Source organism: Berghia stephanieae, chromosome 8 (assembly GCF_034508935.2).
Source record: "Berghia stephanieae isolate SIO BIC M18660-M18661 chromosome 8, UCSD_Bste_1.3, whole genome shotgun sequence".
Taxonomy (NCBI): domain Eukaryota; kingdom Metazoa; phylum Mollusca; class Gastropoda; order Nudibranchia; family Aeolidiidae; genus Berghia; species Berghia stephanieae.
Window position 1 is genome coordinate 14,189,335 of NC_088367.1, and position 72,089 is coordinate 14,261,423.

The window sequence follows — 72,089 nt, forward strand, 5'->3', positions numbered from 1 at the left end:
TAAGATTGAAACGCACTTGAGTACTTCAATTATTCCATGTCAAGGATTGTTTTCTGTTTTTTAAGAAATTTACGGCGTTTGCGACACATTTAGGTCATTTCAGGGCATTGAAAAGACAGAAAAGGTATTAGGCAGTTTAAAAGTATATTTTTGTCAAAGGCACATGCGAATAAATAAGACAAAAGCGAAATGGTATAACCAGCGAACGGATATTCCAAAGCACCCCTCTTTGTACTTAATTTGAGATCGCTTAGAAGTAAATGACAATAATCAAAGGATCCTAACAAGCGGAATACAATCAATTTGTTTTTACAAATCCTGATATTCAAAACAGCAACAACCAAAAGAAAAAAAAACAACAACTATTACAGTGCATTTCCGAGAGATAATTTTACAAGGGAAGACACAAAACATGAATAATAAGAATACACTGCTAAAACTAACACTATACAACTGACTGTTTCCCCCGTAATCAAGGACTCCGACCAGTTTCGACAAAGCAATTGATCTCATCCCGAGATAGAGATTGAAGGCCAAACGGATCATATATAAGGGGACTAACAAAACACAGCAAGTGGCCTCCTGTCCATCACTATTCTAGCATGATTGGTGTTGGCCACCGGATTGATATTATATTTTAACTCACTTCATGGGAGGCTTACCACCCAGTGGAATTCATGCACTCTTGCAACTTTTCTTGGTGCCAGGCACTCATTCACATCTTAGTCGGATGGGATGTAATAATATGTGAATTTTTGTGGGTAAGGACGCAACATACCTGTCAGAGTTTGCTATCGTTGTCACCCATCCGCTCACCGATATGCTCAACATCGCTTCATTTTTTTTATCAGAAAAGTCACGGTACCACTTAGGCTTTGGCATTGATGTCACAGCTACATTTTAAAAGAAGTGAATCAAAGTTTTAATATTTAGTTTAATGACCTTTAAAATAAAACACAAATGAGGACATCCATAAGAAGATGTATCCATTTTAAAGTCAGCTACGATAGAGCTGCTACATGGATCAAATCCTTTAAACCCCAAGAGTCGTAACATTTTAAATAATAATTCAATGTTTTCATTCGGATTCGTACGTTCAAAATTCGATCTAAAGGTGTAGTCTATGAATCTTGATTCTTACAACTGCTTTCCGTAAAATCATGCCGTCACAATGCACGACAGATTTGTAAGCAAAGAGAGAAAGGTTAGGGTCATCATCATCATCATTGCCTTTTTCACCCTGGGTCAGGGTATAGGCCACAGACAAACAGTTTCCATCCTTCTCTATCCTGAGCTAACTTTTTTTTTTTTTATCTCATTCCAGGTCTTACCACTTCTCTGTATATCAGCTTCTTTAATTCTTCTCCATGCTCCTCGTGGCCTTCCCCTTGATCTTCTGCCCTGAGGGTTCCAGTCCAATACTTTCTTTGTTATCCCTCTACCTGAATATAAAATGTATGAAGCAGGAAAAAGCTCTCAAGTTGTGACTGAGATGAGAAGATACAGGCAGCATATACTTGGAGTAAGCGAAACCCACTGGATACAATCCGGACAGAAACACCTCAAGTCTGGGGAGAAGATTTTATATTCAGGGAGAGGGATAACAAAGGAGAAGGTTAGAGTAGGTCGCCCCAAATCCGTACGATTTTTCTTTACCTTGAATTTTAACAGCTCTAACTGAACGTTCCCCTGTTTAAGTAACTCAGTTATTTGATGTCTTCTGATTGTTTGATGTAGATACGCGTGAGGTATTATCGGTTAACCTTACTTTAAAAAACACGAAAATAAATGGCACCTACCCTTCTGCCCAAAATAAGCACGCTCATGCCCCAAACCCGTACAGCATTAAATTCATATTGTCATACAGCCTAATGTATTTTCCAAAAAAAAAAAATGGCAATGTTATGGTAGAATTTCAGCTCCAGTTTAACTTTAAAGTCGACTGGTGTGGACGTTTCCGGTTTCCCTTTCATCAGACGACAGGAAGGTTAGAAAGACACACAAGACACGATAGTAATGGTTATTTTGACGTATTGAAACATATCGCTCAGTCGCTCAACCTTTAAATTTGTTCGTATTTTCGAACTCGTCCTTGTCCACATCTTATAGGTCGAAGTTTCAAGCCCCGCCGTGGGTGGCAGAAAATTGGAGTCACTTGAAGAGGATCTGTACTAAATTAATTTTTCTCAATTCTCAGGTGTAAAAATTAAGACCCGTTGTTTATTGAATAGAAATTATTAATAAAAGCAAAATAGGCTGAATTTTTCATCCAGTCATGTCCATTGTTACAAATTGGTTTTGAAAGCCTCGTTGTCTTTAAAAATCACGTTCTAGCGGATACTGCCCTGTTTAAATGCTCACATTTTGAAATCAGTATGATGCTTTGGATACTTGGATTAACAGTTCGGAATTGGGGCGAGGCATGTACCTAATGATAATAATAATATAATAATAATAATAATAATAATAAATAATAATAATAATAATAATAATAATAATAATAATAATAATAATAACAACAATATCAATAATAATGATAATAATAATAGTAATAAAAATATAATAATAATAATAATAATAATAATAATAATAATAATATAAAATAATAATAATAATAATAATAATAATAATATAATAATAATAATATAATAATAATAATAATAATAATAACAACAATATTGATAATAATACACACGGAATTGTGCCCACCCAAGGTTTTCATAATCACAAAACTGTACTCTTAAAATTCCTGAAATCGTGGAATGGAAATCTCTCAATTGGAGGCTCTGAGAGAAATCTATGTATACCAAAGAATAGAGGAATATTATTTGTCTAAAAACCAATAAATTATTTTTCATCGAATCTCGACGTTTGACCCTGAGGGCAATTGTTCTAGTTTATTTGATTTTATGTCTTTACGAGAGTAAATTATATTCTTTCAAACAAGTGACATTTTTTGCCTTTTCAATTAAAGTGTGGAAGTCACCCGGGGCTAAAAAGGGAAAGTGTACAAATGTTATTTTAAAACCAGACTGTTTTCCCCCTTCTCTTCTCAATCTGATTATCGCATTTTCTATTTATGATATATAATACGGTTATATTGATGCTATGTATTTAGGTAAAATACTCACAACATCTGCCATCAGCAAAACTGCGAGCAACCTTGAACATTTATAGTCAGCTTGATCGAATTTAGTGAGAAGTAATCGCAAAATGGCTGTCTTAAAAAAATAACAAAGAGCTGAGTGACGTCAATTCCGTTCTCTCTATAAAGTTATATATTTTCACGCACTGACATAACAAATCTGTAGTTTGACCAGTACACTTTTATTTCAGATATCGATCAATTAACTCACTCAACCCCAACACCGACTTTATCCGTAGTTTACCCGGGTTACTTTTACCCCATGCTTATTTATTACATTTTTCTGAGATTATAGCCGTAGTATCAAAGCTAATGTTTTTAGTTTTTACATGTTAATGGTTGTTGAATAAAACTATCTATGTACATGCTCATTTTAAAAACATTTTTTTCCAATTTTGAAAAGTAGCAAAAATCTCTAGGATTGAGTGAGTTAATCGGTCTTCAGAGTGTGGAGATTTGACTCTGCCACACCTCTGCTTCGAAGATTACACTGATACTTCCGCCTAATCGTCATGTGACCTCTTGTTGTTGTAACTGGTATGCTATTTATAGGATGCCTTTCTAAGTATTATCTTATAGTATGAGTCTCGAGTTATTCAATCAACATACAAAGTAATAAACAAAAACGAATATCATGAGAGCTTCAAAAGGGAACAAAATACCAAACACGGAACGTTTCCGGCTCATAACCTGTTTTTTCCCCAGGGTTTGAGACCGAATCGTTCCGCGTTTGACATTTTGTTCTCTTTTGAAGCTGATCTATTCATTTTTGTCTTTTACGTTTTACACTCCACAGTTTCTAGCAGCTTGGTATCACCAAAATTATAGAAGGGTTTCTACCATCGGTGGTGGACAATAGAGAATAAACAATTTTCGCGGCGGTGATGGGGTTTGAACCCGCGACCTAATTGGTACGACAACTCCGCCTGGCAAGTGAGAGCGTGACTCTACCGTATGAGCTATCCACGATCCCAAAAACAAAAATCGTATCAAACTCAGGTCATTCCTAGAGCTCTCTCTCACCGACTACTGGAGATCGCGGGTCTAACACACACAACCCCCGTTAGTTTGGCCAGCGATTACCCGGTATGTTATAATATTGAATATTACATCTATTATATCCTGTCTGAGGGCGCTGCAGTCCGAAGACAGGCCCAAGAAGATTAACACGGAGAAATATATTTATATCAAACCAGATTTCTATCCCTTCCTGGTTTGGTCATAGGAAGAGCGGCCAACCTCACACCTTTTCATCAAATGACACCCCTACAGCCTGAAGCAGAGAGACGAGCAGTTTGGATAAAGACCTCAGCACTGCTAACAAGATAAGAATCACAATAAAAATGTTGTGGTTTTGTTTGTTTTATCCTGTGTTAGTGCCCAAATGATGAATCATAAACATTAAAAATAGAAAACAATATAAAATGTAAATACGTACCATACCATTTAAACAGAATAAACTGACTTACTTTTATTGCCAATTAGAAGTGGGACTGGAACTTGTTTATTCATTACTTATTGTATTGTGAAGGTTATATCCTTAGACAGCTATACGAGCCAATAATCATTGCTGCTAAATAATTCAATGTAAAATGTAACGGGAAAATCATAGGATTTGCAGACCTCCATAATTTAAGTCTAATTAATAGGGCGATTCTGTGAGTGCAGGAGCTGCCAACCTATATAAAACGCTCGAGTGGTGTGGAGAATAATTACATAATTTTTATTTCTACAATTGTAAAATTTAATCTCATCCTTAAATACCACATTACAGTATGTACTAAAGGTAGCTATGGAATTAAGGAATGTTTGCCAGGCTTGTTTATGACTGGAAATATATAACCAATAGCACGGAACGGGTTAAATGGCAGGAGATGTTCTGATTGACTTAACTTATATTTTGTAACGCTTTAATCATCAGTTGAAAACATGCGTCTATATAGTTGTCTTGATCATGCTACCTCTCCAAACCTTAAAGACAGTTTAAATGCACATTTTAATTAAAAATGATCGTGCTTCACTTCTTCGGAATAAACACGCTGTTTTGTTTGAACACAGTTCTGTTTTAACCTTGTCTATAAAATAGAAAAAGACAATTTATTTCAATGTCGCAACCCTTAGAAATCAAGGAGTGGAATATTTTCAATTTTTAATGTGCATTAAAAACAACAGGTTGACCATCTTATTTTAGTATACTGCTTTTGAAATAAAAAGGGGAAATCAATGCACATTAAAAATAATTGTTAAAAATGAACAATATTTCACATCTTTTCTTATTGGTTATTCATTTACGTGGATTTCACAAATGGGACACACTAATTATACTGCGTAATACTTTGGAACATATGTGTAGTAACAATGTGACTTATAAAAAATCTTGAATAAGGGATTGTCAGGAAATGATCTCTCTAGATTGACGGTGTTAATGCTGGTAATTAAGCATCTTTATTTTATGGTTCATAGAATGCATCTAGTTATTGTCAGTTTCTTTTTGTTTGTTTTTTTTTTTTTTGTTTTTATGGGTTTTACGGCACTTGCAACACATTAAGGTCATATCAGCGCCTGTAAAAAGGAAGAAAATGGGAAAAAGTAAAAAGCTATAGAATTACAATTAAAGCACCCAAGAAAAGGTCAGACAAAGGGGAATTGGCTCAAATAGGGAACAGATGTCGATTCCAAGAGCACACTATCAGTGCACTTAGTTTGAGATCACCTTAAAGTCTCATCCAGACACAAGCACATGTTCCCACTAACAGGAACACACTCAAATGTTTTACAAATCATATGTAATATAAAGAAAGATAATACAGTGCATAACAGAGAGATGATTTACAAGGAAAGAAATATCATCTCCCAAAACTAACTATACATTTGACTGTATGCCTCTCAGCCAGGGGGCATCTCTGGCCAGGACCAGGACAAAACCAAGTAATCTCATTTCAAGACAAAGACAGAAAGCAAGTTGGAAAGCAGATATTTCTTTTGATAAGTAATTTATTCTAGTAACAGTAACACAACGACATAGCGATCTATCGTTTCCAGTGGACTCAATGATATCAATTGGGAATCTAAGATTGATATGACAAGTCATATTAATAATATTTTACTTTATGGCAATTGAAGTAATAATAAACATTTTCCTCAATCAACCATAAAAAAATTGACAAAGTCTCATGTTTTGGGGTTTTTTAAACTATAAATTCAAATAGTGCCATCTATACAACCACGATGTAGGACTGTTTGGAGGCGATGGGCCACAGTAGTGATGTCTCTTTAAATTATGAAAATGTAAGCAACATAAATTGTTTTTAAAATCATAAATCTAGTGATACGTGATCACAGTAGATACCAAAACGCGTACATTTTGGATGAAAGAAGGAATGAATGAAAGAATAAACGAATGAATGAATGAATGAATGAACGAATGAATTGATGAATGACACTGAGGTAGTGTCAACAATGATTCAGAAAGATGAAATCGACCGTAAAAGGCAAATGAAATTGATAATTTCTTCCGCTGCCGATGGCAAATTGATTATGGCTTTCGAATGTTGTAGAATTTATAAAACAATTCTAATGTGGGGACGAGTCCTCAACTGTTGCAGCCAAGCCAATCGCACATTTTTATATAAATAGATCGGAGGGCATGCGGAAAGAAAATCTGAAAGGATGGCACGCTGACATGCAAGAATATTTTCTTTTTCTTAAAAAAAAAAATACATTAACCATGATAATGATGATAGCGTAATAATGATGATAAATAGCAATGATGATGATGATGATTTTGATGATGATGGTGATGATGATGATGATGATGATGATGATGATAATATGATAATGATAATGATGATGCTAATGCTGCTGCTGCTGTTGATGACGATGATGATGATGATGATGATGATGATGATGATGATGATGATGACACTATGGCGGTAAAGATGATAATGATCATTAATTTATGAGGCGATTGTTGAATTTGAGACGACGTTGTCATTACATTATAAAGTACTCGTCGTATTAAATGGTTCCATCTTTAGTTGTCCTTTCTTCCATCAGTTGTTTTCATATTTTTTTCTTCTTAAATTAGAATAAATATAACTCGTTTAGAAAAGAGATCGTAGGAACCACCAAGACACTCTTCATACGAATTGTGGGCACAGCAGAGTCGGTGCCGAGCTTTTTGGGCGTCTATAAATTAATGATCATCATCATTATTATTATTCTTCTTCTTCTTCTTCTTCTTCTTCTTCTTGTTATTATTATCATTATTATCAATATCATCAATGTTATTATTACTATTACTTTCATCAACTTCTTTGCAACCGCTCTTTTGTCTTGTGGTATAACAATCGATTTTGGATTGGAAGGTCCTGGATTCATGCCTCGTTCGGCGCATAGTTGAGTCCTTGGAAAAGGCTATTTCCTCTCCCACCGTGTAAAATGAGTACCTGGCCGTTAGCAGCGTTGTCTCGGTCCGGAAAAAAAATTGTAATATCGCCTAACAGGCGACATGCCTCGTTCTACATGTTACGTGTTGCTTTTGGTCAGAGACCCTATGTAAAGCGCTTTGGGCACGTTTCGTGGATATTGCGATATAAAAAGCTCAATTTTTTTTTGACGACTAAATGCTATTATCCACTAACTTTATAACTTGAGCATATATATTATATAGCACAATATCCACTCAACGTGCTCAAAGCGTTTTACATGTAGGTCAAGACATGACGTCCGAAGGCGATATTACAACTTTTTCCCGACAGAGACAACACTGTTAACGACCAGGTACTTATTTAACATCAGAGTACGGTGAGAGAATGTGAAGAAAGAGTCTTTCCCAAGGACGCAACTATGCGCTGCCCAGAGCGGGTCTCGAATGATGGACCTTTCAGTCGAAAGGCAAATGTCATATCACAAGACCACATAGCCGCACAAATTCCCCTTGCTTTGAATACAGAATTTGGTTTATTTATTTGTGATCCACAGCTTGAACCAGATTCCGTAAAAAGAATGTTAAATGGAAATTAAGAGAAATATGGCATTTCACCTTATCACACTTAATGAAACTAAATTTATTCCTCCCAATAAAGTAAATTAAGTGAATGAAATGATATAGAGCTACAGTGTTTGGGGCTTAGTTCGAATATTATTAGCAGGTATTCCCTTTCTACGAACGGAGACGTGAGGTCTAAGCTACCTGATTTGCGAAACACATAGTATAGTAACACGCATTGACTACAAAAAAGTGAACTGAGACCGAAACGTTTTCAACTCATTATAGATCCATGAGTTTGGAATATAGATTTCGTAAAAATAATGTATTTGGTCTCCTTTATAATTTCTTTTACGCTTTCTGAGTTCTGTAGCTACTTATGCGTTCAATTGTGGTGCAGCTGATTGCATGGATTTAAAATGGCCGAAAGTGGAGTAAGTCATATGTTTGATGGCGATTTCGTCATTTTTATTTTATAATTTAGTGTTTTTATTCAAATTGTGAACAAAAAACCAAACATTATCTTTTAATCATATACCAACCGCTCCCAGCGTTTTTGTCCAAATTTGACTGATCTTGGTTTCTTAGTGTTTACATCTACATAGCTACAGTGTTTGGGGCTTAGCTCCATTATTATTAATAGCAGGTATTCCCGTTCTATGAAAGGAGACGGAGGGCTAAGTTACCTGTTTTGTGAAACACATAACATGCATTGACTATCAAAAAATGAACTGGGACCAAAACGTTTTCAAAATGAAGATCCATATATCTAAATTAGAAAGTCTATCTTCTATCTGATTCATTAGGTCATTCGTGCTAGGATTATTATTATTATTATTATTATTATTATTATTATTATTATTATTATTATTATTATTATTATTATTATTATTATTATTATTATTATTATATTATTATTATTATTATTATTATTATGATTATTATTATTACTATTATTATTATTACTTTCATTATTATTATTATTATTATTATTATTATTATTATTTATTATTATTATTATTATTATTATTATTATTATTATTATTTTATTTTTATTTTTATTATTTTATTTGTTATTATTATTATTTTATTATTATTATTTTATTATTATTATTATTATTATTATTATTATTATTATTATTATTATTATTATTATTATTATTATTATCATCAATGTTATTGTTATTACATTCATCAACATCTTCTGTCTTATTATTAAGCCGGCACATTATTTCCTTGGTCAAGGGACATAATTTCATATTATTTTCATTTCAAATCATTTCAAGTATTACCTCCCTCACAATATTGCGGGTTTTATTTATTGGTCTCAACTCTAGGCCGGTGTGGGAGGATAAGCAGGATTATTTTGCGTTGAATTGAAAGCACTACCAATTCAACAATAAGCCCCTAACAATTTGAGTTATCAGACCTTCAAAAGAGTATATGCCTCGCTCCAACGATCACACCATAGAACAAAGAGTTATTTGTTTTTGTTTTTAGGGGTTTTACGGCGCTTGCAACACATTAAGGTCATATCAGCGCCAGTGAAAAGGAAGAAAATGGGATAGTAAAAAGTTCAAGACTTACAATTAAAGCACCCAAGAAAATGTAAGACAAAGGGGAATTGGTTGAAATAGGGAACAGATGTAGATTCCAAGAGCAAAATATCAAAGTACTTAGTTTGAGATCACCTAAAAGTCTCATTCAGACAACAGGGCAAGATCCCACTGAGAGGAATACATTGAAATGTTTACAAATCATATGTTAAAAATACAAAATAACAATACATAACAGAGAGATGATTTAAAGGAAAACAATATCATCTCCCAAAACTAACCATACATTTGACTTCATTCTCAGCCAGGATATCCGGCCAGGGCCTGGACAAAACCAAATAATCTCATTCCAAGACAAACTTGTCCCTTATTTGAGAATCTGCGAGTTCAGAGGTCCCTGGTTGGAGAGTTTTTTGGCAATATGAGTGTCATTTAAATCAATCGATATCTGTTTCCTGGCTATATTATTTGTATGTATTTATCGTGAGCTTTTATATAGCGCAATAGCCACTAAACGTGCCAACAGCAACATTAAACATGTAGAACTATAACGAGATATGACGAATGTTACGCGATATTACAATTTCTTTTACGACAAAAACAACGCTGTTAACTGCCAAGTTCTCATTTTCCACCGGAGTACGGTGCAATAATATCAGTAAAGAGTCTTTTCCAAGGACTTAACTATGCACTGAGCAAAGCGGGACTCGAACCCAGGACCTTCCAATCTGAAGGCGAGTGTCATACTATTAGATCACATAGCAGCACAAAGAGGGGCCACATGGGAAGTGCAATTGAGGGATTAGAGTTAGAAGAGCGCCAAGCACCATGGGGAATCAAGGGCACCACGATCATTGCTCCAAAGCGACGTGTACTTATTTTCCGGTCTGACTGTTAATGATGATAACCCAAATTGTTATGGGCTTATTGTTGTAATGGAAATAGTCTCAAACCAAAGCAAAATATTGTCCATTACAACAATATTAAAACAAGTCCAAAAAATACACTCGGTGATCAGACCTGCAAATATGTACACGGCGTTCTACAGAAAAGACATTTCTAGAATTAAAGAGGTGCATCCTAACACGTCTTTAAACTATTGAACGATGCTCTTTGATGTCATATGTATTTGAACTCCCCTTCAAGTTCAATTTCAACGTCTATATCTGCAAAAGGAGGATTGCCCATCACCACAGATTTTATACATTTATGTGGTGACTTTCTCCATTATTGTGTTATTGAGTTGAAAGATAAATGTTTAATAGTTGACTAAATTTGTTGTTGTTGGTAATATCTAGGATTTCTTGTGGGATAGTGTTCCATTCCTTGATGGTTCTTGGGAAGAAACTGTTTTTATATTTGTTGGTTCTGTGTGTTGGGGTCGTGAACTTCCTGCTATGATAATTTCTTGTGGATGTACAGTGTTGTTTTGTGAAATACTGTGGTAGAGTTACTGCTGTTTTGTTGGAATGTACTGTTCTGTGTAGAAGTTGGAGGCGTTTTTCTTTCCGCCTACTTTCCAGTGTTTTCCGTCGTAACAGTTTCAGTCGGCCTCAGTAACGCATCCTGGTTCTCACAAGTAATTGTTGGTGACAAACCTGCCCTTTGAACTTGTTCGATTTTCTTGATGTGACCTTGCTGATAAGGATCCCACACTGTGCACGCGTATTCCAATACGGGTCTGACTAAATCGTTGTATGCCTGTTCTTTCACCTTTGGGGGGGGGGGGGGGGGCTGGTATAGGTTCCGCCTCGGGAAGACAAGGGTACGTTTTGCTTTTGCAACGATATTACCAATATGCATTGGTCAAAGTTGGCAACGGTCACTTCGCCTGAAAGTGTTGAATGCCATACACAAAAAACCGGAAACAATCCAGTGTCCCACCAAGCTGGCAATCAAACAAAATAATGTAAACCTACAAAATCACTAAATACAAAAGTGACTGCAATAGTTGATGTACGTAGTTGTGCAGTATATGATTCAAACTCACCAATATTATAAAATGTACTGGAAATAAATCTGTATGCAAATATCAAAGATAGTTTGAAAATATGTATAACCTTGCTATAAATCACAAAAACGTACACTTACACAAAAAGAAGAGATGCTTCACATGGACTTTCAGTAGCAGTAAAAGTAATAGTAGCAGTAATCAGTGATGATAATACAGTAATTTGTCAAAAAGGAGGAAGGGGAGGGGGAGACTTATCTACTGGAATAATTTATGAATTGATCTTATGACTTCAAAAACCAAAAGAAAAGAAGAAAGAGAGAGAGAGAGAGAGAGAGAGAGAGAGAGAGAGAGAGAGAGAGAGAGAGAGAGAGAGAGAGAGAGAAAGAGGAGAGAGAGAGAGGAGAGAGAGAAGAGAGAGAGAGAGAGGGAGAGAGGGAGAGAGAGAAAGAGAGAGAGAGAGGGAGAGAGAGAGAGAGAGAGAGAGAGAGAGAGAGTCAATAGACCAGGCGGAGAAAAAAATCTAGACCCATTTGTCCCTCCCCTTCCCCTCCTAGTGGAGCATAGGCCGTCGACAACAGTCCTCCATCTTCCTCTGTCCTGGGCCATCTTCTCCAACTCTCCCCAGGTGTGTCCCATCCTCTTCATGTCCGCCTCCAGGTCTCGCCGCCACGTATTTCTTGGCCGCCCTCTCTTCCGTTTTCCCTGGGGGTTCCATCTCAGCGCCTGCCTAGCGGTGTTATTGGTTGGCTTCCTCAGGGTGTGCCCAATCCATCTCCATCGGCGGCGTCTGATTTCGTCTTCTGCTGGCATTTGAGATGTACTCTGCACAGGTCTGCGTTGTTGATCCTGTCTGGCCAGTGAATCTTGAGCATCCTTCTGAGGCAGCTATTGATGAAGGTCTGTACTTTTCCAGTGGTGGTCTTCTAATGACCTCATCCATGCCATTTCTTATTTTAACACTCTCCTTACCAACGTCACATTTGTTACGATTCATTTAACTATTTTTTATTCAGATTTGTTTCGTCCATCTTTGTTGTAGCCATATGAACTTTAATACTGTTTGGTAAAGCTTGTTTTGCTGCCCAAAACTATACTCGGTATGTCCCTATTGTTTCTGAGTTTGAATGTGAAAATTCAATTTTTCAGCTGGGTAGGTATGACATTAGGTAAGGAGAGAGTTAAATATTTCTCTCTGTGATTGGTTCACCAATTCAACGATTTGACTTCAAGATTTATTATTGTTTTCAAAATCTTATTACGAGTCAAAATCTATTTTTAGTTAAACTGAATACGTGTAGTAAGCTTATATATACTTTCTTTTTTTTTTTAACTTGGCTTTTTATATTGAGCAATATCCACACTAAACGTGGTCACAGCGCTTTAGTCAACAGCAACATTTAACATATAAGACGAGACATGACGCCTGTTAGGCGATATTCCATACGCTGTTAATGGCCAGGTACTCAATTTACACCTGAGTACGCGGAGAGAATGTGAGTCAAGAGCCTTCTCCAAGGACTCCAATGCGCCGCTTAGAGCGGGACTCATACCCGGGACCTTCCGATCCGAAGGCGAGTGTCATACCACAAGACCACATAGCCGCACTGCCGTTGTAAGGAAAGACACGGAATTGATTGCGCTGATACCACCAATAATTTGACGTGAAGAGGACTTGTTTATGATATTATAATTTGTACGGGATAAAAGGCATCCATTGAAGATCTATGTTTGATGTAAATATTATAAATTTGTATTATAAATCTGTATTATCAATCTGTATTATCAATCTGTATTATAAATCTGTATTATCAATCTGTATTATAAATCTGTATTATAAATCTGTATTATCAATCTGTATTATAAATATGTATTATCAATCTGTATTATAAATCTGTATTATCAATATGTAATATCAATCTGTATTATAAATTTGTATTATAAATCTGTATTATAAATCTGTATTATAAATCTGTATTATAAATCTGTATTATCAATCTGTAATATAAATCTGTATTATAAATCTGTATTATCAATCTGTAATATCAATCTGTATTATAAATTTGTATTATCAATCTGTATTATAAATCTGTATTATAAATCTGTATTATCAATCTGTATTATCAATCTGTATTATCAATCTGTAATATCAATCTGTATTATCAATCTGTAATATCAATCTGTATTATCAATCTGTATTATAAATTTGTATTATCAATCTGTATTATAAATCTGTATTATCAATCTGTATTATACATCTGTATTATAAATCTGTAATATCAATCTGTATTATAAATCTGTATTATAAATTTGTATTATCAATCTGTATTATAAATCTGTATTATAAATTTGTATTATCAATCTGTATTATAAATCTGTATTATAAATCTGTATTATCAATCTGTATTATAAATCTGTATTATCAATCTGTAATATCAATCTGTATAATAAATCTGTATTATCAATCTGTATTATCAATCTGCAATATCAATCTGTATTATAAATCTGTATTATAAATCTGTATTATACATCTGTATTATAAATCTTAACTCTCACATAAAAGACAAAATCCAACTCGTTTTGTTTTTTTCAAATAAAAGGTTTATATGGCACTTGATAAATACATAGAATGGTGGTTGGACAACGGGGTATTGGTTAAACACTTGAAATAAAAACAATGAATTCGATATAATAAATCAATGATAAATAATACTATCAGTGTAAAACGAAGACAATTATGACAACGACGATGACGATGATGATGGTGATGATGATGATGCCCATTGGTAGGTCTAACCCTTTATTCTCCAATTACATAGGTGACAATAATATGACTGTTATGCCAAGTATATGCTCAGAAAGGGACTTGGGGTTCATCTTTGATAATGAATTGGGTTTTGATGAACATATACTATGTGATTGTATAAAAAGAGCGAACAAGATTGTAGGAATTAGATACAGAAGCTTTAGCTACCTTGATTTATAATTCAGAAAAGTGAGTGGAGCAGGCACTTATGTTAGTAACAACAAGAGATGAAGTGAGTAGGAAAGTGCCAGAAGACAATAGAGAATAAAAACTTTTTCGTGGCGGTGATGGGGGTTTGAACCCGCGACCTTACTGGTACAACAACTCCGCCTGGCCGGTGAAAGCGTGACTCTACCGTATAAGCTATCCACGATCCCAAAAGATCGTCTCTAACTATGCTCATTATTAGATCTCTCTCTCTCATCGTCTACTTGAGATCGCGGGTCCAACACACACAACCTCCGCGACGTTAGTTGGCCAGCAATTAAGCTTAATAGCCAATATTCTCAACACAAACATATAACATAGAAACAATTGAGACATTGAGTATGCTCCGGTATTTGGGGTGAATTTTTAATTCAGAAAAGTGAGTGGAGCAGGCACTTATGTTGGTAACAACAAGAGATGAAGTGAGTAGGAAAGTGCCAGAAGACAATAGAGAATAAAAAACATTTTTCGCGGCGGTGATGGGGGTTTGAACCCGCGACCGTACTGGTACGACAACTCCGCCTGGCCGGTGAGAGCGTGACTCTACCATATGAGCTATCGTGGATGTTTTATATTAAACCTAACCATCATTATCGAGCACTTTCGTCCCTACGAGTACCCACCAACACTCATATATGTATATATATATATATATATATATATATATATATATATATATATATATATATATATAATATATATATATATATATATATATATATATATATATATATATATATATATTTAATATTAGGGAACCACTACAACAAGCAACAACACACAACAAACCATTCTCATGTCACACGCAGTCCTGACGATGGCTGAAAAGGCCTGAAACATCGATGTAGACTGCATCGATGTAGACTGACTCCACCATTGTGGTAAATATTAAAATAATAATTCGCTCCATTGCTACATGTCGAGAACTATTCGTACCATCTTTGTATCCAACACGATTCAATATATATATATTAGTATTTGTATATCTTCCGCAATTGTTCAGTTATATATATATATATGTATGTATATATATATATATATATATATATATATATATATATATATATATATATATATATATATATATATATATAATTGAACATTCAAAATCAGATACAACCTGCATAAATCTTCCTTCAAAAGCATACAGAAACGACATTTCAATACACTAAACGAACACATTTGGAACCTCAAAGAAAATAGCATTTTAATATTTACCACAATGTTGGAGTCAGTCTACATCGATGTTTCAGGCCTTTTCAGCCATCGTCAGGACTGCGTGTTATATGAGTATGGTTTGTTGTGTGTTGTTGCTTGTTGAAGTGGTTCCGTAATATTAATATATATAAAAAAGAAACAACCCAAAAACATTCATAAATGAATCCATATTTTCATGGTGACAAGTACTCAACTAGAGCATAATATGAGGTAAAATTATCACAAATTATATTCTAATTAGACAAAGATATGGAGTAATGCCAATATGACGGAAGCAGACATGACGAGAGTCATCAAGGAGGGTTTAAAGGATCCACAGCCCTTGTTGTTGTAGTTACCTAGTTGTCGAAAGAAAAAAGAAAGATGGGAAAACAATTGAAAATAGTCATTCAGAGACAATAAGCCTAAAGAACAAGAGTTCAAACAGGTTTCTACAACATTAAACAAACAATTACTTGCTACTAACGGATAAAGAGTAATTGTATTTATATTTCTACAATCCCCTGTTTATAAAGTAATCAGGTATGCAGACCTACAGGCAACAAATAGGCAAGATGTATATATATATATATATATAATATATATATATATATATATATATATATATATATATATATATATATATATTTTATATATTATATATATATTATATATATATATATATATATATATATAATATATATATATATATATATATATATATATTATTTTAAAATTTACGACATGGTGGTAAATAGTAAAATAATAATTCGCTCCATTGCTACATGTCGAGCACTATTCTTACCATATTTGTATCCAACACGATTCAATATATATATATATATATATATATATATATATATATATATATATATATATATATATATATATACATATATAAATATATATATATATATATATATATTATATATATATATATATATATATATATATATATATATATATACATTGTAATGTATTTTTGATTTCATCGCTTTTTTAATTGTTGTTGGCTGAATAAGATTTTTGGGCCCTAAACGTTTGATTTGTCTGTGTTTTTAAGAGTGTTACGGCGCTTGCAACACATTTAGGTCATATCAGCGCTAGTAAAAAGGAAGAAAATGGGATAGTAAAAAGTTCTAGAATTACAATTAAAGCACCCAAGAAAAAGTAAGACATAGGGGAACTGGGAACAAATAGGGATCAGATGTAGATTCCAAGAGCACACCACCAATGTACTTAGTTTGAGATCACCTATAAGTCTCATCCGGACACAAGCACAAAATCCAACAAAGAGGAATACACTCAAATGCTTACATTATACATTCAAAATAACAAATATAATAATACATAACAAAGAGATGATTTACAATGAAAAAAATATCATCTCCCAAAAACAATAACTATGCATTTGACTGTTTCCCTCCCAGCTAGGACTCCGGCCAGAGCCAGGACAAAACTAAGTCATCTCAATCCAAGACAAAGTCAGAAAGCATGCTGTAAAACAGATATAAAGGGATAGAAGATACAGTATGTACCCCCCTGCCTACTATGGGAGGAGCCCTAAACGCAGTGGCGTGGGGCCATTGGATCGAATGGTGCCAGGCACCACACCAATCTTTTAAAAATTATTAACATCATAATTTAATTAAAAAATAAAACAAATTTTAACTCCACTGTCTTTCGCCAACTCGCCAACAACATACTGCCTTTTTAGTCTCCCCTCGATTCAAAATTCCGAATCACGCACTGCGCCGACTCGTGTGTTGGTGACATCACTGCGCGAATTAGTGACTGAATCAACACCGTGGTGCAAAGCAATCCAATCTCCAGTTAATGCTCTATCCATTAGTATGGCTACAGCTGATTGAGCGAGAAACTGGGTAGAATTATACTATCTTCAAATAGAGGAAAACCCCTCGACTTGTGCCAGGATCTGAGAGCTCCACCGTTGGACTGGAGGGATGCGCCATTGTTGCACCATTTACGTCATAATTAGGGTAACTTCGGCCATCCAAAATATTACATTAACTGTCAAAAACACTGATCATTGTCAAGTTTATTTGTAAGTAGCAAAGAAAAATAACATAAAACTTAAAAATATGACATATCAAAATCCCCCCCCCCCCCCCCCACCTCTTTTTCACGATTATTGAATAAAGTAATTCTTTGCAACGAAGCATTGTGGACGAATTTACCAACATTTTTCTTGCTTGTAGTGCCGAGTTGATGGTTACCTGTGTATGAGTGTTTATTTGTGTGTGTGTATGTGTGTGTGTTTGTGCGTGTGTATTTGTGTCAGTCAGAGCAAGAAAGCGAAGATTGTCAACAGTTATACTTTGGTGTCTTTTTTTGATTTCTTAAGTACTTAAGTGGAGTGATTTTTTCTTTGTGATGCTTTAAGATCTGAATCTACCTTTTATTTGTGCAATCATTAATTGTATTCCACGGATTTCCATTATTTGAGATATACTTTGAAGTTTTGTTTTGTTAAACAATGATTTGCAATGGATCAAGTTGACTCTTTGCTTCACCGACCGTTTGGGAGATTGACACTAGATGACAAATTAGAAATAAAAGACTAGTTCCTCACCAACCAACTGATTTTGAATTAACACAGGTGTGGAAATCTCGAAAACGCTCTTTTTCAGTGACATGGTATGACAGACATGAATGGCTCACAGTTAGTTTAGAAAAAAACGTTTCTTTTGTTTTTATTGTCTACTTTTTACAGATACAACAAACACTGACAAATCTTTTACATCTATAGGCTATAGTGACCTTAACCACTTCCATCGTATTTCTTGACCTCCTGAACGTTGTTTTAGCACCCTTAAAAGAGTGAAAATTTTCTTGCAAAATTCAATGAGACAGGAGCGGTTAAATTCGTTAATGATTCTGTCAATTCACAAAACTGAAATAGATGCCATTCCAGATTTCAATAAACAAATTATAAAAAGATTTGCAGATTTTCTTTACAAGTACTAAAAGTAAGTAATTTCTGTCATAGGTTTCTTTTCTCTTTTGATTTACATTATCACATATTGATTGCATTATCTACCAAATCCAATCCCTTAAATGGTTGACAAAGAATAATTACAAAGACCTTTTCACACGGGACTTGTATCTCAGTGTCGTGAATACGCCACGCCGCTGCCTAAACGTTCAGTCATTGTTATTTTGGTCTGTTTCCTCCTCATCATTACCCACATGCAACCCCTCCTACCCCCCCCCCCCCCCCCCCAAAAAAAAAACAATTGAAAAGCACAGGAACAAACAAACAAAAACCAACAAAATCCAACAAAACCTCAAAGAATAGAGATTAAGAGAAGCAAAATATCATACTTACCAGTAGAGTATCCATGCCGTGTGCCTAAAGTCAACAAGGAATGAAAAATATAATAAATTTGTGAAATAAGACCATCGAGAGGAAGGAAAAATGAGGGAGGCGAAATTGGGGAGAACATGAAGAGCAAAAGCCACAGTAGAACAATTAATGTAATAGTTTTAATTGTTGACAGGGTCTAAATCTCAAGTGTTTACCTTAGATACCTCTTAATCCTCTATAAAATACTATCGGAAGTCTGTGCGATTTTTGTTATCATGAGAGTTGCTATGATATAAATATTTATCTCAATGATAATGGTTGACTTTAGGCATATAAAATTCGCACCACTTTTCCCTTATAAACGCTAAATTAGTTTAAAAATTAGATTCAAAAATTCCTGTAGAAAGATGAACGCACGCCCTTTTACGGCAGACTTTTAAGCAAATTAATTTTAAAAGTTTCATTTCAAACTTATATGTGTGATATGTATGATTTTTCAAAATAATAATATTCATGAAAAAAATATTTTTTGTTTCAAAATAACAAAGTATTTATTTTATGGCAAAAACAAAAACAAGCTACAGTCAACAGTTCCGAAGTGACTTCTGCCTTGTTTTTACACTTGTGTTGGGCGATATCAGAAATTTTCGATATCAATAAGATACGATATGGCAGCGATACCTATATTTTAACAAGAAATAATGATTATCAATTCCCTCGTTTTATCTTATCTATGGAAACGACGACTGCTATCATTTGCACCTCAATTGTTGCATTTATAAATGCAACATCATGTATGAAGCGTGTTGGGTTGTAAATATAAGTCAATAACTCCAAGAGAAATAGTGCTTCATGAAGTTACTGTGCATTATATGTTCTAGTAGTGATATTGGGGTAAGGGACACAAGTCTTTAGTTTTATGGGTTGGTCCTTTCTCCATTTTAAAAGATTGGTAATATTTGCGCGTTTCCAGACATCCAACGATATCTGGAACAAGAATGTATACATGTATATTGGAGCAAGATCCTTTGCAAAAGTCTTGATGCACTTTGCGAACACCGGTCCTAATGCTTTATTTTCATTCAGGTTTGGCATCAATTCTAGTACGCCTATAAATCCATGAAACTCGTTTCCTTACTTAAACTTCAAAACATTTAAATTTGATCATATTTTGACTATACTGTCGTACTCTAAAAAATATTAATTAAATATCAAATTCTTAAAAGTTTGGCCAGAAAACTCGTCCTAATATCGAAGGATTAAAATGACCCTCATGTTTTCAAAAAACACTCAAACTTGAGACTTTCTTGACAAGTTGATTGAGTGTCTTTTTAATTGAACGATATTTGATGGACGAGTTTTCTGGCCAACATCTTTAAAATGTCGGCTTTCTTTTCAGAGAATGGCAGTATTCTTCATATAGTTTAATACCATATTGATCCTGTTGGAGCATTATCCTTACTATAAATACATGAATGCAATCATTTACATGTATTAAATTAGCGACTTACATAATTCTTCATGTTCTTGGATAAAGCCTTTCACTGAGTTGATCATATTTAAATAGAATTCACTTTTGCAAGTTTTTGTGAAATCATCCATGCATTTGCGAGTTGGACCAATAAGCCTGTAATAAGATCATGGGAAAATATGTTTATGTTTATGTTTTTAAGGGTTTTACGTCGCTTGCAACACATTAAGGTCATATCAGTGCCAGTAAAAAGGAAGAAAATGGGATAGTAAAAAGTTCTAGAATTACAATTAAAGCACCCAAGAAAAGGTAAGACAAAGGGGAATTGGTTCAAATAGGAAACAGGTGTAGATTCCAAGAGCACACTATCAAAGTACTTAGTTTGAGATCACTAAAAGTCCCATCCAGACACAAGCACAGGTCCCCACTAATGGGAATACACTCAAATGTTTTACAAATCATATATAATACAAAGAAAACATAATACAATGCATAACACAGATATGATTTACAAGGAAAGAAATATCATCTCTCAAAACTAACTATACATTTGACTGTTTCCCTCTCAGCCAGGGCACCCGGCCAGGACCAAGACGAAACCAAGTAATCTCATTCCAAGACAAAGACAGAAAGCATGTTGGAAACCAGATGTAGGGGAATAGAAGACACAGTAAGTACCTCCATGCCCACTATGAGAGGTCAGGAACCCCATCCAGATGGGAAAATATGACTAAGATGTATAAATACAAAGTTAATATGTAAAAAATAGACAAATGGAGTTTTATTTACACAGGGTGCTTAAAAGTACATATGGCAAAACTATCACGCGATATTTTAATAAAGAAAATCAATAGAAAACATTAGCTTGGACACATGTGTAGTACACAACTTCAAGTTTTTATTTCAGGTTTTATAAATGCTCATTGTGGCCACCGCCAGCAACACGAACAACATCAGACCGATATGAGAATTCATCCCAAACACGCAGCAGCATGTCACGGTCCAGCATGCTGATTGCAGATGTTATTCGATCTTTCGAGTCATCGATACTTGCTGGAAGCGTAGAATGTAAACTAAATGTGCACTTCATCCATTCACAAAATTTCTCGCGTACATTATAGTATGCAACAAAACAACTTAAAATGGAAAAGAAAAGAATACAAATGCATTTGCCTATATTACATTAATTAGCAGTCTAAATCAAATTTTAAATTAAAAGAAAACAAAACAAAAAAAGAAAAATAAATAAAAGTATTGAAACTTGCATATCAACAATTCCCATAAAAAGTATTATTTATAGAAATTATATTTTACAATATTGTACTCATTAAATGCCGACCATTTTCTCGACTCGCATCTTCGTTATATTTTCTATTCCACTTTGAAATGAAAAAACTAAATAAACAAAACCATTCAGAATTACAGTAAAGTCTTAAAATATTACTCAAATTAGTTGACCTAATATTAGCGCAATACAGAAGTTGCAGTGGGATAGTTCTCGAGTTTGCATTTTCCGAGGTTTTCGCTGACATCACTCAGTGCTAAGATGGCGCACATAATAGACATTAAATGTTTCATGAAATGATAAAAATGATGATCATTGTAACTTTAAATCAACAGTTTGGACAACCGCTTCACTCCAACTTAATAGCAGTCTGACGCAGCTGGTCACAAATCAGGCGTTCAAAATCCTGGGGCCAATTTTATGTAAGCGGACTAGATTTAGTTATGTACTAGTCTAGTAATTGACTTGCTAGTCTTAAGCCTAGGCGAAGTAAGTGACTTAAAAAATTGAATTTTATGAAAGTCTCTGGCAGCTTCTTGCCTAGAATTGGACGTTGTAAGGACGGTGACTAATTCGGCTATTTTGTGCTGGAAACATCAAACTCTCTAGTACACAATGGAACATAAGATACAAGCCTTCATACTTTCAACGCAAAAGATTTCCAAAGAGGAAATCAGCAACACATTTGGTATAGATAATAATTCGTTCCGGTTCATAAATGAATTTGCTTTTGCCATGATGAATCGAATCACGTGATGACTGTCGACTGACCAGACTACAATGATGTGCATGGTCGACTGTCAATTCTATATTTAGGCCAATGAAAGCTTCATTTAAAAACAAATAAATAAACAACGTATGTTCTGATAAATCACATTATTAGTTACAATGCCAGCAGAAAAAACTTTTGTTTCCAATATAATTTCTAATAGATTTTTGGTTGTTTTTTTGAAGCGAACACTTCGACTGAGTATCCGCTCACTCTCAACCCCGCTTATCTTACATTTTAAAAAGCCAGTGTCAATAGTAACAAGATACCTTTGTTCTGTCATTTGTAACGGACTTACTTTCCTTCCGAATCGAAGCTCTCTCAATCTAAGAATAGCTGATATTTTGTCGACGCTATGATGTATCCTAGTAACTAGTCTCAGAATAAGCTTGAAGTCTGTCCTCAACAAATGACTAAATTTTAGCCAAACTTAGTCCGAAGGTGCCGTGATTTTAGTCTGGGACGTGCTTGGTAAGCTAACATAAATTCCGACTTTTTGAAGCCCTCGACTAAAGTCAGAAACTAAGCGCTAGTCCGCGTTCATAAAAAACGGGCCCAGGACTGTGAAACGCCGTTAATAGAAAGCTTGGGATATTGTCAAGAGCAGGTAAGGCTTTTGCAATACTTACCAGGCCTAAAAGATAATAATGAAGTATCAAAGGCAAAGCCTCTTTGACTCCAATTATCTGGCTGATAGGTCATGTTTTGGGAGACTATGGCACAAACAAACAAACAAACAAACACACACACACACACACACACATAAACGTATATACATAAATGCAACTTACGAGCATCCTTGAGCATTGGTTTTTGTACCTTGTATTTGTCTCTGGAGTCTGGCACCACATGCCTTCAACTTTTTTGAGTCACAGCCTGCAACATCTCCAATATCAGCTGAAGAAAAATTAGCCCAAAGTTAAGAAACTTTAACCAAAAAGGTATCAATACAAACCAAAAAAAAAACAAAGAACACTTATCTAAGATTTATATAGTGAGAAATATGCACTAAACGTGCTCAAAGCGCTTTACAACGGGTCCCCAGCAAACAACAACACTTAATATGTAGGACGAGACATGACGCCTGTGAGGCGATATTGCGATTTTCTTACAGCGACAAATCTGTTAGTGGCCATGTACTCATTTTACACCTGAGTACGGTGAGAGAATATGAGTAATGAGTCGTTTCCAAGGACTCAGCTATGCGCAGCTGAGAACAGGTCTCAAACTCCGGGCCTTCCTGTCGGAAGGCGAGTGTCATACCGCAAGACCACATAGCCGCACAAAGAAGTTTATGTGAAATGTTGGTTCATGTATCATTTTACAGATTACTATACAATTCCATAGAAACCTTAGGCTGTAAATTGAGTGCAATCAATTTCCTCTCCTGTTCGTGAATAATTAGTGTGTCATAGACACTATACATTTCTGTAAATTACTAACTGCAAACACATGAAACATACTAGCAAACAAGACTAAGTGTAACCTAAAACGTTTATATTACTATTCAAATATTTATTTAGTGAGAATTGATCAGAAACAGACTGTGGGGTAAAGTCAAATGGAGGGCAAGACGGACTGGAGAGGAAATTGAATGCACTCAGTTTACAGCCTAGTGAACATCACGACTCTCACAAACTGCTTAGCGAACATAAAAAGGCGTCTTCAGAGCAATCAGACCTATGGAACCGGAGTTTGTCCTGGCTTATATAGAATGAAACGGACAATAGCAAATGCTTGCTACCGTTTGGATAGCACGCTAACGGGTCCAATCAATCACTGCTGGGCGTACAGAGGTCAGAAGAAAAAAAATCTTGACTGCACCTTTCTGGTACGAGGCAAAGGTCATACCGCCTAGCATAAAAACAGGACTCAGACCCATAATGCCTATGGAGCTAGAGTTCATCTCGATTTATGTTGAGATAAACGGAGACGGTAATAATTGCCTGATACCCTTTGGATATGAAGTTTGTCAATCGAAAAATGGCATAAGAACTCCAGCAATCCATTACTTGTGGGGTTTGACAAAGGAATATGTTATGCAAAATAACTTTCCTAAGGGCACACGACAAGAGTGTCAATTCACCAGCTATCATGTTGTGATCGGAGTCCAAAGCATACCGTTACACCACAGCGACCCACACATTGAGCGCATGGAACTGATGAACATTCAGGAAAAAATAAAACAAACAAACAAACAAAAATCTTGAGCGTTTATATAGCGCAATATCCACACAATGTGTTCAAAGCTCTTTCCAAGAAGCCCAACCAAACAGCAAAATTTGACATGTGGGACAAGACAAGAGGATTGTAAGGCGGTATTGCAATTTCTTTCTTCGACAATGTCGACACACGATGTCGGCCAATAGTCTTTATTAAACCTGAGTGTGGTGAGAGAATATGAGAAAAGGCATTTTCTAAGGACTAGACTTTCTGCCGTTCTAATGTGGAACTTGAACCAGGAACCTACTAGTCCGATAGCGAGTGACATACCAGGTTACAACAAAACCCAACTTGCAGTACGTATAAATATAGAATTCAACTATGCAATCAATTCTTGCAAAAGCTGAGAAAACGTATATAATAATAATAATAATAATAATAATAAATAATAATAATAATAATAATATAATAATAATAATAATAATAATAATAATAATAATAATAATAATAATAATAATAATAATAATAATAATAATAATAATAATAATAATTGTAATAATAATAATAATAATAATAATAATAATTGAGCTGTTATATAGCGCAATATCCACTAAACGTACTCGAAGCTCTTTACTATGTGACCATGACCAAAAGCAACATGTCGAACGAGACATGACGCCTGTTAGGCGATATTACATTTTTCCGAAAGAGACAACACTGTAACGGCCAGGTAGTCTTTTTACACCTGATTACAGTGAGAAAATAAAGGAAAAATCTTTTCCCAAGGGCTCAACTATTCGCCGAGCGAGGCTAGAACTCAGTACCTTCCGATCCGAAAGCGAGTGTCATACCACAAGACTACATAGCCGCACGATGTCTTCAAATGAGAACAAAGTACTTCAAATGGAAACTTTGAGGCTCAAAAGTAATCTTAAGCCAATTTTTATTTTTTTATTTTACGGCTTTTTACTGTGTTTGTTGTTGAATGTAGATAGATTTTAATTCTGAAATGTTCCAAGTTAAGCGTTTAGAACGTCTTTATGAAGCTGTTATATTGTCTGAACTACAGGACAATCATCAATAATTATAGATAATATATATATATATATATATATATATATATATATATATATATATATATATATATATATATTTATTTATTTATATATATACTGTTTTACTAACCATCGCCACTGCACATCTTCTTTACTGAGTCAAAAGCGTTGAGTGAATGACGAATAAGAGATGCCATTTCAGGAGGGCAATTGGCCGTTTCTCTTTCTATGCATTCAAAGGCTTTATTCAAGGCCCTGGCAAGATGAAACAAATGATTAAAGCATCCAAAGTTTTAATTTAAGATTTTCACGAGCTAGACGAGTGACAGTTATAACCCAATAAACTTAATATATTTTTCTTCTTGCACCCTTTCTCATTAAAAACCATTCATAAAACAAGGTAGTCTAAACAAATAAGAAGATAAAACCCAACAAATTGAATTCAAATATCACACTGTTTTATAACTCGAACCTCTTTCTTGGTTTGTCTCTATTGATTGATATTGTTGGCGGAGCTTATAGATTTAGTGTATTGTGGCTTCACGTTGTATCTTTGTTCCAATATTGACTTTTTCTTTCGACTATCAATGAAGGTCTGAACTTCATCTTCGCTGCAGTTTGGAGAAGTTAGTGTTAACAAAAAGCAGCTATTTTCAATTCTATTATTTCTTGTCTGCTGACGTATGCATATATTTCTACTTGGCTCATGAATATTACTGTGGGTACGTGGTTGGATTTCAACGCAAAGACCATCCTTGGTGTTTGCGAAACTCTCGGCCTCTCTCTCTCTGCCTCTAGTTGTTTCAAACGTCAACACAATAAGCGCGGATCAAAAACCGCAATGATGACTCATGGTCGTGCATTTATGGGTTATGGTTATTGACAGCTATAAGATGTCACAAAGGAAATGATAGACAAAAAAGGAGTTTAATAATACAGGATTATAAATAAAAGGTTTTGATTTAAGATTTTTATGAGCTTGACGAGTGGTCATCTTAAAATAAAATAAACATAAACGGAATTTCTATCCTTCTTTCCAAAAATAAATAACAAAACAAGGAAGTCTCTAAAAAAAGAGAAGAAGAAGAAGATGGAGGAGGAGGAGGAAGAGGAGGAGGAGGAGGGGGAAGAGGAGGAGGAGGAGGAGGAGGAGGAGGAGGAGGAGGAGGAGGAGGAGGAGGAGGAGGAGGAGGTGGTAAATCACTTGGAACTGAATTGAAAATTCCGACTAGAACATTTATGCTGCTGTCTTCAAATATTTCGACTTGACCAATGGCATTTCTTGACTTCATGAGCGTGGGTCACGAGGCAGATTGTACTCGCCACAACAGAAAAAAAGAGTAGTGCTCGACAACCCCCCCCCCTCTCTCTCCCTCTTTCTATCTCTCTCTCTCTCTCTCTTTCTCTCTCTCTCTCTCTCTCTCTCTCTCTCTCTCTCTCTCTCTCGTGATGTAATTACACCATCACTTTTAGCGCTGATCATTAACCACGATTGATGACACATGGCCGTGCATTTATGGATTTTAACGCACGCTTATGTTTCAAGGAAATGATAGACAAAAACTAGGGGTATAATAATAGACATTTCTTCAATGTGTGCTGTTGCTTGTCCTGAAAATTTGAACGCAGCATGGCATTTGGGACTGCTGCGCTTCAAGACATGGTGTCGCAGAATAATACACAAGTTGAAAACTTATTGTTGTACAGCTCCTGATTAGCACAGGATTATTTGGGGAAAAAAGCATTTCAAAAATTATTTTGACACAATCTTGTACTATATCTTCTGCCCCTGCCATTATTTCTCCCACTAGCGAAATATAATATCAAGAACCGCTTTTATGTGTTAAAAAATGTAGGTATTGAAAAAGGAGATGACCAAGTTTGGTTGATCAACAAGAAATAATTCTTGATTACTCCCCTTGGTTTGTTGTTCGAGTTTTCCAAAGGTCGCGGCTTGTTGTTATGTGCTTTTATGAAATTAGCATTAACATTAACTCACGCACTCTCACATCATCCGATTTTTTATTAGACAAATATTAGTTGCAACCTCTGCAGATTAGACAAAATTAAAATTTTCAAGAACTATGCTATACCAAAGTATATTTAGTATTCTTGTTATCGTTAGAGCAGCTAATTATTTGAAGCAAATTTGTTATTGAAGACAATAATAATATTAATGAAGTAATAAAAAATTGTCGACAAAGTACTATTTCTGATAGGTAAAAAAAAACCCACGAAAGTTTTTTTTTTACTTGTTTGTTTTGTTGTTTTCTAAGAATACATCCTTTTTTTCTTTTTCTTTTCTTTCTTTAAAAAAAAATCTTTTGCTCATGCTCAAATCAAATGGAATGTGATTATTTCTCAACACTTATAGTAAGGCAACATATGTTAAAAAACACACCATTCAAATGAGGCCACAATACCATCGTCTACTGCACAACACTAATCTCTATTGAAATCATGGTTTTGGTCTTTCAAATGAGTACGTGGATAAATACTTTCAAATATCAGTGAATGGTCACAAGTTGCCGTGGTCGTTCCACGGTGACGTAATGACACGTCATAGCAATCAACGTGTGCGACACACCTGTCTCCGACAGATGGCAATAAAAATGCGTGCATCGGAAGTAATGGAGTTCACACCAACTAAAATTGTATGATTCAAGCGTTAAATAAAATTTGAACTCAATTTACAGGTCTTTTTTATCGCTTTTTGCCATCCTCGTTTATGAGTAATTCTCACTTAACTGTATTATTATCCAGACTATAAAAGTTCATGGTTACACAGAGTTTTGTGTGTCGGTCCGTTATATTTCCGGATGGCAATGTTGGGAGTTTCTTAGCCAAGCGCACACTATCTATTATCTTAATAAACAAAACATTTTTTGACTTCATAAGAGAACTCCGCGGAGATTTTTTATTATTGCACGAAATGATATATCCTGTATTTAATTTCTTATAATATATTTCGCCCACTTATTGATAATACTTAGAGGAACCACTAACTGTTATCGATTCAATGCAAGTACTCCCACCTCATTGTCATAATCGCTATACCGGAAGGTTGCCACACAACCCACATGCTATTTCGATGGGATATGACGAAACTAATTTTATTGTTCGAAAAAATCAATCTCATAATACACGCAAATCATTCTCCTGTCGATTGTAAACACCATGCAAAATTTCGTACCGATTGATAAGTGGTTTCCGAGTGTTTTGTTATGTGGAGTCCAATAGGGAAGAAAAGTGTGATGTCCAAAAACTGGTTCCTTTCTCATTGAAAGTGTATAACCACTCTTCCGGGGGATTGAAAACATACCTAGTCTAAATATGTGCTGGTAAATATGATATAATAAGATAATGTATTCTCAAGTTTTGAAACACATTGTAATAAGTCGTGTGTAGGGTGCTATTATGGGAAAACTTGCACCGTGGGAACGTCTAAATAACGAAAACAAAAACAAAAATAACATTGAAAAAAAAACCCACAACAACCCAGACGTAATCCTTGAGGCAATTGGAACATTCCATCGATATGCAACAATTACTTATAGAACAGTAAAGTTGGTGCAATAAAATAAACAACATCACGTGACCATTTTAGAAGCACGTGGCAAAACACATGTTCCTGGCTTTGACAGCTCACCTTCCAATGTAAATTATATAAAAAAATAACCATTAAAAAATGTCTGTTAGGTGGCAAAAGAAACACATATTCATAAATACTCGATCACACGTCAAATAATATCTAAATATTGATTTTTTATTAAACAAATGGTAAAATTTATCAAAAATTACTGTCGGTCTATTTTTAGACCACGGCCAAGATTATTCATCAAAATCAATGCGCTTGTGTGAACAAAACAAGAACTCTTTGAAATCTGGTTTTCGGAATAATTTAGCCATATACAAAGAATTTAACTAAATAACAATTTTAATTGTACGTGTTTGTTTTTAACTGAATGTGTATTATCTACAATTTGAACGACAAAAACGGGAGATCTGTTTTGTGCGCAACGTTGTCCGGCTGCTAAAGTTCCTAATCATCAGCAAAGAATCAAAGAATGGCAGTCCAACTCATGCAAAGGTAAGATTCCAATTTCAGTGTTTGAGTTTGTAATTTGTATCGATTGGTTTTGAGAGCAGGAAACGATTTAGTTCAATGTTAATCCATAATAGCGTTCGGGTATTTAACTTTGGATGTCTCACCGGCATAATTTTAGAATGCGTTGTTTATTTGTTTTCATTTCACTTCGCAATTTGACTGTCACTGTCAGTGTCAGTCATTACAGTACAGCTTCACTCGCCGATTCTCACTTACAGAGTTTACGTTTCCTTCACTTATGTCTGCTTCATGCTCATTCAGTGAGTGATTCGAATACTGTGTGAGAGAAAACACTTTTCGTAATTTATGACATTTTATGGGTAACGTTTACAGTCTAGAACGTGTGTCAGTCATAACTTGACCGAAAAATAAAAATAAAAAAAGCAGACACCCCCCTCCTCAGCAGGTGGAATCTCAACAAAAGTTGTATTTTTTAAATCCTCATCCGAAGCTTTCATCGCTTGTCATATTTTATTGACTCTCGCTCTTTCCTAACCTGATAATAGATTTCGAAACAATCTTTAGGTCTTTAGGTTTATCTGTTCATGACTGGAACTGGAAAAGGAACAAGACAAAGGCAAAGGGTCTCTGCCACCGATTTTCAATATCTTGTGTTGTTTGAGGGATTTAAGTTGGTAGCCGTTTTTGCCACATAAGACTTTTTGTTATTGTTTTTGCTGAGAGTCGATGGGAGAAGGAATGGCAGAGAGGGAGGAAGGGGTGGTGAAAAAATGAGAATGTCTGGGAAAAGAAAATGTCCCACTCAACCCCTTATCGCATCTTTGATATTTGGCAGGTGTCAAACTACATGTATGACGTTTTGGATCTTCCAAGCCTATTCGCCTTATTTGGTCGGTAGCTGTGTGAAAGAAAACATATTTTATTGTAAAATGCAGGGAGTGCGGTCTGATATTTTCGTCATCGCTATGATTATTCCCAGACAGGGTCTGCCAATAACGAAAATTGGTTATTCCCAGACAGATAGAGGGAAAAAACCCCAATATTTTTGTATTAAAAAGAAAACAAACAATTTTAAGAAATTCATGCTCAGAAACGGAACAAGGCCAAACAAAAAAGGAGAAAAGAATAGACTCGCTCAAAAAAAAAAAAGAAAAAAAAAAAGGGGGGGGGGGGGGGGGTGGGAGGAAAGCGATTGAATTCGAATCTGTGCAGCTAAAATGAGCAACGAGTTTCCCTTGGCTCAAGAGAAGTGAAAATGAAAAAACTGTGCTTAAGTGTTTGTATGAGTGTTGGGGGGGGGGGGGGGGGGGGGGGGGGTCGTTGGGGGTTTTGTTACAGTTTTATAGCACATCCCTGTTAGTTCAATCAATTTTGTGGGTAATGATCAAGAGGGGCCTGGTCCTACAACTCTTTACGGATTTACCTTGGATTGAAATGAAAACTAAACCTCTCTGATTACTTTAGATTACCTAATTTTATTTCTACGTTTTTTTATGAAGAAGAAGCTTTTTAGGATTTTGTAATTCATAGGAATCACCATGATATGTGAAATGATGTCTTATCTAAATTTTGCCTCAGGAATAATAAGCGAACAATTTTGAAAAGCTCTCTCTGTTGATCGAATTATCAAAAAATTTATTTGTGATCAGATATTTTATTTGACTTTAAAGTGAAATCTAGAGGCATTAAAATATATTCAATGTTTATTAGACTTTTCTTATGTGATCAGAAAGTTAAATACAGGAAATATTGATCAAATGAGTTCACCGGAAGGTAAATAAAAGCCCATTTTTTAAAAAGCTAATCGACATTGGTTATGTAATCTTGCCTTCATGATCATAAACCTCTGATAAAGTTAGACCTGACCCAACGGTTTTAACAACCTTGTGGTATCTGAGTTCCAGGTCCATTATGTTTTCTAATGTTTTTATTGAATATAAGCAAACCATTAAGAAATAGGTCATGTCTATATATTCAACATTGAATGATATTTCTTCTTACATTGAAATAAGTGGTTCTTTAGAGTAATAAGGCTCATGGAACTGGAGTTTTTCCTGTTTCTGTAACATGAAGCAACAGACCTTAAATAGTGCTTGATAACTTTCTTAAAAAATAAATGGTATTTCATTTTACTTTGAAATAATTGGTCCTTTAGAGTCATAAGGCTCATGGAACTGGAGTTTTTCCTGTAACATGAAGCGACAGACTGTAACAAGTGCTTGCTGAAATCTGAATAAGTTGCACATTTACATTTTACTTGTAGAGTTAGATCCAGTTATTCATTCAAACATTGGTATCTTAATTTCGAATTGTCATTTAATTAATACATATAAAGTTAAATAAATCCAATGATAATAATTGATAAAATAAGGTAATTATAACTTTTATTCATTGTTTGGTCCATATGAATTTTACTTTATGATTTTGTGTGAGATGATATTGCTTTTTATGGGACCATGGGAAAATGGTTTAGAATGCCATGCTTATCTTTTTTTTTTCAGATCTAAATAACATTACAACAAGAATGAGTCTCTGCATTCCTTTAATTGTTCTGGAAGCATTGGCCTGCCTATACCATGGGAATTAATCAATTTATATTCAGGAAGAAGTATCATAATTATTATTATTATCATCATCATCAACATCATTGAGTCTTATCCTTCAAGATTATCAAAATGGCTTTCATGTTACTGTATCTTATAGAATTCCTCATATATCATTATGGACCCTTCTTTGTTTTGTTTTTTTATTGGAATTAATGTTTTTCTTCTATATTCTATATTCTTCATAAAACCTCTCAGCTTTATTGACCTAATCTAGAGACTAGAGAGCGGTGATTAAGAGAACAGGACCATATTTTGCTTTCGAGCGTTTCTTAATTTTAAAAGCAGCTTACTGTAGTTTGTAAAGATTTTTAAAAACTTTTTTTCTAATGACAGTGTCTAATACACGTTAAAACCAATGCATATCTATCCCTATGTAATTTTGGCAGTGATCTCTCCATTTTAATGGTATTGGCTCCTGTTTTTTTATAAAAATGCCCTGTGAGCTTGTTATACACTTGAAAGAAACATTTACATAGGGAAGTCAAGAAGAATATAGCAAAAGAAACCTGCTTCCTTGGTTATGAATAAGAAATTTAAAAAGAAATAGGCAATGACCTCTTTATCTTGTCTACCATTTAACTTTATAATTATTTTTTAAAGTTTATTATATCCTTTTCTATATTTATAATTTAATTTATCAGCAAGATAAGAGTACTGATGAAACCATCTATGTAGCTGATTTGTAATGGTAGTAGAATTTGATAGATGGGACCATGTGATGTTGCAGAACATATTTTTAAAAATTGTATTGCATTGTTTCATTTATCAGCAACATCATATTAAATAATGCAGTGGCTTAATCACAAACTTTCTGCACTTCATATGCAAGACAGTGATGCTTTTGTGCTACATTTCTCGAAATATTCACAAAGTTTCTGTATTTTGTAAATAAGACCATGGCGCTTTTGTCTTAACGGGTTAGTCGCAAATTCTGCCGTTGTATTCCATTTCTCGAATAAAATTCTTTTCTATTTATTCTATTTATTTGCAAAGTTTCTGCACTTTATAAACAAGAACATGACGCTTATGACTGGACAGGTTAATCGCAAATTCTTCCTTTGTGTTCCATTTCTCGAATCAAATTATATTAAATTCTATTAAATAATCATTTTAATGGCAAACTTTCTGCACTTGATAATTATATGCAAGACCATAATACTAAAGTCTACACAGGTTAATCGCATGTTCTGCCTAAGAAGTGCATTTCTTGAATCAGAACCTTTTTTAACCAAAGCTTTTGCTGAGGCTCTTACATCACAGATTTTTAAAATGGAACTACACAGTTTCAGTAATAATTATCAATTTTTTTCTTTTTTTTTTTTTCTTTCTCTTTCACAGGATGAGAATACAAGCATACCTTTAATGGAGAAACATCATATCTATATTTTTTTAAATGATTTCAGTGTGAATAACATGAATATGAATGAAATGACAATAAATATGATATAAATTCATAATCTGTTTTTAATTTATTTGGATTTCACAAGTTGTGTTATGGCACTCAGATACAGCAGGACGGGTGAGACTGAGAACCAATCCTCACAATAGCACTAGAGGTCTTGTATATGCAAGATGTGATTTCCATTGATACAGTTTAAAGACTGTCCTGTTTTTATTCATTCTGGTGAACGCTGTAGGGTTGTTTTTTTTGTTTCTTGTTTTAAAAAAGATTTTTTTCTTTCAATCTAAGTCTAAGACTTGATTGAATTCTGACTCAATGCAAATCAACTTTGTTCCAACTCCTCAACTTCAAATTACAATGAACTTGTGCGCCCTTCCTTCTCTGTTAACCTACAGGTTATTGGATATGTAACTTTAATACATATATGTACGTCTACCACAATGATAAACTAGCAATTTATCTTGCAATCGTCTTTTGTAATAACTTTTCATTCTGGGTTACACATAAAAGTTAGCACTGCCGGGTTACAAAAGTACTTTGATGTTAAAAAGATCAGCATCCTGTCATCTTACTTATATATTGGCAGGTGTAAGACTTATTCATTTTGCAAGTCATCATCGTCACAGTTTCGCACCAACACCGAACCCACTCCACAGCATCTGGGGAGCAGACTCTTGGGTCATGGTCAGTGCAGCTGAGCGCATCCTGGCATTCTCTAAGGATGTCTGCTCTGGGCACCCACATGTACACAAGCTACTCTCAGCCAGCCCCCACTTTTTCATGCTTCCAGTTGTTCTCACAAGTTTTGCCTGTGCTCTGTTCAGTGTTACCAATTCATTCCTGGGGAGCTCAGTTCCGTAGGACAGTTCTTCTCTCAGATCTCCAACAGCTTCATTTGCATGATTGTTCCACTCTATCAACGTGGAACGCCTGTATACAGCTGCATGGTCAGGGTTGATGCTTTCTTCCATCGTGAAGCTCTTTCTCGACTTCAGTCTACTTGTCATTGGGCTGTGCCTTGGGTCCATTTTCTATTCATATTTCTGGGCTTTGGAATCAGTGGCTCTTTGAATGTATGGAGGTGCAATGCCAGCCAGCCGATGGAGGACTGGAACTGCAGTCGGTTTCAAGTTACTCTAATGATCCGGCAGGTGTTATTTTGACATGGCAGGATCTTACTCAGACTGGTGAGACCTATTCGGCTGATGAATAGCAGACGGCTACTATGGTTGTCCTGACTGTTTTCGGATCTGCTCCCCATGGCGTGTAAGTTTTTGCCTCTTTTCTTAGGAAGTTGTTTCTTGTGGCCACCTTTGCTTTTGTTTTCTTTGTGTTCTGAGAAAAGGACATTGTGCGGTCTATGGTAACACCGAAGTACATGGGAAATGTGTTTTTATCCAATATGTTCCCATTCCAGATGTTCAGTTTCCTGTTTTCTTTAGGCTTGGCGGTTCTTTAAATGGAAAGCACACACTTGAGTTTTTCCTGGGTTGGCAAGTGAGTTCTTTAAATGTGGCCTCAGAGAGTGGCTCCAGGACATCCGTTAGTCTCTCCTCAATGGTCTTGAAATCAGAGGCCTGGGACACAAGACACAGATCATATAGAAACCCCCTGATGTTCTCAAAATGAGGTTGGTCGTTGGTATAAACGTTGAAAAGGATATGTGCAAGTACCGATCCTTGAGGGAGTCCGTTCTTTTGTGATCTGCTTTTCTTCCCATCCATTTCCACAAAAAAGTGACGGTTTGACATAAGGAATTTTATTATTGCAACTATTTTTGTGTTACGAGTTACCCTTGCAACCTTTAGGAGCAGTTTCCTATGATTTACTGTGTCATAGGCAGCTGCCAGGTCCACGAACACAGTTCATATAATTTGTTTGTTCTCGTAGAGATGACTGATCCTACCTCAATGGCGATAGGTCTGTATACTGATTTTGGAATGGGGTTGCCGACAGTTTTTGACATATCTGGAAGACACAAATGCAAGGTCTGGGTTGTAGCCTGTTCTCCAGCAAGCGCTTGGAAGGGATGCTTCATGCGTCATAGAAGAGTGTCAGATTATATTGGTCAGCCCATTCCTCAACAGTATCTCCATCTTTGTTGTTCTCATTGTATCCCCATTTGGTGCTGTGGCAGTTAAAGTCACCTATCACAATCATTGGTTTCTCACTAATGGTGGATGTAACTCGCCACTTGAATGGCGTTGGTGGAGGTTTGTTGACAGTAATATCATGTCTGCTTTCAATTCTGAGAATTTCCACCTCACTTACTGTCATGTCCTGGTTGTATGTCACTATTGTTTTGTCTTTGACTTTGACGTAGTTAACGCTACCGTGAATGTTGCTTTCATGTTGTTTGACTAAATGCATGTCAGGGATGTTTAGTGCCACGGTCTTGTGCGTCTCTTGTAGTTGTAGGCAGTACAGAGTTGCGTCGCTGGATTACTACAACACACACAACACCAACATTTTGCAAGTATCTTTAACACTTTTTTAAATCATTAATAAACGGTGATACTGACAACAACAATAATAATTGTTATTGTTATTATTATTATTATATTGTTATTATTATTATTATATTGTTATTATTATTATTATTATTCTTATTATTATTAGTAATAGTAGTAGTAGTAGAGGTCTTGTAGTAGAAATAGTAATAGTATCCGTTGGACCAAGTACATAAATATGAATATTTATACAGCGCATTTCTACAGATAGCCGTGAGCAATGCGCTTCAAAATGTTTCATATTTATCCCCCACTTCAACAAGCCGTGTGGAACCATATTTCTTTGTCATACTGCCTGTTAGGCGACCCTTGTGTACTTAAACCGTCACTACACTAACCGCCATTTCTGTAGCCAGATACTCATTCAATCGAGTGGGGTAATGTGTGTATAATTTTTCACGATTAGTCACCCATCCTATTACTGATCACACTTAGCATTGGCATTGCTCGACTTTTGTGACAAGACGAAAACCGTACCGCTAAGCCATACGGTCCATTAGTTCTAGATAGTATAAAAGTCTATAGTTTTGTGGTATCAGTGGTTATAATACAGTAGTGGTAGTGCAGTTATAGTTATAGTGTAGAAGTAGTAGTTGTCTTCTGTCAAAAGGGTCATCTAAGCGAAGAGATAGGAGATAGATTCGAATTTACTCTCTTCATTACATTGACCGTATGCTTTGACTTTGATCATTTGATACGCTGTAAAAAAAAAAAGTATGGTCCGCCTTAACCAAAGACAAGCAACCATCTTCGTTTCCCTGGACATAGATATGGTTTTGTTTACGGGAGGAGGGGGAACCATGATTATGGTTTTCCTATAAAATAAAAGAAGGGGTATTTTGGCGATAAAAAAAATATGATCGTGGCCTCCCTAGCTATCTCAGACTCGGAGTAAACAGCTTGAATTTATTCGCGCCAACTTCAGTTTGCTGCCTTAGCAACATGTAAACAAAAAGTTGGTTGGATGCGCATGACATTACTAAAGGTCAATTGCAGCATAGTTCGGGTCATTTATAAAAAAATCTGGGTCACGTTTGATGTCAAATATCCGGTCACGTGATGTTGTTTATTTTATTGCACCAACTTTACTGTTCTATACTCGTAATTACTTACAAATATCTTACTAGATAGAATTGTGTGGCATCTCATCATCATCAGCATCATCATCATCATCATCATCATCATCATCATCATCATCATCACTACCACCACCACCACCACCACCGCCATAATCATCATCATCATCATCATCATCATCTTCATCATTATCACTATCACCACCACCACCACCAACACCATCATCATCATCATCATCATCATTATCACCATCATCATCATCATCATCATTATCATCATCATCATCATCGCCATCATCATAATCAGCAGTAGACGCAGCAGCATTGTACCATTATTATTTTTTCGCCAAAGCACAGTACATAATTTTTACTTTGTAACATGATCGTTGTTCTATTTTACCTGCACTGTTCCGGCGTGATTACACCTGATTCCGATTTCATTCCTCGCAATGGTGATGAGCATGCGTTTATTCTTTCTTTTGTACATGCGAGAGATGCGCCAAATCCTGGAAAAAAGGTGAAATTAAAAATGATAAGAATCAAATTAACTTGACGCCACTCAAGTCTTTGTTAATGTTTTTAGCCAGTCATTTCATGAGTAGTTCCAAGGCATTCTATATAGATGTTTTCTTTACTGACTAAAGACTCAGAAACTAATTTTTTAATACCTAATCCTATTGACAATTCTCTAAAGATTTTTTTATTGTTTGACTCTGTTCATCTTCTCAAATCTATTCAAAATAATTGTTTGAATGTTAAAAACGATAGTCAAACTTTTACTTTCCCCAATTTAGATAGTGAAGTCATAGATAGCACAGGTATTTCTCATGCTTCCTTTTCTGATTTAAAGCATTTATACAGAGTTGAAAACTCCCAACTTTTAAAAGAGGCCCCTACCTTAACCTGGAAATCACTATTCCCACATTCTTTAGAACGTCAGAAAGTCAGTTTAGCCCGTAAGATATTTAATGAAACGAATATTGCTGCTTTGAAATATTAGGCCCTCATTCAGCTTTCACTTCTTGGGAGGGTACTGTCAATTTCTTGACTATAGTTTGTCGTTGGTGGGATATGGTTAATGTGCATCACCAGTATTATGGGAGGAATAAGATTAAGCCAGATGCCTCTCCTTTCTTCTCTTGTGAGGATGAAGGACTGATTTGGTTACTAAAAATGTCTTCATGGCTCAAGAACTGGGACCAGATGCATAAAGAAACTAAGTGTAGTTTTTTGTCTTCAGATACATTTTATGCTTTGTCCCATACATTAGAATGTCTAGTTGAACTGATAAGATATGTTTTAACTAAACTCAATTTTAAATCTGTTTTGACTGGAAAATTTCAGACTGATGATCTAGAGGCTCGTTTTGGACAATATAGGCAGTTGTCAGGTGGAAATACTTTGATTTCTGTGGAAGAGATTCTTCAGAATGAAAGAAAATTAACTAGAAAGCAGCTTTTAACTATTCATTTTTCCTCTAAAGGCAGCATTCCCTTAAATGTTAAATGTTTTTATAAGTGTTCTCTACAGATAATTTTGATGAAAGTGACATGCTTTTCACTCAAAATTTTCCTTTTGAAAATGTTGAAATTCAGTCCGAGTCTTTAGATGTTATTATATTTGTTGCTGGCTATGTTGCCAAGAAAGTTATTACAAAAACTGATTATTCTTTTTGTTGTGAGGTTGTAGGAGATAAAAACAAATGTCTTGACTTTTCTATTGATGATATACTTTTAGTGTATTTTGAAAACCTTAACCCATTGCCGCCCAAATCGCCCGCTAAAAAAAACCATCCCAAACAGTCCAAATCGCCCGATATCGCCCGCCAGGTACCCAGCATCTTTGAACCCGTAAACTAAAAACGTGTGTAGAACCACTTCTTTTTATTTAGAAAACGAAAGTAGAGAAAGAGTGAAAGTGCAACTAGAAATTTCCCGATCGTTTTTATCTCAATTCGTTTGTCTGCTGTGATTTTTTGAAGTTTGTCAACCAAATCGGTTGTGGTAACGTCCTTTTTTTTTTTTGCTGGAATGGCGTTTGAATTACTCAATTCTCGGGCGTGATCAACGTTTTTTAATGGATAGTGATGATGATAGTACTCATTCTGACACTGAATCAGACATTGAGGTTGAGTTGGATGCGCATTTTGATGACATTGACAATGGGTTTCATGTGTTTTAATATTATTACATATTTTTCACTTTAACATTTTTTTTTTCTCAAATCAAAATTAGAATCAATAGTCAAAAACAATACATCAAATTAAAGGCCATTCATTCTTCTTTCCAAAACAGCTTTTATTTTGTTTCTAGCATGCCTCACATTCTTGCAATTAATTTTTTAATGAAGTGTATTATGACATTTGGAAGAGTTATCTCCCCTCGCATGGTCAGTGAGAGACATTTTTTCAGATTATGCCCGGGCAGCAATGGGTTAATCATGGTGGCTTTACATATCCATCTTCTGTACTTGTTCATTTGTTTCAAATTGCACTTTTAATCATGAATGTTGGTGTTAGTAATATGGAGCTACATTTTTTAAAGTGACACAATCAAAAAGGTGTCCTAATGAAACTAAGTATAGCTTACTGGACAGAGTGTAACCTTCCCATTGAATTTTCATATGCGTGTACGAATTGCAAGTCTCAAAGAGATACATTATTTCATATAGGATATCAACATTTGTTAACATTTTATTGAACAATTATTCTAAGAAAGTGAATGAAGCAATCTGTTCTAATCAGATTGTAAATGTAAAAAAAAAGTCATAAAATTTGTGTGATTTGTATTTTTATCAGTGTTCTATGCGTATTTGTTCCTGACCTCCCATAGTTCGCAGGGAGGTACATACTGTGTTTTTTATCCCCCTATATCTGTTTTCCAACATGCTGTCTTTGTCTTGGAATGAGATTACTTGGTTTTGTCCTGGCCCTGGCCGGATACACTGGCTGGGAGGGAAACAGTCAAATGTATAGTTAGTTTTGGGAGATGATATTTTTGTTTCCTTGTAAATCATCTCTCTGTTATGTACTGTATTATTTTTCCATTTACGTATGTATGATTTGTAAACAATTGAGTGTTTTCCTCTTGACGGAGACCTGTGCTTATGTCTGGATGAGACATTGAGTGATATCAAACTTAATACACTGATAGTGTGCTCTTAGAATCTACATCTGCTCCCGATTTGAACCAATTCCCCTTTGTCTGCCTTGTTCTTGGGTGCTTTAATTGTAATTCTAGAACTTTTTACTATCCCATTTTCTTCCTTTCTTTTTACTGGCGCTGATATGACCTAAATGTGTTGTAAAACCCTTAATAAGAAAAGACACACACACACACACACACACACACACATACACACACACACATATATGCTTGTTTAAATTACTGGTTTGTATGGTTTGATAACTAACAGTAATGATATTATGATGTGTGTGTAATAAATATAATTGCTTGATTGAGTGATATAATTATTACTTCAACTATAACTGTGATTATGCTTTTGATATCACAAAGTATAAATATATTTTAAGAGTATGTCTCTTTCAATCTCCGTTTTATATTATGTATGATAATGATATACAGATTGTTCATATGTTAAAAATAAATGTCCAAATGAGATAACTGTAAGAGCTGAGTTTTATTTCTTACTCTAGTGCGCAAGCGGATGGTTGGCGAGGCCATGGTAGATGGGAATCCATTGTCATACTGTTTCTTCTTTGGGTGGGGGGGGGGGGGGTTATAATTATATGTCTGAACTGTTGCAAGTGTTCTACAACAATCCACAACAGTCTCAGTCTCAGTCATTGTGAAAATGTATTTTCTTGTCTCTATTCAATTTGTAACTACAACTACAAACTGTTTTCGGTTTCTTTTCTTTTATCTATCATCTTACTTCCATCTTACTCTCTTCAGTTTTCTCTTAACAAGTATACATACACAGCTGTTCTGTTGTTCAGTCTTGTTTCGTTCTAACAGACTTATCCCCCCCCCCGTGTTTTAAACTGTAGTGCCTAACTATAGGGCCACGTGCTATACGACTGAGTACTTACGTACAAAAAGGGTATTAGAATATCCCTGGGCCATAATGCATGTTATGGGGTAACCATCATCAATATATATTTTTTCCTGTAAATATATTTCGTCACCTATTTTGAAAGATGATATTTATTTCCCTCGTAGTAAATCTTACCTTTCTGAAACATCCCTGGCAGTGTCTAAAGTCTTGGTATTATTTTAACTTGACTAACATCGTACATACCACTAAGCACTTATATGGCCTTAGCAGTGAACAGTTGAAGCGCCCTAAAGCCTAAGTCGCTTAATACACAAACATGGAATAACACACATAAAAGTAAAAAAAGGAAATTATGAGTATGAGAATTCTCAATTTTAACTTTTATACTATTAATTATTACTACAAAGTACTCTATATGGGTAACTTGTGTAACTTAAGCTAAGTTGTTATTGATATTGAAATGAACTATAAGCGTTAATAGTATTATGTAGAAATAGATCCTCTCACATTTAACACGTTTTTAAATTGTTTTGTGCCCGAAGAGCTGCCCGCCGGGGTCCAGGTAAACGATAAAGTAGACAGCGGCGAAGTCGGCCTGTTAGTTCTCGTCCCTCTCTCACGCTTCCCGGCCTGTAGCTGTATTATACAGAGGGCCTTGGTCGTTCTAACAAATCCGTATTATATATATATATATATATATATATATATATATATATATATATATATATATATATATATATATATATATATATATATATATATATATATTTATATATTTCAAGTATAATTTTGATCAACTTCTACAATATTGCTTTGAGTATTCGCTCTCATCAGAAAGTGAAAATGAAAGTAGGTTGTTGTGTTTATCGTAGTATTATTTCGGCTTCGTGTTTATGGCACACAACACCAGAATAAAGCAGGGAGTCACAATTTCAATCAACAAATTAATCGCCTTACTCTGGCATAACTCGTATTCAAAAATTTGGTCATAAAACTCGTCCTTCAAACATCGATCGATTTAAGTGACCCTCATCTTGGCAAAGCTCTCAAACCTGGGACTTCGAGATGTCCAGGACGAGTTTTCTAGTCAAATTTTAATTACGAGTTTTTTCAGAGTAGTGCAGTTAACTTGTTAAATAGACCAGATTTTTATTATTGATATTTTTAAAACAATAGACCCCCCCCCCCCCCCCAAAAAAAAAATAACAACAAAAACAAAAACAAAACAAATAAATAAAACAAAAAAAAGAACATGTAAAAAAAGAAGAGCAACAATAACCTTTATATAGCCACAAAAATAGGTTAGATCATAATGATCAAATCACCGAGCTTACATTTAAGTTCTAACACAATATAACTTACCAGTTGCCATTGTAGATTTTGTAACCAAAATTAGAAAGACGTTGATAAAACAACCTGATTAATATTTTTTCGTGGAGAAAAAAAAACCTACAAAACAAGCGATTGGTGTATCTCATGAATCAAGAGGACAAAAATAAACTTTTGAAAAATTCGAATTTTTCGGGTTATGAAAATATTCAATTTTGTATTTCAGGTTTTTAAAAACTCGGTATTTAGCGGTGGGTTGTTGGGTGGGATTTTGTCTTTGTTTTAAAAAACATATTTCTTCCTTTCATTAAAAAAAAATGCCATTTGCCATGAAAAATTTGGGTTTGGCATTTTGGCTCTTTTATGTATGTTTCTTTGTTTCTTAAAAAAAAATATTCACTTTATTTCACCTATTCAACATTCAAATTAACAGCAGTTCGCACTATCAATGTGTACATACGTGGCTGATAACCCAAATTGTTATGTCCTCGTTTTAATGGATGCTCTCAAACCGTCGCAACAACAATGTTAAATCAAGCCCATAATACGCTTCAACAGTCGAAACGTCACTTCCCTCGGATTGACGCATGGTAACTTAGTAACTGGCTCTAAACTATCGGAACAATGGCGGACGCTCTTATGAAATATTTCTCCGACGAGCATAAAAGCATATCCAGAGGAAAAAAACCCATTATAAATCTGATGTTTTGACTTTTACACATTCTGATCACAAGACATGAAAAGTTCTAGCCAGCATGAAGAATAAAAAGTACTGATTTCCTTTGTTTAGAACCACGATGGCCGCCGTTGCTGGGCAACGTGACATCAGACTATTGAATCCAATTGGGTTTGGTTATCAGATGTGAATGCAACAATAATCAAATCCTTTAGGTTTTGATGTGGTAAACCACAGTCTCGTCAAAATTTTCAGAAATGTAATCATTAAGAAAAAACAATAAATCGCATTGCTTATATAGAAAATCAAAATATATTTTATGAAGTGAGACTAATGACTTGTAGGTTTAGACTATTTTGATTCAATTTAATTATTATTAATCATATGGAAAATCTACAACAAATACATATTACGACCATCCAGATACGTTTTCAGTCGCGTGATAAACATAGATGCATTTTCTCCTAAGCGACCCGACCCAGGCCAGCTCAGCACACCGTGTAGCGATTTCGTTTAGGGCTCAGCGTAAGGTACGAGCGAGTCGCTGTGTTAGTGTTAGTGCACTCGCGCTATCTTGGTCGGAATTTGTTTTCTTTTCACAATATTTTTGAGACCGATTTTTTATATAATAATAAGAGAAAAATAAATGTTTTTTTTTTAATTTTTCAAATAGTAAATATATTTTTGTAGTTTAAGCTCTGTTTTTGATAAATCACATTAGTAAAACAAACACAAAAATTTATAAAAGAAAAAGAGAAAAAAAATGAATGAAAGAAGAAAAATAAGTATTAAAATATAAAACATGCCTTACCTTGATAATTGCACAATTTAATATATATCCATTAGAATAAACACAGAATCTTTCCCTCTGAGTTACTGAACGCATATAAAAAGGTATGCATTCAGCTGCGGGCTTGGGACCGCCAATGGCCCATTAAAAGATTCAACAGTATAATGATGCATGAAATATGACTTGTGAGGGTGGGAAAATGAGTATAAATAATTCATTATAACTACAAAGATGACAGTTTGGCTATTTTCCTTCTCTGTTGTTGGATTTTATTGTCACTGTCAGCTTGAGTGCAGAAACGTTTCAATAAAATATTTACAATTCTGCGTGTAGAAATTTTGCTGAGAACAACATCCAAATGAAACAGTGCTGGAAAATCTTGAAAAATTATTACGAGTCTTGAACGACAATGCATTTCTCCAGACATTTAAAAAAAAGTGTAGCAGTATAGAATAAGATGAAAAGTTGCGGTCGAAGGGTAATTTAGACCACCTCTGTCCATTTCCTCAGTGTAGACTTTGACATCTTCAGGGAACACGTCTCCATCTGCTCCTCGCAACTTTTCATCCTTTAGGGTCACATAGCCTCCGATATAATAAAGAATCATTTTCTCATCAGATGATAGTGTGTTAGTAGTGAGAGGAAGGTCGTCAATGATGAGAAGTTCCGAGTCTGTCAGTTCTTTCCCACAGAGATCACAGGAATGTCCAGAGGAGTTAAAATCAATATCCTTCTCAAATTCAATAAAAAGTTTGGCCCTGTCTATATGATGACAGTTCAAAAGATCTTGAGCTGTTATATAAAAATTACAACCAGCTGACATCCTAAAATGAGCAAAATGCTTCTCTATGACATCTTGTTGGAAGAAACCAATGGCAACATATTGATGATGGACAGAGTTGTTTTGTGTCAAGAGGTACTTTGATAAGTCAATAAGGCATCTGCAGGTTCAAGCTAAAGCATTTGCTGTGTCTCTTGTGAAGGATTTTCCCTTAGAACAGGACTTGATGCAGTCATCCGGTCAGCAAGCAGTGCCCATTGATCCAGGATATTCAATTGATGACTACCAGCTTCTGAAAGTTCAATACATAATCGATCTGGGTCACGAAAACGAGTGCTTTGAAAGGGAGACTTCGTGTTAAAAACCTTCGAAAGCTTCAAAACTTCATCTATAAATAAGGCAGTGTTGATCCAAGAACTGACAGACTTTGATGACGATTTCAATGCAGAGCTTGTCTTCTCTGAAAATACTTCAAATACAAGGGAAACTTTCTGTTTTTCAATACTTGTGGGGTTTAATGCTGTTTTGGAAAGAGTTGAAAGTTTTACAAGAAATCCTGTCTCGTAATTATGAAGTTCTTCCAAATCAGACCACTGGGCAGTTACTGGTTCAGATGAATGACAAGGGTAGAAATTCAGACATTTTGTTTTCTCAGTGATCCAGTTGTTTCGGATATTTTTCAACAGGTGAACAGTATCATACAGTAAAAATAAGGATCTTGTAGGATCAACTGGGGACATGGTAATCCAAGGAGATGATTCATTAATTTTAGGAATTTTTTGAAAAAAGCTTGATTCAATCTGTTGTTATCATTTATTATTGCAATTACTTTTCCTCCACATCTTTCAATTGTAGAAATGACATTTATAGTGTTACTGTACTGAAAATCAGATGTTAAGGCATGACAGGGTAACAGTTTGACAAGAAATGTTCTTGATCCAAAAAAGCACTTTACCATAAAACATAAAAACGTAGTAGCCAATATCCATAAATGGTTCCTCCTCTGTATGAAACTGATGCCTTGACATAAACTTCATCAATAATCAAAATACAATTTCTGGATCTTTCTTCAAGATGATAAAAACATTCGTAAAGAGATTTTCATCAGAGGTGTTATTTGCCACACTTGTAATTCTTTTCATGGTAGAAATAGATGGTAATTGTAAATGATTACGAAGTTCAAGATACAAAGCACGGGATTTTTCATACCATGAAAACGCTAAAAACAGGTCCTCTGCAGAGTAAAGCCTTGAGTTTTTCGACGAATTCATCAGCTGAAGATTTCTGATACAAAAGTTGACTTTCTTATCAGTAACTTCAAATGGTGTTTCTGCTCTGACAAATCGAAGAAACTCTTCAAGCTGACTCCAACATTTAATCTCACTGATGAATGGGTGACGAATACGTTTCCCCAAATGATACATCTCATACGTCACCCTGGGATTTTTAGTTCCAGTGTTGTATTTAAAATATACTGCAAACTTGTGAATTTGACCTTTCCTCTCACTACTCAATAAAATATATGAATCATCTGATCCTGACGGAAGAGTGAAAATGGCACCACAATTTCCAACTTCACAACAAAATTTGTCATGAAAAGAATCATATTGAAATAAATCAGACTCCATGAAATCTGACATCTCATCCAAATCAACAGCTCGAGAGGCAGCAGTGGCTTTTGTAGTAATCCGATGTTGAGTTTGTGACGAGCTTGGTACACATGATTGGGGTACATTATGAAAAACAGAAGGTGGGTCAACTGGAACAAAATATCGTCCTACACGAACCATTTTTGGATTATCAGGCCAATGTAGAGCACAAACTCCCATATGTTCCGTAACATCTTCAAAGTTAAGCTTATTTGGTAAGCATGAAATCCACTGTTTACGTTTCTGAATTTCCTTCGGAAATTTGTACACAGTTATTTTCAGATCAGCAGGTTGATCTCTGTAGCCAGTTCTACAATTGAAGACAGAGCACTTTCTACCCATTTTACAAAACAATAACTGTATGGAACAATATGAATAAAGAATTTAAAACTCCAACAACACAGTTTAAATGTATAAATATTTGAAAAGGAATTAAAAGTTAGAGCTTCAGTAAATCTGACTGAAATGTGAAATAGGGCTAATCACAGATTCAAAGCCGGTACCAAACCGGTATATAGTCAGAGAGGAGATGTTTTATTAGCAAAAAATATTTGCCAATTAAGAATCAAGTCTTTGTGTGCGATTTGCTGGGTTTGTTGAATATACATTGTTATCTAAAATATCTTTGAATTTTTAGACACTAAATATTAAAAGATGTGTCTCTTAAACTGAATTTCAACCTAGATATATATTTTGACAAAGAATCAGTAACCAAACTTAATTTGCTTTGTCTAATAAAAACCAATATGGCAACTTTGTTGGAATTTTAGTTACACACTCCACAAGTGTGAACACACTATACGTTGAGCCCTAAACACACCTTGCGGTTTTTCTCTTCGGCTGGCCTGTCTCAGCCCGCCTAGATTTTCTCCGTCCTCCGGTATGCCTTGGCGAAACTTCTCTCGGTAGCCGTCTTCTGTCAAATTATATCTCATCTGTAGCGCTTCCTTGACGGTACCGTAATCGTGTGAGTCTGCCGTTGATAATCGACTGTAACAGTCCAACGCACGACCTGACAATAGCGCTGATAATATTATATGGGCCAGGACGACATATGCCATTGACTAGTTTCCTCGAACCTCTCAAAACGAAGTAACCAACTATCTAGATCATCTTTGCCATCTGGGAATGGTGGAATTTGTGGTAGTTTAGATATCGGTTGTGCTATCATGTTGACAGACGAAGAAGAGGGATACTCAAGCCATTTCCAATTCATTTCATGCTGCATTCTATCTTTCTTTTTCTCTGCTTCTATCTTTGCGTGTTCAAGTTCAAGCTTCAATCTCTCTGTCTCCATTTTCATCTTTGCTTCTTGCTCTAGCTTCAACTTTTCCATTTCGTTTTGTCTTTCTTCGGTCAATCTTTCTCTTATGTAGGCTTTCCTCTCCTCCGCCGACAACTCCACCATGTCCGCCTCCCTACCACTACCATATCTCGCCAACGACTCCGACATCCCGATCTCAAATTTTAATCACAACTTTAATAAATACAACTCACCTCGTTAATGGTTACGAATATTTTAGTTATACAATCTTTGGACAGGCCTCCAACTGTAACGACTCAGGATTAGACTACGTTAATTCAATTTAATTATTATTAATCATATGGGAAATTTACAACAAATACATATTACGACCATCCAGGACAGAGTTATTTCAGTAACTAACTTCGGCTAGGTACACAAACAACGTCTTTCGATGTTTCTAACCTACGTAACAAAAGTGCTAAAACGTTTACGCAGTCAACATTCACACTCACATGCAAAACATGCACAACACAAGATGCGTACCGCTAGAAAGAACCCTAACATAATAAAACACAGCCGAACAATTAATTCCAATAGAAATTTCAATACATGTTACAGAGACTTTATATTGATTCGGGTTTTTTTTCTTCTCTTTCTCAACATTATATTATTATTATGCGCTTCTTCAAATAATAATAAGTAACGGGACAAAATATGCGTTAGCATCAGGACTCAAGCGTCACATCATCATCATAAGCAGCAGAGGCAGTAGCAACAGCAGCTTCTGCAGCAGTAGCATTTCCACCAGAACAACATGTATAATATTCGACGTAGAAGACGATGACGGCTGCGGGCAACGAATAATAATAATAATAATAATAATAATAATAATAATAATAATAATAATAATAATAATAATAATAATAAGAAGAAGAAGAAGAAGAAGAAGAAGAAGAAGAAGAAGAAGAAGAAGAGTTGTGTTAAAAACAAATGGAGTGAGATAACATTTTTTTTAGGACATAACGCGGAGTGTGTGTGTGTGTGTGTGTGTGTGTGTGTGTGTGAGAGAGAGAGAGAGAGAGAGAGAGAGAGAGAGAGAGAGAGAGAGAGAGAGAGAGAGAAATCGATTTTTAAAAAAGGGAACAGATATGATTAATTATGTGTAAGCGATCGAGTCGTGAAACAGTGGATGGATCGTACTAGGAGATACTTATGCTACAAGCTTCCTCTCGACTTCAGCAAAACAACAATTCACATCCATTTTTAAATGCAAATTTTTCCAGAGTGAGGCAGTTTGTGGTGAACGTACACATCTCCTGTATGTTACATTGTTTATAGTCAGGGTTACCAGTTTTAACTTTAAAGTAAAATAGGAAAATTTATTAAGACAGTCATATGCAAACAAAACAACTTACCAACTATAGCGATAACGGCAATCGCATGCAGAGTCTTATTTATTACAGCAGTCATGTTTGGTGTATGTATGAGTTTTACTCCATTCCAGTGTAAAGAAAAATAGCAATCCAAAATTATTATCGTATGAGTCTGCTATAATATTACGGTAAGAAATGTCTATGAATGAAATCTCCGGGCAATGAAGGAGGGGGTTGTTGTAATTACAATCCGCGTAGTACCAAGCAGGAATGCCAGTCAATTTTACAAAAGAAATGCCAAACGAGAAAGAAAGAAAAACACAAACAAAACAATTGGCAAATGGAGCGAAAATTGCCAATTTAAAAAATAGGCATAAGGAACGTATCTCATATTGCTCATCTTGCGTCGCTGCACTGTGGCTGACACCTGACACGACAAAGAATGCCATGGTGCTTTCAAGAAAAGAAAAGAAAAAAGATGGTGTTAAAAATGCTAAGCGAGCACCCGTGATATTTGGATGCTCGCGGGAGAAGTGTTGTGATATTATTATGATAGGATGAAAACAAGAGAGTGAGAGCGTGAGAGAACTCACGCAATTTCCAGTCTTGGCTTCGTTGCTCTATGGCATTTGATTTAGCACTCTCTTTTTGATACATAATAATTTTTCCTGAAAGTATTGCCATTCTGTCATTTCTAAGGATAAATTCTCTTTTTGAATTAATAATATATGTGTTATGTTTTGAGGCCTTTGGGTTTTGAAAATTACTCAAGGCAAATATTCTTTGCCCCATCTTTTTTCTTATAACATAATAATATTATAATATCCTTCGTGGCTCGTTGGCAGCGGTACGGTGTCTCAATAAGTCACAAAACTCAAGCGATGCTGTGCATGACCGGATGGGTGACAGTAATCGTGGAACATTTGGGTACCGATGTTGTGAACCTGGGGTGAGGCACTAAACACACATTACCCCACTGGACTCAAATGTGAATGAATATCTGGCTATATGTACTGACGCATAGAAGGAACGAAATTGACGTCACTCAGCTCTTTCCTTTGGGTAATGAAGATATGAACAAAAAGCCCTGCCGTATTCTCACGAAACCTTAATTGTTTTCACTTTGTTCAGATCATGGTCTTTGTGGCACGTTTGAGATCTTTTCAATTCTTTCTCTGTGGCCTCGATGTATGACTTTCCCTTTTCTAATCTCTTGGTCCCTGGTTCGAGTCAAGTTCTAATTATGCAAAGTAGAGGCATTGGAAAAGGCTCTTTACTTACATTATCTCACCATATTCATTTCCATAATGAATAACTGACCATTAAAAGTCTTTTCTCTGTCGAATAAGATTGATTGTTATAGGCCTTACAGGCACCATGTCTGGTTTTCATGTTGTTGTAATCCCTTTTAAAGCACATGTAGTGGATATTGCGCTAGGTAAAAGCTCAGGTTTTGTTTGTTCATTGTTGTCATAAAAAAGGTTTTTCTGTATACCTTTCCCCTTTTTAAATTTATATTCTTTTTTCGATTTTGTTACTTTTTTCTGGATTTTTTTTTTTGGTTTTGTTTTGTTTTTGTTTTCTTGTTTTGTTTTATTTTGTTCTTTGTATTGTTGTTGTTTATTTGGTTTCTTTTTTTTTTCATTTTGACAAATTAATGGTCATTTTTGATTCATTCATATTTGAAGAAAAAGTGTTCAGGCCGAAACGTTACAAAAATGTGACTGTGATTGAAATCGTTTCCCAGTCATTGCTACCCGCTAGAGCTTCCATTTCGCAATGCAAGCATTATTCAGTGGATTTCCCTTCGTAGCGTGAAACGCAATGCACTTTCCATTTGTAATTTCGGTCAAACCTTGTGTATTTAGACGATTATATATGGTGGGTATTTGTGTGTGTATGAAAGAAGGAGGGTGAGAGAGAGAGAGAGAGAGAGAGAGAGAGAGAGAGCGGGATGAGAGAGAGAGAGAGAAGAGAGAGAGAGAGCGGGATGAGAGAGGGAGAGAGAGAGAGAGAGAGAGAGAGAGAGAGAGAGAGAGAGAGAGAGAGAGAGAGAGAGAGAGAGATTTGTAATTCATTTGTAATTTCGGTCAAACCTTGTGTATTTAGACGATTATATATGGTGGGTATTTGTGTGTGTATGAAAATAGGGAGGGTGAGAGAGAGAGAGAGAGAGAGAGAGAGAGAGAGAGAGAGAGAGAGAGAGAGAGAGAGAGAGAGAGAGAGAGAGAGATTTGTAATTCATTTGTAATTTCGGTCAAACCTTGTGTATTTAGACGATTATATATGGTGGGTATTTGTGTGTGTATGAAATAGGGAGGGTGAGAGAGAGGAGAGAGAGAGAGAGGAGAGAGGAGAGAGAGAGAGAGAGGAGAGAGAGAGAGAGAGAGAGAGAGAGAGGGATGAGAGAGAGAGAAAGAAAGAAAGAAAGAAAGAAAGAAAGAGAGAGAGAGAGAGAGAGAGAGAGAGAGAGAGAGAGAAAGATCAATTATGTTTTTGTGTGTTTGTATGTGTGTTTGTTTTTTGTCAATACTGATCAGCACTTTACCAGTGGATAGTTCAGCGCTATTGAGGCAATGCGTTTAGCTAAAATACAACAGTAGCCAGTCGGATATAACGTACCAATACACAAAACGATCTGTAAACTTAAACGTTTGATATTATTTATTTATAGCTAGTCATTAAAATGACTGTGTAAAAATAATAACAAAGAGCTGAGTGATGCCAATTTGATTCCTCCTATAATTAAACTGTTATTATTATTTGTATTATTATTATTATTATCACCATCATCATCATCATCATCATCATCATCATCATCATCATCACCATCATCAAAATCATCATAATCGTCGTCGTTGTATTCATCATCATAATCACCACCGCCACCACCACCACCTTCACCATCATCATCATGGGTTGGCCATACCCTGCGGAAGGAGCCCTGTAATAAAACCAAGCAGGCTGTCAAATGGAACCCGTAGGGCAAGAGGAAACGGGTCGTCCAAAACAGACTTGGAGGAGAAGCCTTCACCAAAATGTGTGCGTCTCCAATCTTACCTGGAATGAGGCAAAGGTCTGTGCCAAGGACAGAAGAAGATGGAAGAGTGCTGTTGAGGCCCTATGCTTTGCCAGGAGCCAAGATGATAAGTCAAAGTAGGTCGTGTGTTAGGGCTGTTGTGACGATTCAGGTGCTCTCGGTTAGTCGATAGAGCCAGATAACCGGAAACGTGAACAAAAGAAAGAAAAGGGAAAAGACTAGAAGGATGGGAGGGAACTCGTTGTTAAGTTCCATCGGAGAGGAAGATCAAGCCACTGCCCTGGGCCTAGCCTGATCTGAGGGAAGAGCAAGAAGGAGAAGGCCCGTGCTTCACGGCCAGACAATTGTAATGATAAAATAAATGGAGATTAAGGTTTACGGACACGATACATTTATTACGGAACTAAATAACATATATAACACAAAATAAAACGATACAACTCTACTTATCCATTTATCCTTTCTCCTAACATCCACGAATAGGGAACACTACAATAATAAAAGGATAAAGAACAGGTCCGCTGGAAATGAATGAATCACAAATCAACTGATTACAAGCATCGAATAGTAGAAGTCGACAACTTGCATCCCGATTCAAAAGTATTCATGAATACTTTTGACCCGGCTAGAATTATTTCATTAAATGGACCAAGATTTAATATTCTTTATCTATATTCGAACTATCCTTTTTCGGACACATAGTAAGGAAAGATAAGAATGAATACCTGGCAAGTTGTGGAAAAATACCTGGTAAACGCGCCGGGGGGAGACAAAGAAAAACACTCATAGACCAACTGAAGGGCTTCACCAACCTAACAATCCAAGAGCTGTTTCAAAAAGCAAGAGACAGGGAGGAATGGAGAGAGATAATCCATGCAGTATCCGAAGCCTGGACCAGGCATGGAACCTAGAAGAAGAAGAAGATATTCGAAGGGAACCATAATCCAAACGATTCTAATATAATAGTAATTAATTCGTATTTAGTGAAAACACCACAAACGAGTCTTGGCTTCAAGAGAGAGAGAGAGAGAGAGAGAGAGAGAGAGAGAGAGAGAGAGAGAGAGAGAGAGAGAGAGCGAGTGAGTGAGAGAGTGAGAGAGAGATTGTTTGTTTTTAAGGGTTTTACGGCGCTTGCAACACATTTAATTTAGGTCATATTAGCGCCATTAAAAAGGAAGAATTTGGATAGTAAAAGCATTAAACGGACTTGAGGAAGAAGTAAGACAAAGAGGAATGGTACAAACAGGGAATAAATATAGATTCCAAGAGCATACAATCAATGTACTAAGTTTGAGATTACCTAAAAGACACATCCAGACACCAGCACAGGTTACCACTAAGAAGAGGAACACGCTCAAAAAAATAACAGTACGGAACAGAGAAAGAGAGAGAGAGAGAGAGAGAGAGAGAGAGAGAGAGAGAGAGGGAGAGAGAGAGAGAGAGAGAGAGAGAGAGAGAGAGAGAGAGAGAGAGAGAGAGAGAGATGAACTTTATCTATCCACTTCTGGAAAATTAACTTTTTTTGGGGTATTGTCATAAACTAATGAAAGAAAGAAAAAAAAAGAGAGAGAGAGAGAGAGAGAGAGAGAGAGAGAGAGAGAGAGAGGGGGGGGAGAGAGAGAGAGAGAGTTACAACTTAACTGTTTACATTAGCTATTTAAAGCAATTTTGATTAAGTTCTTCATTTAACTATTTGGGAAACACGTACAATACATGAGTTAAATGATAACAGGTACAACGTGTAATCATAACACAGTCGGGATGCCCTCGACAAGGGTGGGACAAATCCTCAAAGTGGAGTCCAAATTATGCCATTTTAGTAATAATTGGCCACAGCTCTAACAAACTCCAGATAACACCAATTGCTGTTTTTTTCCTCTCGATAATTTATAGTACCAAATAATATAATTATAGCCATTTCGACTCCATGACTCTGTTTACGGCCATGCTCTGAAAAATTACGTTGTTTTGGCCAGAAAACTCGTCCTTTAAATATAGACCGAATAAAATGATTATTCTCTTCACAAAAAAACAAACAAAAAACAAAAAAACAAAACAAAACAACAACAACAAAAAAAAAACAACTAACAATCAACTCTCAGACCTGTAACTTCTCATGTCGATTTCTGTAAATCTATAGTTTTCTAGGCAAAATTTCAAAAAATTGCGAGGTTTTTGTTTTGTTGTTGTTTTATATTCTCCAAGTACGGCAGTATAACTAACTTCGCTATGGTAGAATATATTTTCCATGGTTGTGATGTGCTCTTTATAATATATTATTAATTCAAGATAGCTGGTTGGCACAGCATTGTGATTCTGACTAAGTGCTGTTGTTAGTGCAGTCATTGAAATGGTATGCAGCTCAACATCGATGTATATGAGAGTCTAAATTAGCTTCTAATAATAGTAAAATATAATTATGATTCTACTTTGTTATTAAGTGGTAAAGCACCCCACCCGATATATGATGATGAGGCCAAAGATTTCGCTCATTGAAGGCGGCGTAAAGATGAGTCCGAGTTCTTTACTCACGGTTTCTCACCATACTTAGGAACAAAATAGTAGTAGTAGTAATAGTAGTATTGGTAGTAGTAGTAGTAGTAGTAGTAGTAGTAGTAGTAGTAGTAGTAGTTGTGGTGGTCGTAGTAGTAGTAGTAGTAGTAGTAGTAGTAGTAGTAGTAGTAGTAGTAGTAGTAGTAGTAGTAGTTGGGGTAGTAGTAGTTGTAGTAGTAATAGTAGTAGTAGTGGTAGTAGTAGTAGTAGTAGTAGTAGTAGTAGTAGTAGTAGTAGTAGTAGTAGTAGTAGTAGTAGTAGTAGTAGTTGTGGTGGTAGTAGTAGTAGTAGTAGTAGTAGTAGTAGTAGTAGTAGTAGTAGTAGTAGTAGTAGTAGTAGTAGTAGTAGTAGTGGTGGTAGTAGTAGTACCAACGTCACTTTTGTTACGATTCATTAACTATTTTTTATTCAGATTTGTTTCGTCCATCTTTGTTATAGCCATATGAACTTTAATACTGTTTGGTAAAGCTTGTTTTGCTGCCCAAAATTATACTCGGTATGTCCTTATTGTTTCTGAGTTTGAATGTAAAAATTCAATTTTCAGTTGAGTAAGTATGACATTTTATTTTTAAAATTCCGAAAATGTCGGTAAGTAGGGAGTTAAATATTTCTCTATGTGATTAGTTCTCCAATTCAACGATTTGACATCAAGATTTATTATTTTTTTCAAAATATTATTACGAGTCAAAATCTATTTTTAGTTCAACCGGATACGTGTATTATGTCGGAACGAACCAGATGCTTAAAAGACGAATTAAATGTTAAACTGGTCAAAAATATAAATTGTTGGCATAAGCACCCTAAAATATGGTATCCATTCTCCTCAATAAAACATACAAATTCAACACAAGTCTGATATTTCTGGCTATAAATTAAATTTTCAACATCTTAACCAACCCGACTTAATACCGTTTTGAAGCGAAGGGTCACATATGCTTTCTTTTAAAAAATTTAAAACTTGGCCTTTTATATAGAGCAATAGCCACACTAAACGTGGTCAAAGCGCTTTAGTCAACAGCAACATTTAACATGTAAGACGAGACATGACGCCTGTTAGGCGATATTACATACACTGTTAATGGCCAGGTACTCAATTTACACATGAGTACGGGGAGAGAATGTGAGTCAAGAGCCTTCTCCAAGTAGTACAATGCGCCGCTTAGAGCAGGACTCATACCCGGGACCTTCCGATCCGAAGGCGAGTGTCATACCACAAGACAACATAGCCGCACTGCCGTTGTAAGGAAAGATATGGAATTGATTGCCCTGATACCACCAATAATTTGACGTGAAGAGGACTTGTTTATGATATTATAATTTGTACGCGATAAAAGGCATCCATTGAAGATCTATGTTTGATGTAAATATTATAAATCTGTGTTATCAATCTGTATTATCAATCTGTAATATCAATCTGTATTATAAATTTGTATTATAAATCTGTATTATAAATCTGTATTATTAATCTGTAATATAAATCTGTATTGTAAATCTGTATTATCAATCTGTATTATTAATCTGTAATATAAATCTGTATTATAAATCTGTATTATAAATCTGTATTATAAATCTGTATTATCAATCTGTATTATAAATCTGTATTATAAATCTGTATTATAAATCTGTATTATAAATCTGTATTATCAATCTGTATTATAAATCTGTATTATAAATCTGTATTATAAATCTGTATTATCAATCTGTAATATCAATCTGTAATATAAATCTGTATTATAAATCTGTATTATCAATCTGTAATATCAATCTGTATTATAAATCTGTATTATAAATCTGTATTATAAATCTGTATTATACATCTGTATTATAAATCTGTATTATCAATCTGTATTATGAATCTGTATTATAAATCTGTATTATAAATCTGTATTATACATCTGTATTATAAATCTGTATTATAAATCTGTATTATAAATCTGTATTATCAATCTGTATTATAAATCTGTATTATCAATCTGTAATATCAATCTGTATTATAAATCTGTATTATCAATCTGTATTATCAATCTGTATTATCAATCTGTATTATAAATCTGTATTATAAATCTGTATTATCAATCTGTAATATCAATCTGTATTATAAATCTGTATTATCAATCTGTATTATACATCTGTATTATAAATCTGTATTATAAATCTGTATTATACATCTGTATTATAAATCTTTACTCTCACATAAAAGACAAAATCCAACTCGTTTTGTTTTTTCAAATAAAAGGTTTATATGGCACTTGATAAATACATAGAATGGTGGTTGGACAACGGGGTATTGGTTAAACACTTGAAATAAAAACAATGAATTCGATATAATAAATCAATGATAAATAATACTATCAGTGTAAAACGAAGACAATTACGACAACGACGATGACGATGATGATGGTGATGATGATGATGCCCATTGGTAAGTCTAACCCTTTATTCTCCTATTACATAGGTGACAATAATATGACTGTTATGCCAAGTATATGCTCAGAAAGGGACTTGGGGTTCATCTTTGATAATGAATTGGGTTTGATGAACATATAATATGTGATTGTATAAAAAGAGCGAACAAGCTTGTAGGAATTATACAGAATCTTTAGCTATCTTGATTTATAAACTTTTGTCCAACTTTAAAAGTCTGTCATAAGACCTTGTCTAGTGTATGGAAATAGTATTTGGAGTCCCTTATTCAAGCGACAGTCTGTTAACATTGAGAATGTACAAAGACGCGCTACGAGACTTTTACCTGACATTCGAGATCTATCCTATTTAGAAAGATTAAAATATCTTAATTTTCCTTCACTAAAACATCGTAGAATAAGAGGTGATCTTATTCCTATATATAGATTCGTGCATGGTTCTTACAATATAGATTATAATGATTTTTAAAAGTATTCGCATGTTACAAACACTAGGGGAGATAAGTTTAAGATAGTTGTTGAAAGATGTAATTCGTCTATAAGGAAGAACAATCTAATTCAAAGGACTGTGATAATTTGGAATAATCTAAAGTATGAGATAAAAAATTCTAGTTCAATTAATAATTTTACGAATGTCATTGATGAAGATCTTACCAACATTATAATATTTGATTTTGACGAATAATGTAACATGACATTGGATATCATTGTCTTTTGCATAACACTTATTTGAAACTCTCGAATGTTCAAGTCGGACATGCCAAAGGAATGTAAAGAGAGTAAATTTAGACTTGTATCAAAAATGAGCTCTATAAAAATTGACTAAAACTCTTCGACAAACTGAAGAGTCAAGTTTGGGTTTTTAAAAAATAAGAGAATCATTGGTGAGGAGGGTGATAAATACAATACATTAAACTAGTGGGTGTTATTACTTACTGGAAGTATGACTGCCATTGATTTGATGTAGAAGGAATGCTAAATAAGCATGTCATTCATATAAGTAAAGATGACTTCATCAAAGAAAGAATTCACAAATTTTGGAATTGTTCTGACATAGTCAGAAAAACAATCACCATTCTCATCTTTAACTTCTAGCCATGACCAATTGAATTTATTCCTCACATCTTTATCGATGCTCGACAAATCTGAATTGCGATCCACGAACAGCTCAGGCATTGTGAGAACATTAAAATAATGTAGAAATGAGCAAACGCAATCAGTTAATGACAGGAAAAAAAAACTAAAATAAATATGATTCTGGCCAATACACTGAATCATTAAGTAGGAGAAGTGAATTGTCATCATATGAAGAAAATTCGGCAGGCGTAGCCGTAGCAGAAAAATCCAAAGAATCGAAATGAATGGTAAATCGTCACAGTAAACAGCAAGGTCGTTTTAGCAAAACAATGGCAGAAAACGTCCTAATTTGCGCGGGAATTAATTGGGCTACTTACTATTGTTCCTTATAATTAGGTACCCAATCAGTGAAGAAACGGTCAACCAGTTTGTTTACAACGTGAGGCAATCGAGATGTGCTTGTAGCAATCTCTCCTAACTTTCAATTTGAGGGTGTCTACATAACGCACTTCCAGCTTTCGCATTTTACTTTTTCATTCTTTTACGACTCCCCATGTAAATGTGGTCAATTTTGGCTAAGATGAAACAGTTATATTTATCGCTCGGTGGCTCAGTTAAAATTGGCTACCGTTGGGATCACGACAGGTTTGGAAAGTGAAACAATAATTTTACGAAGGCTGTGTGAAATTACACTGGGATGTGTTCTGACACGCCAATTCTAAAAAGCGTCGCTTAGCCTTGGCAATATATCCATCGTTAATATAAACGGCCCCCATGAGCTATGCGTAGCGCTATGGAACACTCCTAATTACTTTACGGTCTTTCGACTACGATTTGTGAATTCTTTCTTTCCTTTTTTTTTTATATATTTGAATTTGACAAATTGACTGATTTCAGTTAATTGGCTGAGAATTTACAGGTCTATAAATTATTATACGAATATTGAATATGACACTTATTTATGTACAGATATTTCATTCTCTATATCATTAATTAATTGACATTGAATACTAATTATATAAATGATAAATTGTATCTATTCATAAAAGTTACACATAGCATTTATATATTATATATATATATATATATATATATATATATATATATATATATATATATATATATATATATATTCACACACACACTAAGTGATCTGCTTAACATATGCATCACAAAAACTAATATGTGAATTATTTTGTTCCTGAACTCATAAGAATGAGTAGAGGAAAAACAGACAAAGGGGGATGGGGGACAAGTACCAAAAATAGAAACAACCCAAAAACATTCATAAATGAATCCATATTTTCATGGTGACAAGTACTCCGACTAGAGCATAATATGAGGTAAAATTATCACAAATTAGATTCTAATTAGACAAAGATATGGAGTAATGCCAATATGACGGAAGCAGACATGACGAGAGTCATCAAGGAGGGTTTAAAAGATCCACAGCCCTTGTTGTTGTAGTTACCTTGTTGTCGACGGAAAAAAGAAAGATGGGAAAACAATAAAAAATAGTCATTCAGAGACAATAAGCCTAAAGAACAAGAGTTCAAACAGGTTTCTACAACATTAAACAAACAATTACTTGCTACTAACGGATAAAGAGTAATTGTATTTATATTTCTACAATCCCCTGTTTATAAAGTAATCAGGTATGCAGACCTACAGGCAACAAATAGGCAAGATGTATATATATATATATATATATATATATATATATATATATATATATATATATATATATATATATATATATAATTTTAATAGTTACCACATTGTGGTAAATATTGAAATAATAATTCGCTCCATTGCTACATGTCGAGCACTATTCTTACCATATTTGTATCCAACACGATTCAATATATATATATATATATATATATATATATATATATATATATATATATATATATATATATATATATATATCATACATATGTATATATATATATATATATATATATATATATTATACATTGTAATGTATTTTTGATTTCATCGCTTTTTTAATTGTTGTTGGCTGAATAAAATTTTTGAGCCCTAAACGTTTGATTTGTCTTTGTTTTTAAGGGTTTTACGGCGCTTGCAACACATTTAGGTTATATCAGCGCTAGTAAAAAGGAAGAAAATGGGATAGTAAAAAGTTCTAGAATTACAATTAAAGCACCCAAGAAAAAGTAAAACATAGGGGAACTGGGAACAAATAGGAATCAGATGTAGATTCCAAGAGCATACCATCAATGTACTTAGCTTGAGGTCACATATAAATCTCATCCAGACGCAAGCATAAAATCCAACAAAGAGAAATACACTCAAATGCTTACATTATACATTCAAAATAACAAATATAACATAACATAAAAAATACATAACAGAGATATGATTTACAAGGAAAAAAATATCATCTCCCAAAAACAATAACTATGCATTTGACTGTTTCTCTCCCAGCTAGGACTCCGGCCAGGGCCAGGACAAAACCAAGTAATCTCATTCCAAGACAAAGACAGAAAGCATGTTGTAAAACAGATAAAAAAGGGATAGAAGACACAGTATGTACCCCCCCCCCCCCCTGCCCATTATGGGAGGAGTCCTAAACGTTCAGTCATAGTTATTTTGTTCTGTTTTGAAGCTGTTTTACAATGGGAGGAAAGCAATCAAGATATAATTCATTACTAGTATTCCTCCTCATCCATACCCAAATGCAGCCAACAAACCAACAAAATCCAACAAAACCTCAAAGAATAGAGATTAAGAGAAGCAAAATATCATACTTACCAGTAGAGTATCCATGCCGTTTGCCTAAAGTCAACAAGGAATGAAAAATATAATAAATTTGTGAAATAAGACCATCGAGAGGAAGGAAAAATGAGGGAGGCGAAATGGGGGAGAACATGAAGAGCAAAAGCCACAGTAGAACAATTAATGTAATCGTTTTAATTGTTGACATGGTCTAAATCTCAAGTGTTTACCTTAGATACCTCTTAATCCTCTATAAAATACTATCGGAAGTCTTTGCGGTTTTTGTAATCATGAGAGTTGCTATGATATAAATATTTATCTCAATGATAATGGTTGACTTTAGGCATATAAATATTTATCTCAATGATAATGGTTGACTTTAGGCATATAAATTTCACACCACTTTGCCCTATTAACGCTAAATTAGTTTAAAAATTAGATTCAAAAATTCCTGTAGAAAGATGAACGCACGCCCTTTTACGGCAGACTTTTAAGCAAATTAATTTCAAAAGTTTCATTTCAAACTTATATGTGTGATATTTATGATTTTTCCAAATAATAATATTCATGAAAAAAATATTTTTTTGTTTCAAAATAACAAAGTATTTATCTTATGGCAAAAACAAAAACAAGCTACAGTCAACAGTTCCGAAGTGATTTCTGCCTTGTTTTTATACTTATGTTGGGCGATATCAGAAATTTTCGATATCAATAAGATACGATATGGCAGCGATACCTATATTTTAACAAGAAATAATGATTATCACTTCCCTCGTTTTATCTTATCTATGGAAACGACGACTGCTATCATTCGCACCTCGATTGTTGCATTTATAAATGCAACATGTATGAAGCATGTTGGTTTGTAAATATAAGTCAATAACTCCGTGAGAAATAGTGCTTCATGATGTTACTGTGAATTATATGTTCTAGTAGTGTTCATGATATTGAAGTAAGGGACACAGGTCTCTAGTTTTATGGGTTGGTCCTTTCTCCATTTTAAAAGATTGGTAATATTTGCGCGTTTCCAGACATCAAACGATGTCTGGAACAAGAATGTATACATGTATATTGGAGCAAGATCCTTTGCAAAAGTCTTGATGCACTTTGCGAACAGTCCTAATGCTTTATTTTCATTCAGGTTTGGCATCAGTTCTAGTACGCCTATAAATCCATGAAACTCGTTTCCTTACTTAAACTTCAAAACATTTAAATTTGATCATATTTTGACTATACTGTCGTGCTCTAAAAAAATAATTAAACATCAAATTCTTAAAAGTTTGGTCAGAAAACTCGTCCTAATATCGAAGGATTAAAATGACCCTCATGTTTTCAAAAAACACTCAAACTTGAGACTTTCTTGACAAGTTGATTGAGTGTCTTTTTAATTGAACGATATTTGATGGACGAGTTTTCTGGCCAACATCTTTAAAATGTCGGCTTTCTTTTCAGAGAATGGCAGTATTCTTCATATAGTTTAATACCATATTGATCCTGTTGGAGCATTATCCTTACTATAAATACATGAATGCAATCATTTACATGTATTAAATTAGCGACTTACATAATTCTTCATGTTCTTGGATAAAGCCTTTCACTGAGTTGATCACATTTAAATAGAATTCACTTTTGCAAGTTTTTGTGAAATCATCCATGCATTTGCGAGTTGGACCAATAAGCCTGTAATAAGATCATGGGAAAATATGTTTATGTTTATGTTTTTAAGGGTTTTACGTCGCTTGTAACACATTAAGGTCATATCAGTGCTAGTAAAAAGGAAGAAAATGGGATAGTAAAAAGTTCTAGAATTACAATTAAAGCACCCAAGAAAAGGTAAGACAAAGGGGAATTGGTTCAAATAGGAAACAGGTGTAGATTCCAAGAGCACACTATCAAAGTACTTAGTTCGAGATCACTAAAAGTCCCATCCAGACACAAGCACAGGTCCCCACTAATGGGAATACACTCAAATGTTTTACAAATCATATATAATAAAAAGAAAACATAATACAATGCATAACAGAGATATGATTTACAAGGAAAGAAATTTCATCTCTCAAAACTAACTATACATTTCACTGTTTCCCTCTCAGCCAGGGCATCCGGCCAGGACCAAGACGAAACCAAGTAATCTCATTCCAAGACAAAGACAGAAAGCATGTTGGAAACCAGATGTAGGGGAATAGAAGACACAGTAAGTACCTCCCTGCCCACTATGAGAGGTCAGGAACCCCACCCAGATGGGAAAATATGACTATGATGTATAAATACAAAGTTAATATGTAAAAAATAGACAAATGGAGTTTTATTTACACAGGGTGCTTAAAAGTGCATATGGCAAAACTATCACGCGGTATTTTAATAAAGAAAATCAATAGAAAACACTAGCTTGGACACATGTGTAGTACACAACTTCAAGTTTTTATTTCATGTTATATAAATGCTCATTGTGGCCACCGCCAGCAACACGAACAACATCAGGCCGATATGAGAATTCATCCCAAACACGCAGCAGCATGTCACGGTCCAGCATGCTGATTGCAGATGTTATTCGATCTTTCGAGTCATCGATACTTGCTGGAAGCGTAGAATGTAAACTAAATGTGCAATTCATCCATTCACAAAATTCTCTCGCGTACATTATAGTATGCAACAAAACAATTTAAAATGGAAAAGAAAAGAATACAAATTGCATTTGCCTATATTACATTAATTAGCAGTCTAAATCAAATTTTAAATTAAAAGAAAAAAAAAATAAAAGTATTGAAGCTTGCATATCAACAATTCCCATTAAAAGTATTATTTATAGAAAGTATCTTCTACAATATTGTACTCATTAAATGCCGACCATTTTCTCGACTCGCATCTTCGTTAGATTATTTATTCCACTTTGAAATTTAAAAATAAATAAACAAAACCATTCAGAATTACAGTAAAGTCTTAAAATATTACTCAAATTAGTTGACCTAATATTAGCACAATGCAGAAGTTGCAGTGGGATAGTTCTCGAGTTTGCATTTTCCGAGATTTTCGCTGACATTACTCACTGCTTAGATGGCACACATAATAGACATTAAATGTTTCATGAAATGATAAACACGATTATTGCATTGACCATTGTAACTTTAAATCAACAGTTTGGACAATCGCTTCACTCCAACTTAATAGCAGTCTGACGCAGCTGGTCACAAATCAGGCGTTCAAAACCCTGGGGCCAATTTTATGTAAGCGGACTAGATTTAGTTATGTCATAGTCTAGTAATTGACTTGCTAGTCTTAAGCCTAGGCGAAGTAAGTGACTTAAAAATTTGAATTTTATGAAAGTCTCTGGCAGCTTCTTGCCTAGAATTGGGCGTTGTAAGGACGGTGACTAATTCGGCTATTTTGTGCTGGAAACATCAAACTCTCTAGTAAACAATTGAACATAAGATACAAGCCTTCATACTTTCAACGCAAAAGATTTCCAAAGAGGAAATCCGCAACACATCTGGTATAGATAATAATTCGTTCCGGTTCATAAATGAATTTGCTTTTGCCATGATGAATCGAATCACGTGATGACTGTCCACTGACCAGACTACAATGACGTGCATGGTCGACTGTCAATTCTATATTTAGGCCAATGAAAGCTTCATTGAAAAACAAATAAATAAACAACGTATGTTCTGATCAATCACATTATTAGTTACAATGCCAGCAGAAAAACTTTTGTTTCCAGTATAATTTCTAATAGATTTTTGGTTGTTTTTTGAAGCGAACACTTCGACTGAGTATCCGCTCACTCTCAACCCCGCTTATCTTACATTTTTAAAAGCCAGTGTCAATAGTAACAAGATACTTTTTGCCTTTGTCATTCGTAACGGACTTACTTTCCTTCCGAATCGAAGCTCTCTCAATCTAAGAATAGCTGATATTTTGTCGACGCTATGATGTATCCTAGTAACTAGTCTCAGAATAAGCTTGAAGTCTGTCCTCAACAAATGACTAAATTTTAGGCAAACTTAGTCCGAAGGTGCCGTGATTTTAGTCTGGGACGTGCTTGGTAAGCTAACATAAATTCAAACTTTTTGAAGCCCTCGACCAAAGTCAGAGACCAAACGCTAGTCCGCGTTCATAAAAACGGGCCCAGGACTGTGAAACGCCATTTATGGAAAGAGCAGGTAAGGCTTAAAGATTGTCTTTTTCAATACTAACCAGGCCTAAAAGATATTAATGAAGTATCAAAGGCAAAGCCTCTTTGACTCCAATTATCTGGCTGAAAGGTCATGTGTTGGGAGACTATGGCACAAACAAACAAACAAACAAACAAACAAACACACACACACACACACACACACACACACATAAACGTATATACATAAATGCAACTTACGAGCATCCTCGAGCATTGGTTTTTGTACCTTGCATTTGTCTCTTGAGTCTTTCACCACATGCCTTCAACTTTTTTGAGTCACAACCTGCAACATCTCCAATATCAGCTGAAGAAAAATTAGCCCAAAGTTAAGAATCTTTAACCAAAAAGGTATCAATACAACCCCCCCCCCCCCCCCCCAAAAAAAACAAAAAACAACAACAACAAAAAACACAACAAAACACAACACTTATCTAATATTTATATAGAGAGCAATATGCACTAAACGTGCTCAAAGCGCTTTACAACGGGTCCCCAGCAAACAACAACATTTAATATGTAGGACGAGACATGACGCCTGTTAGGCGATATTGCAATTTTCTTACAGCGACAACTGTTAGTGGCCATGTACTCATTTTACACCTGAGTACGGTGAGAGAATATGAGTAATGAGTCGTTTCCAAGGACTCAGCTATGCGCCGCTGAGAACAGGTCTCAAACTCCGGGCCTTCCTGTCGGAAGGCGAGTGTCATACCGCAAGACCACATAGCCGCACAAAGAAGTTAATGTGAAATGTTGGTTCGTGTATCATTTTACAGATTACTATACAATTCCATAGAAACCTTAGGCTGTAAATTGAGTGCAATCAATTTCCTCTCCTGTTCGTGAATAATTAGTGTGTCATAGACACTATACATTTCTGTAAATTACTAACTGCAAACACATGAAACATACTAGAAAACAAGACTAAGTGTAACCTAAAACGTTTATATCACTATTCAAATATTTATTTAGTGAGAATTGATCATTTAAATGTGTTCTAAAAGCAAAGAAACTCTGTGTGTTGTATCACTTTGTTGGTAGGAAATTGAAAGAAATTTTAATTCCGAGATAAAACGTTCACGTTCAATTCCTGTACGCTTCAGCAACTAAAACGAGTGAGTTGTACTCACTTCGGTATGATAAAACAAGAGACAGACTGTGGGGTAAAGTCAAATGGAGGGCAAGACGGACCGGTCAGGAAATTGAATGCACTCAGTTTACAGCCTAGTGAACATCACGACTCTCACAAACTGCTTAGCAAACATAAAAAGGCGTCTTCAGAGCCATCAGACCTATGGAACCGGAGTTTGTCCTGGCTTATATAGAATGAAACGGACAATAGCAAATGCTTGCTACCGTTTGGATAGCACGCTAACGGGTTCAATCAATCACTGCTGGGCGTACAGAGGTCAGAAGAAAAAAAAATCTTGACTGCACCTTTCTGGTACGAGGCAAAGGTCATACCGCCTAGCATAAAAACAGGACTCAGACCCATAATGCCTATGGAGCTAGAGTTCATCTCGATTTATGTTGAGATAAACGGAGACGGTAATAATTGCCTGATACCCTTTGGATATGAAGTTTGTCAATCGAAAAATGGCATAAGAACTCCAGCAATCCATTACTTGTGGGGTTTGACAAAGGAATATGTTATGCAAAATAACTTTCCTAAGGGCACACGACAAGAGTGTCAATTCACCAACTATCATGTTGTGATCGGAGTCCAAAGCATACCGTTACACCACAGCGACCCACACATTGAGCGCAATGAAACTGATGAACCTTCAGGAAAAAAATAAAACAAACAAACAAACAAACAAAAATCTTGAGCGTTTATATAGCGCAATATCCACACAATGTGTTCAACGCTCTTTCCAAGAAGCCCAACCAAACAGCAAAATTTGACATGTGGGACAAGACAAGAGGATTGTAAGGCGGTATTGCAATTTCTTTCTTCGACAATGTCGACACACAATGTCGGCCAATAGTCTTTATTAAACCTGAGTGTGGTGAGAGAATATGAGAAAAGGCCTTATCTAAGGACTAGACTTTCTGCCGTTCTAATGTGGAACTTGAACCAGGAACCTACTAGTCCGATAGCGAGTGACATACCAGGTTACAACAAAACCCAACTTGCAGTACGTATAAATATAGAATTTAACTATGCAATCAATTCTTGCAAAAGCTGAGAAAACGTATATAATAATGATAATAATAATAATAATAATAATAATAATAATAATAATAATAATAATAATAATAATAATAATAATAATAATAAAATAATAATAATAATAATAATAATAATAATAATAATAATAATAATAATAATAATAATAATAATAAATAATAAATAAAATAATTGTAATAATAATAATAATAATAATAATAATAATAATAATAATAATAATAATAATAATAATAATAATAATAACAATAATAATAACAATAAGAAGAAGAAGAAGAAGAAGAAGAAGGAGAAGAAGAAGAAGAAGAAATAATAATAAAATAATAATAATAATAATAATAATAATAATAATAATAATAATAATAATAATAATAATAATAATAATAATAATAATTGAGCTGTTATATAGCGCAATATCCACTAAACGTACTCAAAGCTCTTTACTATGTGACCATGACCAAAAGCAACATGTCGAACGAGACATGACGCCTGTTAGGCGATATTACATTTTTCCGAAAGAGACAACACTGTAACGGCCAGGTAGTCTTTTTACACCTGATTACGGTGAGGAAATAAAGGAAAAATCTTTTCCCAAGGGCTCAACTATTCGCCGAGCGAGGCTAGAACTCAGGACCTTCCGATCCGAAAGCGAGTGTCATACCACAAGACTACATAGCCGCACGATGTCTTCAAATGAGAACAAAGTACTTCAAATGGAAACTTTGAGGCTCAAAAGTAATCTTAAGCCAATTTTTATTTTTTTATTTTACGGCTTTTTACTGTGTTTGTTGTTGAATGTAGATAGATTTTAATTCTGAAATGTTCCAAGTTAAGCGTTTAGAACGTCTTTATGAAGCTGTTATATTGTCTGAACTACAGGACAATCATCAATAATTATAGATAATATATATATATATATATATATATATATTATATATATATATATATATATATATATATAAATATAATATATATATATATATATACTGTTTTATATTATACTAACCATCGCCACTGCACATCTTCTTTACTGAGTCAAAAGCGTTGAGTGAAATGCGAATTTGAGATGCCATTTCAGGAGGACAATTGGCCGTTTCTCTTTCAAAGCATTCAAGGGCTTTATTCAAGGCCCTGGCAAGATGAACAAATGATTAAAGCATTCAAAGTTTTAATTTCAGATTTTCACGAGCTAGACGAGTGAAAGTTATAACCCAATAAACTTAATATATTTTTCTTCTTGCACCCTTTCTCATTAAAAACCATTCATAAAACAAGGAAGTCTAAACAAATAAGAAGATAAAAGCCAACAAATTGAATTCAAATATCACACTGTTTTATAACTCGAACCTCTTTCTTGGTTTGTTTCTATTGATTGATATTGTTGACGGAGCTTATAGATTTAGTGTATTGTGGCTTCACGTTGTATCTTTGTTCCAATATTGACTTTTTCTTTCGACTATCAATGAAGGTCTGAACTTCATCTTCGCTGCAGTTTGGAGAAGTTAGTGTTAACAAAAAGCAGCTATTTTCAATTCTATGATTTCTTGTCTGCTGCCGTATGCATATACTTCAACTTGACTCATGAATATCACTGTGGGTACGTGGTTGGATTTCAACGCAAAGACCATCCTTGGTGTTTGCGAACTCTCGGCCTCTCTCTCTGCCTCTAGTTGTTTCAAACGTCAACACAATAAGAGCGGATCATAAACCGCAATGATGACTCATGGTCGTGCATTTATGGGTTATGGTTATTAACATCTATAAGATGTCCTAGGTTATGACGCCTGCTTCCGTCACAAAGGAAATGATAGACAAAAAAAGGAGTTTAATAATACAGTATTATAAACAAAGGTTTTGATTTAAGATTTTTATGAGCTTGACGAGTGGTCATCTTAAAATAAAATAAACATAAACGAATCTTCTATCCTTCTATCCAAAAAGAAATCACAAAACAATGTAAAGAAGAAGAAGATGGAGGAGGAATAGGAGGCGGAAGAGGAGGAGGAGGATGAGGAGGAGGAGGAGGAGGAGGAGGTAAATCACTTGGAACTGAATTGAAAATTCCGACTAGAACATTTCTGCTGCTGTCTTCAAATATTTCGACTTGACCAATGGCATTTCTTGACTTCATGAGTGTGGGTCACTAGGCAGATTGTACTCGCCACAACAGAAAAAAAGAGTCATGCTCGATATCCCCCCCCCTCTCTCCCTCTTTCTTTCTTTCTATCTTTCTCTCTCTCACACTCTCTCTCTCTCTTTCTCTCTCTCTCTCTCTCTCTCTCTCTCTCTCTCTCTCTCTCTCTCTCTCTCTCTCGTGATGTAATTACACCATCACTTTTAGCGCTGATCATTAACCACGATTGATGACACATTTATGGATTTTAACGCATGCTTATGTTTCAAGGAAATGATAGACAAAAATTAGGGGTATAATAATAGACATTTCTTCAATGTGTGCTGTTGCTTGGCCTGAAAATTTGAACGCAGCATGGCATTTGGGACTGCTGCGCTTCAAGACATGGTGTCGAAGAATAATACACAAGTTGAAAACTTATTGTTGTACAGCGCCTAACACAGGTTTATTTGGGGAAAAAAAAGCATTTGAAAAATTATTTTGACACAATCTTGTACTATATCTTCTGCCCTTGCCATTATTTCTCCCACTAGCGAAATATAATATCAAGAACCGCTTTTGTGTGTTAAAAAATATAGGTATTGAAAAAGGAGATGACCAAGTTTGGTTGATCAACAAGAAATTATTCTTGATTACTCCCCTTGGTTTGTTGTTTGAGTTTTCCAAAGGTCGCGGCTTGTTGTTATGTGCTTTTATGAAATTAGCTAGTGTAACGGGGCCATTCAATGAACTTGATGGTAAGTTGATCAGAATAAGGACATTACTTTCGAAAAAACACCGTCTACATGATCAGCAAGGTACAGAGTTCCGTCATCTGGGAGGGAGTTAGTAGTCCAGTGAGTAAACAATTATTGGTCATTTGACACGAGGGCTGTGTGAACTAAATGCCTTTAGATCTGATGCGCGCATGTTTCATTTCTGAAGGCAGAATACATAACAAAGAAATTTCAATCAGAATTTTCAATTACGGTTAAGTTGGATACTTTTTAGTTTGATTTCTAACATTCAATGGGGAATGGAATTGAAAGTAATCAAATAGCTCTACATTACATTTAATTTAATTCAAAATGTCTTTATTGTCGGAAATATTTTGCATCTGACTCTCAGAGTAAACCAGAGTAATAGCAAATAAATAAGAACAAATAGATAAATACTAGTATCAGATCTTTATGATCTGTCTTTGACATTCAAATCATTGTACACAGATTTAGGTAAATAGTGCAATATATCAACACTGTAAACAACCTCCCCATAACATTAACTCACACACTCTCACACCATCCGATTTTTTACTCCCTTTAGAAACTAAAATCAAGATTTATTTTCTTAGTTTAAAATATGGAAATTAAAACCTTAAGACCCAATTCTTAAAAAAGCTCTGGGTTAAGAAAACGGCAGTCAGACCATTTACATTTTTACTGGCGCACAAAGACATGATAATAATGATAATAATAATAATAATAATAATAATAATAATAATAATAATAATAATAATAATAATAATAATAATAATAATAATAATAATCTTGTTGAGACTGAGACATTAATGATGCATAACTGAAGCTAATCGCGTGATAAGAACAAACAAAAAAACACTGTTTTTTCTTACATACATCATACATGATAAAATATAGTATTGAATACAGAAAAAGAGCTTAATACAATATTTAAGACAATCGATGTCTTAAAATTCAGTCGAGTGACAAAAACTTGCTTCTTGGACGAGCGTTTATCATTCCCTGATCTATCTTGGCTCACAGAATTTGGTGAGATTCGATTTAAAAGGATCTTTACATTTTGCTTTCCTTTTCATAAACAACGTTTACTGTCGATGCCAGGATTCAAACATATAACAAGATTTCAGATCAAAATTAGACATGAAAACGTGGAATAGTCTCCGTTTTAACATCTAAAATGCATGTGTGCTTTGAACCAGTTTAAAATCACGGTAGACGCTAATTGATTTCTCCGAGATTTAGGGATGAGTTTTTTTTTTAAATTACTCTATGCACTTTGTGCCATTTTTAGTTTATTACGAAATCTTAAATATCACTAGCAGTTCGTAAATGTTAAGGTCTGACTTTGTTTTGCCAATTAGATATTCTAGATGATTCCATTACCTTTAACAATTTATTTTAAAAATCACAAAAAAACTTTCTGAGGCACCATGCTATTTAAGAGATTTTAAAGGATTAAGTCTTAGATTTGACCTTAAATAAGATAAGATAGATACACAACCAAACTTAAACTCAAAACATTTCTTTCCTAAGTTCACAACTAAAGGTGTCAATGAGGGATGTGATTCAAATAT

The 72,089-nt window shown here is 34.8% G+C and overlaps 2 protein-coding genes and 1 long non-coding RNA gene across 7 annotated transcripts in view; 1 reads left to right on the forward strand and 2 right to left on the reverse strand.

Moving 5' to 3' along the window:
- Nucleotides 1–15,739: 15,739 nt before the first annotated feature.
- LOC144978211 (uncharacterized) lies at nucleotides 15,740–49,873 on the reverse strand. 5 transcript variants are annotated; one of them, XM_078923993.1, is made up of 7 exons: nucleotides 42,966–42,990; nucleotides 37,987–38,092; nucleotides 26,054–26,178; nucleotides 23,497–23,602; nucleotides 20,692–20,807; nucleotides 19,202–19,225; nucleotides 15,740–16,211 (listed from the first exon to the last, which is right to left on the reverse strand). In XM_078923993.1, exons 1-7 carry the CDS (start codon nucleotides 42,973–42,975, stop codon nucleotides 16,111–16,113), a joined length of 588 nt encoding a protein of 195 aa, XP_078780119.1. In that variant the 5' UTR covers nucleotides 42,976–42,990; the 3' UTR covers nucleotides 15,740–16,110. The 5 variants fall into 5 exon arrangements, with proteins under 5 accessions (XP_078780119.1, XP_078780117.1, XP_078780122.1 ...); XM_078923991.1 differs by lacking the exon at nucleotides 42,966–42,990 and adding an exon at nucleotides 49,490–49,873 and having other exon boundaries at nucleotides 15,741–16,211; XM_078923996.1 differs by lacking the exon at nucleotides 42,966–42,990 and adding an exon at nucleotides 48,326–48,461 and having other exon boundaries at nucleotides 15,741–16,211.
- On the forward strand, nucleotides 29,348–36,533 carry LOC144978210 (uncharacterized). The gene is made up of 2 exons (XR_013646486.1): nucleotides 29,348–30,013; nucleotides 32,494–36,533. It is a non-coding gene; the product is annotated as an uncharacterized LOC144978210 (long non-coding RNA).
- A 9,774-nt stretch (nucleotides 49,874–59,647) lies between the features above and the next one.
- LOC144978212 (uncharacterized) overlaps nucleotides 59,648–72,089 on the reverse strand; it is a 16,490-nt gene continuing 4,048 nt past the window's right edge. Inside the window, exons 3-7 of the mRNA XM_078923997.1 lie at nucleotides 68,651–68,775; nucleotides 65,655–65,760; nucleotides 62,847–62,962; nucleotides 61,319–61,342; nucleotides 59,648–60,011 (exon numbers count right to left, since the gene is read on the reverse strand). Coding sequence (XP_078780123.1) covers nucleotides 59,911–60,011; nucleotides 61,319–61,342; nucleotides 62,847–62,962; nucleotides 65,655–65,760; nucleotides 68,651–68,775 — 472 coding nt within the window. The 3' untranslated portion in view covers nucleotides 59,648–59,910. The remainder of the gene's footprint in view (nucleotides 60,012–61,318; nucleotides 61,343–62,846; nucleotides 62,963–65,654; nucleotides 65,761–68,650; nucleotides 68,776–72,089) is intronic.

What these genes read in the sequence shown, in the direction of transcription:
- LOC144978211 (XM_078923991.1), bottom strand. Translation starts at nt 49,544, where the DNA reads ATGACTGCTGTAATAAATAAGACTCTGCATGCGATTGCCGTTATCGCT. An exon ending in TGCCGTTATCGCTATAGTTG is followed by an intron (nt 38,093 to 49,489) that starts GTAAGTTGTTTT and finishes CCTTTTTTCCAG; the next exon opens with GATTTGGCGCATCTCTCGCA. An exon ending in ATCACGCCGGAACAGTGCAG is followed by an intron (nt 26,179 to 37,986) that starts GTAAAATAGAAC and finishes TCATCTTGCCAG; the next exon opens with GGCCTTGAATAAAGCCTTTG.